The sequence below is a fragment of the Lagenorhynchus albirostris genome, chromosome 19 (genome assembly GCF_949774975.1).
Source record: "Lagenorhynchus albirostris chromosome 19, mLagAlb1.1, whole genome shotgun sequence".
NCBI lineage: Eukaryota > Metazoa > Chordata > Mammalia > Artiodactyla > Delphinidae > Lagenorhynchus > Lagenorhynchus albirostris.
The window spans coordinates 23,631,971-23,704,059 of NC_083113.1; positions in this window are offsets into that span (position 1 = coordinate 23,631,971).

Genomic DNA, 72,089 nt, shown 5'->3' on the forward strand with positions numbered 1-72,089 from the left:
GCTTCTCCTGGATTAATGAAGGGCTCATACCCCACATTGGGCACCCCAACTTTTAAGACTGGCACCTGAGAGACAAGCCCCCCCAACACCTGGCTTTGAAGACAAACACAGCTCATGCCCACAGGACCACGGGGCCATGGTGCTCTCATGAACAACTCTTAAAAGGCCCCTGCATATACCCAGGGAATAGCACAGAAGCAGCCCTTTGAAAAACTCCCAGACTTTATGTGAAATAAACTCATTTCCTAATTTTAAAACATTGGTCTGAGGGACTGGGATGCTCCTGGAGGTGGAGGCTAGTGGGTGTCACTTCCCTGCTCTTCCTAAGCCTTGCCAAAGCTGAGAGCCCCATATTTTCTTTTCTTCCATTTTCTTTTTATTCTTGTTTGTTTTATATTTCCCTTTTGCCTTTCTTTTTTCATTTCTTTTTCTTCTTTTCTTCCTCTTTCTTCAGCAGGTGTCATCTTTGCTCTCTCCCTCTGCCTCCCTTGAGCCAGTGGTCTCTATCTTCCCACCGCTCTCTGCCATGCTCTAGCGCTCCAGTATCTCCAAGAGGGGAGCTCCTACACACATCTGGAGCCTCGGTTTTTATGTCTGATGATCTGGTTTTTGTGGCTGCCACCCAGGGGGATGACCTTGATCACCTGGCTCTGGAGGCTGTGGCCCTTGTATTCCCAGTTCCCATGGGGCTGTAATAATCAGAGATTCAGTTCTTGGCAGACTGCCACCCAGGACACTGCACAGACAGAGACTGAAACATACCCCCTTTTTCTGAGAAAGAGGCCTATTTTTTTTGTCTAGGAGCTTTGGCCTAAGAAGCAGACTTCTGGTTTAGCACATACATATGGGCCTACAAAGCTGCTTTCAGGGAACAGGGGCTGATGGATGTAATCTTTGTACTCTCCCTCTGCCTCATTCCAGCTCACCACTATTCTCCAAAAAGGAGCTTATAGCCTTCTCTGGTGCCCTGATCTTGGCAGCTGCTGCCGGGGACACCTCTATATCACCTGGTTCTGGTGGCCAGTGGGGTTTACACTCACAGGTCCCATAGGTCTGGAACAAATGGAGAAAGTGTTCTTAAACAGCTATCACCCCCAAAGCATAGCAAGAAACAACAGACCCAGGAGCTCAGTCTTTCTGTGAAAGAGACATATAGTTTACGTCACAGCTGCAGCCTCAGGGGTTGACTTCAAACTAAACACACATCTAAGGGCTCTCCCTTTCCTGAGACCTCAGAGGTTGGGCATGACCTTCCCGCTCTCCCTCTGCTGCACCCCAGAGCACTAACATCTCTTGCAGGGGAGCTCTTTTACATGTCTGGTGCCCTGGTTTTTATATCTGGTGCCCTGGATTTTATGGTTGCCATCCAGGGGATACCCCTTGGGTGCCCATCTCTGGTGGACAGGGGGATTTGCATTCCTGAATCCCACAGCACTGTAACAATCAGAGAGACAATTCTTTTCAGGCTATCACCTCCCGGGCACTGCACAGACTGCAGATTGGAACACACCACCAACCTTTCTCTGAAAGAGGCCTACTTGCTGATCCTGGAGCTCGGGCCCTAGGGGCAGGCTTCAGGTTTGCACACATCTGGAGGCTACAGAGGTGCCGTCAGGGAACATAGTCCAGGGATGCCATCTTTGCACTTTTCCTCTGGCTTGCTAGAGCTCACTAGTATCTCCCAGAAGGGAGCTTATACACTTGTCTTGAGCCCAATTTTTGTGACTGCTGTCCAGGGTACACCTCAGGATTGCCTGGCTCTGGTGGCCATCAGGGCTTATGGTTGTGATCCCACAAGACTGTATATATTTGTATTCTTTAAGCACTGCTGACTGAGGCTTTGGCTTCCAATAAGGCTGAATCTAGGTGCTAATCCCTTTGGAATACTGACTGGCGCTGGCACACACTCAACTGCTGGGAGCTATTAAAAATAAAATAGTCTCCTTGGATAGTCACAAAGGCTTGAGAGACAACCAAGAACTAGGGCAGGGTTGAATGATAAGCCTAATCTCCTACACAGGCCAACCCTTCAAGACTGGGAGAGGTGGCTGTTTCATCTAATGCATAAAACCAACACACAGAGTCAAGAAAATGGAAAAACAAAGGAATATATTCCAAATGAAAGAATAAGATAAAACTTCAGAAAAAAAAAGCTTCATGAAATGCAGTAAGTAATTTACTCTTTAGTAGAGTTTAAAGTAACTGTCATAAAGATGCTAACTGAACTCAGGAGAAGAATGGATGAACATAATGAGAACTTTAGTAAAGAGATAGAAAATATAAGAAAGTTCCAAACAGAAGTTACAGAGCTGAAGAATACAATAACTGAACTGAAAAATACACTAGAGGGGGTCAAGAGCAGGCTAGGTAAAACAGAAGAAAAAGGATCAGTGAACTCAAAGACAGAGTAGAGGAATTCACTCAATCAGAGCAGAAAAAAAAATGAAACAGCTTAAGGGACTAAGAGAACACAACCAGTAGACTAACATTTGCATCATAGAAGAGAGAAAGAAAGGGGCAGAAAACTTATTTGAAGAGACAATAGCTGAAAACTTTCCTAATCTAGTGAAAGAAACAGACATTCAGATCCAGAAAGCACAGAGAGTTCCAAAAAAAAAGATGAACCCAAAGATATTCGCACCAACACACTTTATAATTAAAATGTCAAAAGTTAAAGACAAAGAGAAAATCTTAAAAACAGCAAGAGAAAAACAACTTGTTATGTGCAAGTGAACCCCCATAAGACGATCAGCAGATTTTTCAGCAGACACTTTGAAGGCCAGAAGAGGGTGGGACAATATATTCAAAGTGTTGAAAGAAAAAAATTTCCAACAAGAATATTTTATTCAGGGGCTTCCCTGGTGGCACAGTGGTTGAGAGTCTGCCTGCTGATGCAGGGGATGTGGGTTCGTGTCCCGGTCCAGGAAGATCCCACATGCCATGGAGCGGCTAGACCCGTGAGCCATGGCCGCTGAGCCTGCATGTCTGGAGCCTGTGCTCCACAACAGGAGAGGCCACAAGAGTGAGAGGCCCACGTACCACAGAAAAAAAAAAAAAGAATATTTTATCCAGCAAAGTTATCATTCAGAATTGAAGGAGAGATAAAGAGTTTTCCAAACAAGCAAAAGCTAAAGGAGTTCATCACCACTAACTGGCCTCACAAGAAAGGTTAAAGGGACTTGTTTAAACTGAAAAGAAAGAGCAAAGAAATATATAAAAACATAAATCTCACTAGTAAATGTAAATATATAGTAAAGGTAATGGATTAATCACTCATAAAGCTAGTATGATAGTTAAAAGACAAAAATAGTAAAAATAACTGTAACTAGTTAGTTAAGATATGCACAAGATAAAAAGATAAAAGATGTAAAATGTGACATTGAACACATAAAGTGTGGTGGGAGGAATTCAATGTACAGTACTAGAATGCATTCAGACTTGTTATTATCAACATAAAATAGACTATTATGACTATAAGTAAGTTGTTATATGTAATCCTTATAGTAACCACAAAGCAAAAACCTATAGTAGATACTCAAAAGACAATAAGAAAGGAATCTATACATACCAATAAAGAAAGTCATTAAAACACAAAGGAAGGGAGCAAGAAAAGAAGAAAGGAACAGAGAAGAACTACAAAACGGCCAGAAAACAATGAACAAAATGGCAATAAGTATATACCTATCAATAATTACTTTAAATGAAAATGGACTAAATTTTCCAGTCAAAAGACATAGAGTAACTGAGTGGATGAAAAACAAGACCCAACTATATGCTGCCTCGAAGAGACTCACTTCAGACATAAGGACACACATAGACTATAAGCGAGGGGATGGAAAAAGATACTACATGGTATCTACTGAGGTAGCTACACTTATATCAGACAAAATACACTTTAAAACAAAGACTGTAATCAGGGACAAAGAAGGGTATTACATAATGATAAAGGGATTGATCCAAAAAGAGGATATAACATTTTTAAATACTTATGCACTCAATATAGGAACACCAAAATATATAAAGCAAATATTAACAGAACCAAAGGGAGAAACAGACAGCAATACAACAATAGTAGGGGACTTTAGTACCCCATTTACATCAATAGATAGATCATCCAGACAGAAAATCAATAAGAAAACTCCAGCCTCAGATGCCATGTTAGAAGAGATGGACCTAACTGACATATACATAACATTCCATCCAAAAGTAACAATACACATTCTTCTCAAGTACACATGGAACATTCTCCAGGATGGATCATATGTTAGGTCACAAAATATTAAGTCTCATCAAATTTAAGAAGACTGAAATCATATCAAGCATCTTTTCTAACAACTATAGTATGAAACCAGACATCAATTGCAAAAAGAAAACTGGAGGGCTTCCCTGGTGGCGCAGTGGTTGAGAGTCTGCCTGCCAATGCAGGGGACACGGGTTCATGCCCTGGTCTGGGAAGATCCCACATGCCACGGAGCGGCTAGGCCCATGAGCCATGGCTGCTGAGCCTGCGCGTCCAGAGCCTGTGCTCTGCAACAGGAGAAGCCACAACAGTGAGAGGCCCATGTACCGCAAAAAAAAAAAAAAGAAAAGAAAACTGGAAAATTCACAAATATGTGGAGATTAAACAACAAGCTAATGAACAACCAATGGGTCAAAAGTGAAATCAAAACTACCTTGAGACAAATGAAGATAGAAATACAACATGCCAAAACTTGTGGGAGGCAGCTAAAGCAGTTCTAAGAGGGAAGTTCATAGTGACAAATGCCCACCTCGAAAAACAAGAAAAGTCTCAAATAAACAATCTAATTTTACATGTTAAGGAACCATAAAAGAAAGAAATGAAGCTCAAAGTTAGTAGAAGAAAAATTAATAAATGAAACAGAGATTAAAAAGACAATAGAAAAGATCAATGAAACCAAGGGCTAGACCTTTGAAAAGATTTTTTAATGGCTAGATTCACACACAAAAAAGGGAGGACTCAAATAAATGAAATCAGAAATGAAAGAGGAGACATTACAACTGACACCACAGAAATACGAAGGATCATAAGAGACTACTATATACAGACAACAACAAATTGAGCAACCTAGAAGAAATTAATAAATTCCTAGAAACATACAACCTTCCAAGACTGAATCATGAAGAAATAGAAAATCTGAACAGACTGATTACTAGTAAGGAGATTAAAACTGTAATTAAAACCTCTACAGTCCAGGACCAGACAGCTTCACTGGTGAATTGTAACAAACATTCAAAAAAGATTTAACACCAATCCTTCTCAAACTCTTCCAAAAAAGTAAAAGAGAATAGAACACTTCCTAACTCATTTCATGAGGCCAACATTACTCAGATAACAAAAGCAGACAAGGACACCACAAGGTAAACAATTTACAGGCCAATGTAACTAAGAAACATAGATGCAAAAATCCTCAACAAAATATTAGCAAACCAAATTCAGGAATACATTAAAAGGATCATACTCCATGATCAAGTGGGATTTATTCCAGGGTGCAAGAACGATTCAACATCCACAAATCAATCAGTGTGATACACCACATTAACAAAATGAAGGATAAAAATAATATCATGTCAATTGATTCAGAAAAAGCATTTGACAAAATTCAACAACAATTTATGATAAAAACCCTCAACAAACTAGGTATAGAGGGAACATACCTCAACATAACAAAGGTCATATATGACAAATCCGCAGCTAACATCATACTCAATGGTGAAAAGCTGAAAGCTGAACAAGATGAGGATGCCCTCTCTCACCATTTTTATTCAACACAGTATTGTAAGTCCTAACCGAGCATTTAGGCAAGAAAAGAAATAAAAGTCATCCAAATTGGAAAGGAAGAAGTAAAAGGGTCACTAGTTTCAGGTGACATGATAATTTATATATACAAAATCCTAAAGACTTCCCCCCAAAAAACTGTTAGAACTAACAAATGAATTTATTAAAGTTGCAAGATACAAATCAATATACAAAAACCTGCTGCGTTTCTATGCACTAACAAACTATCAGAAAGAGGAATATTTTTAATAATCCATTTATAATTGCATCAAAAAGAATAAAATACCTAGGAATAAATGTAACCAAGGAGGTGAAAGACCTATACTCTGAAAATGGTAAAACGCTGATGAAAGAAACTAAAGAAGCCACAAATAAATTGAAGGATATTCCATGCACATGGATTGGAAAAATTAATATTGTTAAAATTTCTAGGGACTTCCCTGGTGGTGCAGTGGTTAAGAATCCACTTGCCAATGCAGGGGACATGGGTTCGAGTCCTGCTTTGGGAAGTTCCCACATGCTGCAGAGCAACTAAGCCCATGTGCCACAACTACTGAGCCTGCACTCTAGAGCCCATGAGCCACAACTACTGAGCCCATGCCACAACTACTGAAACCCATGAGCCTAGAGCCTGTGTTCTGTAACAAAGAGAAGCCAATGCAATGAGAAACCTGTGCACTGCAACAAAAGAGTAGCCCCCACTCGCCACAACTAGAGAAAGCCCGCATGCCGCAATGAAGCCCCAATGTGGCCAAAAATAATAAATAAATAAATTTATTTAAAAAATATTTCTATACTACCCAAAGCAATCTACAGATTCAGTGCAATCCCTGTCAAAACTCTAAAGGCATTTGCCACAGAAATATAACAAACAGTCTAAAATGTGTATAAAACTATAAAAGATCTCAAATAGTCAAAACAGTCTTGAGAAAGAAGGACAAAGCTAAAGACATCACCTCCCCGATTTCAAACTATACTACAGAACTTTAGAAATCAAACGAATATGATACTGGCATCAGCATTAGTGAGGATTTTTTTGATTTCATACCAAAAGCAAAAACAACAAAAGCAAAAATTCAAGTGGGACGATATTACACTAAAATGCTTCTACACAGCAAAGGAAACCATTAATAAAACAACAAAGATGGGAGCAGTAATCAGAGAAGGGTAAAGGCAAAACCTCAGGGCAGAGGTGTTCAAAGCAAAGGAGTAGGAGGAGAACAAAAGGAGAGTAGATATTTTACAGCCGCCATTTTGAAATTTACCTGCTTCTGATTCAGTGCTGCTTTGCTACTGTGTTGGTCCAGTGGAAATCCTCAAAGCAGGAGCAGCCATATTTTAAAATAATAAGGGGGAGATCGGGGAAGGTGGTGGAAGAGTAAAACGCGGAGATAACCTTCCTCCCCACAGATACACCAGAAATACATCTACACGTGGAACAACTCCTACAGAACACCTACTGAACGCTGGCAGAAGACCTCAGACCTCCCAAAAGGCAAGAAACTCCCCACGTACCTGGGTAGGGCAAAAGAAAACAGAATAAACAGAGACAAAAGGATAGGGACGGGACCTGAACCAGTGGGAGGGAGCTGTAAGGAGGAAAGGTTTCCACACACTAGGAAGCCCCTTCGCGGGCGGAGACTGCGGGTGGCAGAGGGGGAAGCTTCGGAGCTGCGGAGGAGAGTGCAGCCACAGGGGTGTGGAGGGCAAAGTGGAGAGATTCCCGCACAGAGGAATGGTGCCACACGGTACTCACCAGGCCGAGAGTCTTGTCTGCTCACCCACCGGGGTGGGCGGGGCTGGCAGCTGAGGCTAGGGCTTCGGTCAGAGAGCAGAGAGAAGACTGGGGTTGGCGGCTTGAACACAGCCTGCAGGGGTTTAGTGCACCACGGTTAGCCGGGAGGGAGACCGGGGAAAAGTCTGGACCTGCCAAAGAGGCAAGAGACTTTTTCTTCCCTCTTTGTTTCCTGGTGCGCGAGGAGAGGGGATTAATAGTGCTGCTTAAAGGAGCTCCAGAGACGGGCGCGAGCTGCGGCTAAAAGCGCGGACCTCAGAGACGGGCATGAGGCGCTAAGGCTGCTGCTGCCACCACCAAGAAGCCTGTGTGCGAGCACAGGTCACTCTCCACACCTCCCTTCTGGGGAGACTGTGCAGCCCACCACTGCCAGGCTCCCGGGATCCAGGGACAGCTTCCCCGGGAGAACGCACGGCACACCTCAGGCTAGTGCAACATCACGCTGGCCTCTGCCGCCGCAGGCTCGCCCCGCACTTCATACCCCTCACTCACCCCCGCCTGAGTGACCCAGAGTGCCCGAATCAGCAGCTCCTTTAACCCCATCCTGTCTGAGTGAAAAAGAGACGCCCTCCAGCAACCTACACGCACAGGTGGGGCCAAATCCAAAGCTGAGCCCCGGGAGCTGTGCGAACAAGGAAGAGAAAGGGAAATCTCGCCCAGCAGCCTCAGAAGCAGCAAATTAAAAATCCACAATCAACTTGATGTACCCTGCATTTGTGGAATACAGGAATAGAAAATGAATCATCCCATATTGAGGAGGTGGACTTTGAGAGCAACATTTATTATTTTTTCCCCTTTTACTCTTTTTGTGCTTGTGTATGTGTATGCTTCTGTGTGAGATTTTGTCTGTATAGCTTTGCTTTCACCATTTGTTCTAGGGTTCTATCCATCCTTTTTTTTTCCTTTAAAAATATTTTTTTCTTAATAATAATTTTTTATTTTAATAACTTTACTTTATCTTTATTTTATTTTATCCTCTTTCTTACTTTTCTTCCTTCCTTCCTTCCTTCCTTCCTTTCTCTTCCTCCTTTCTTTCATTCATTCATTCTTTCTTTCTCTCTTTCTTCATATTTTTCCTCCCTTTTATTCTGAGTCATGTGGATGAAAGGCTCTTGGTGCTGCAGCCAGGAGTCAGTGCTGTGCCTCTGAGGTGGGAAAGCCAACTTCAGGACACTGGTCCCCAAGAGATCTCCCAGCTCCACATAATATCAAACGGCAAAAATCTCCCAGAGATCTCCATCTCAAAACCAGCACCCATCTTCACCCAACGACCAGCAAGATACAGTGCTGGACACCCTATGCCAAACAACTAGCAAGACAGGAATACAATGCCACCCATTAGCAGAGAGGCTGCCTAAAATCATAATAAGTTCACAGACACCCCAAAAAACACTACCAGACGTGGACCTGCCCACAAGAAAGACAAGATCTAGCCACATTCACCAGAACACAGGCACTAGTCCCCTCCACCAGGAAGCCTACACAACTCACTGAACCAACTTTAGCCACTGGGTACAGACACCAAAAACAACGGGAACTACGAACCTGCAGCCTGCAAAAAGGAGACCCCAAACACAGTAAGATAAGCAAAATGAGAAGACAGAAAAACACAGAGCAGATGAAGGAGCAAGATAAACACCCACCAGACCTAACAAATGAAGAGGAAATAGGCAGTCTACCTGAAAAAGAATTCAGAATAATGATAGTAAAGATGATCCAAAATCTTGGAAATAGAATTGACAAAATGCAAGAAACACTTAACAAGGACTTGGAAGAACTAAAGATGAAACAAGCAATGATGAAAAACACAATAAATGAAATTAAAAATACTCTACATGGGATCAATAGCAGAATAACTGAGGCAGAAGAATGGATAAGTGACCTGGAAGATAAAATAGTGAAAATAACTACTACAGAGCAGAATAAAGGAAAAAGAATGAAAAGAATTGAGGACAGTCTCAGAGACCTCTGGGACAACATTAAATGCACCAACATTCGAAGTATAGGGATTCCAGAAGAAGAAGAGAAAAAGAAAGGGACTGAGAAAATATTTGAAGAGATTATAGTTGAAAACTTCCCTAATATGGGAAAGGAAAGAGTTAATCAAGTCCAGGAAGCACACAGAGTCCCATACAGGATAAATCCAAGGAGAAACACACCAAGACACATATTAATCAAACCGTCAAAACTTAAATACAAAGAACCCATATTAAAAGCAGCAAGGGAAAAACAACAAATAACACACAAGGGAATCCACATAAGGTTAACAGCTGATCTTCCAGCAGAAACTCTGCAAGCCAGAAGGGAAAGGCATGACATATTTAAAGTGATGAAGAGGAAAAACTACAGCCAAGATTACTCTACCCAGTAAGGATCTCATTCAGATTTGATAGAGAAATTAAAATCTTTACAGAGAAGCAAAAGCTGAGAGAGTTCAGCACCACCAAACCAGCTTTACAACAAATGCTAAAGGATCTTCTCTAGGCAAGAAACACAAGAGAAGGAAAAGACCTACAATAACAAACCCAAAACAATTAAGAAACTGGGAATAGGAACATACATATCGATAATTACCTTAAATGTAAATGGATTAAATGCTCCCACCAAAAGACACAGATTGGCTGAATGGATACAAAAACAAGATCCATATATATGCTGTCTACAAGAGACCCACTTCAGACCTAGAGACACATACAGACGGAAAGCAAGGGGATGGAAAAAGGTATTCCATGCAAATGGAAACCAAAAGAAAGCTGGAGTAGCAATTCTCATATCAGACAAAATAGACTTTAAAATAAAGACAATTAGAAGAGACAAAGAAGGACACTACATAATGATCAAGGGATCAATCCAAGAAGAAGATATAACAACTGTAAATATTTATGCATCCAACATAGGAGCACCTCAATACATAAGGCAAATACTAACAGCCATAAAAGGGGAAATTGACAGTAACACATTCATAGTAGCGGACTTTTGCACCCCACTTTCACCAATGGACAGATCATCCAATATGAAAATAAATAAGGAAACACAAGCTTTAAATGATACATTAAACAAGATGGACTTATTGATATTTATAGGACATTCCAGCCAAAAACAACAGAATACACATTTCTCTCAAGTGCTCATGGAACAATGTCAAGATTAGATCATAACTTGGGTCACAAATCAAGCCTTGGTAAATTTAAGAAAATTGAAATTGTATCAAGTATCTTTTCTGACCACAATGCTATGAGACTAGATATCAATTACAGAAATAGATCTGTAAAAAATACAGACACATGGAGGCTAAACAATACACTACTTAATAACGAAGTGATCACTGAAGAAATCAAAGAGGAAATCAAAAAATACATAGAAACAAATGACAATGGAGACACGACGACCCAAAACCTATGGTGCAGCAAAAGCAGTTCTAAGAGGGAAGTTTATAGCAATACAGTCCTACCTTAAGAAACAGGAAACATCTCGAATAAACAACCTAACCTTGCACCTAAAGCAATTAGAGAAAGAAGAACAGAAAAAACCCAAAGTTAGCAGAAGGAAAGAAATCATAAAGATCAGATCAGAAATAAATGAAAAAGAAATGAAGGAAACAATAGCAAAGATCAATAAAACTAAAAGCTGGTTCTTTGAGAAGATAAACAAAATTGATAAACCATTAGCCAGACTCAACAAGAAAGAAAGGGAGAAGACTCAAATCAATAGAATTAGAAATGAAAAAGGAGAAGTAACAACTGACTCTGCAGTAGTACAAAAGATCATGACAGATTACTACAAGCAACTCTATGCCAATGAAATGGACAACCTGGAAGAAATGGACAAATTCTTACAAATGCACAACCTGCCAAGACTGAATCAGGAAGAAATAGAAAATATGAACAGACCAATTACAAGCACTGAAATTGAAACTGTGATTAAAAATCTTCCAACAAACAAAAGCCTAGGACCAGATGGATTTACAGGCGAATTCTATCAAACATTTAGAGAAGAGATAACACCTATCCTTCTCAAACTCTTCCAAAATATAGCAGAGGGAGGAACACTCCCAGACTCATTTGACAAGGCCACCACACCCTGATACCAAAACCGACAAAGATGTCACAAAGAAAATAAACTACAGGCCAATATCACTGATGAACATAGATGCAAAAATCCTCAACAAAATACTAGAAAACAGAATCCAACAGCATATTAAAAGGATCATACACTATGATCAAGTGGGGTTTATTCCAGGAATGCAAGGATTCTTCAATATATGCAAATAAATCAACATGATAGACCATATTAAAAAATTGAAGGAGAAATACTATATGGTCATCTCAATAGATGCAGAGAAAGCTTTCAACAAAATTCAACACCCATTTATGATAACAACCCTGCAGAACGTAGGCATAGAGGGAACTTTCCTCAACATAATAAAGGCCATAGATGACAAACCCACAGCAAACATTGTCCTCAATGGTGAAAAACTGAAAGCATTTCCACTAAGATCAGGAACAAGACAAGGTTGCCCACTCTTTCCACTCTTATTCAACATAGTTTTGGAAGTTTTAGCCACAGTGATCAGAGAAGAAAAGGAAATAAAAGGAATCCATATCAGAAAAGAAGAAGTAAAGCTGTCACTGTTTGCAGATGACATGGTACTATACATAGAGAATCCTAAAGATGCTACCAGAAAACTACTAGAGCTAATCAATGAATTTGGTAAAGTAGCAGGATACAAAATTAATGCACAGAAATCTCTGGCATTCCTATATACTAGTGATGAAAAATCTGAAAGTGAAATCAAGAAAACACTCCCATTTACCATTGCAACATAAAGAATAAAATATCTAGGAATAAACCTACCTAAGGAGACAAAAGACCTGTATGCAGAAAATTATAAGACACTGATGAAAGAAATTAAAGATGATACAAATAGATGGACAGATATACCATGTTCTGGGATTGGAAGAATCAACATTGTGAAAATGACTCTACTACCCAAAGCAATCTATAGATTCAATGCAATCCCTATCAAACTATCACTGGCATTTTTCACAGAACTAGAATTAAAAATTTCACAATTTGTATGGAAACACAAAAGACCCCGAATAGCCAAAGCAATCTTGAGAACGAAAAACAGAGCTGGAGGAATCAGGCTCCCTGACTTCAGACTATTCTACAAAGCTACAGTAATCAAGACAGTATGGTACTGGCACAAAAACAGAAAGATAGATCAATGGAACAGGATAGGAAGCCCAGAGATAAACCCACGCACATATGGTCACCTTATCTTTAATAAAGGTGGTAGGAATATACAGTGGAGAAAGGACAGCCTCTTCAATAAATGGTGCTGGGAAAACTGGACAGGTACATGAAAAAGTATGAGATTAGATCACTCCCTAACACCATAAACAAATATAAGCTCAAGATGGATTAAAGACCTAAATGTAAGGCCAGAAACTATCAAACTCTTAGAGGAAAACATAGGCAGAACACTCTATGACATAAATCACATCAAGACTCTTTTTGACCCACCTCCTAGAGAAATGGAAATAAAAACTAAAATAAACAAATGGGACCTAATGAAACTTCAAAGCTTTTGCACAGCAAAGGAAACCATAAACAAGACCAAAAGACAGCACTCAGAATGGGAGAAAATATTTGCAAATGAATCAACTGACAAAGGATTAATCTCCAAAATTTACAAGCAGCTCATTCAGCTCAATAATAAAAAAAAACCAACCCAATCCAAAAATGGGCAGAAGAACTAAATAGACATTTCTCCAAAGAAGATATACAGACTGCCAACAAACACATGAAAGAATGCTCAACATCATTAATCATTAGAGAAATGCAAATCAAAACTACAATGAGATACCATCTCACACCAGTCAGAATGGCCATCATCAAAAATCTAGAAAAAATAAATGCTGGAGAGGGTGTGGAGAAAAGGGAACACTCCTGCACTGCTGGTGGGAATGTGAATTGGTTCAGCCAATATGGAGAACAGTATGAAGGTTCCTTAAAAAACTACAAATAGAACTACCATATGACCCAGCAATCCCACTACTGGGCATATACCCTGAGAAAACCAAAATTCAAAACGAGTCATGTACCAAAATGTTCATTGCAGCTCTATTTACAATAGCCCAGAGATGGAAACAACCTAAGTGCCCATTGTCAGATGAATGGATAAGAAGTTGTGGCACATGTATACAATGGAATATTACTCAGCCATAAAAAGAAACGAAATTGAGCTATTTGTAATGAGGTGGATAGACCTAGAGTCTGTCATACAGAGTGAAGTAAGTCAGAAAGAGAAAGACAAATACCGTATGCTAACACATATATATGGAATTAAAGGGGAAAAATGGTCATGAAGAACCTAGGGGTAAGACAGGAATAAAGACACAGACCTCCTAGAGAATGGACTTGAGGATATGGGGAGGGGGAAGGGTGAGCTGTGACAGGGCGAGAGAGGCATGGACATATATACACTAACAAACGTAAGGTAGATAGCTAGTGGGAAGCAGCCACATGGCACAGGGATATCGTCTCGGTGCTTTGTGACTGCCTGGAGGGGTGGGATAGGGAGGGTGGGAGGGAGGGAGACGCAAGAGGGAAGAGATATGGGAACATATGTATATGTATAACTGATTCACTTTGTTATAAAGCAGAAACTAACACACCATTTTAAAGAAATTAGACCCCAATAAAGATGTTTTAAAAAAAAAAAAGAAAACACTCTCATTTACCACTGCAACAAAAAGAATAAAATATCTAGGAATAAACCTACCTAAGGAGACAAAAGACCTGTATGCAGAAAATTAGAAGACACTGATGAAGGAAATTAGAGATGATACAAATAGATGGAGAGATATACCATGTTCTGGGATTGGAAGAATCAATATTGTGAAAATGACTCTACTACCCAAAGCAATCTACAGATTCAATGCAATCCCTATCAAACTACCACTGGCATTTTTCACAGAACAAGAACAAAAATTTCACAGTTTGTATGGAAACACAAAAGACCCCGAATAGCCAAAGCAATCTTGAGAACAAAAAACAGAGCTGGAGGAATCAGGCTCCCTGACTTCAAACTATACTACAAAGCTACAGTAGTCAAGACAGTATGGTACTGGCACAAAAACAGAAAGATAGATCAATGGAACAGGATAGAAAGCCCAGAGATAAACCCACGCACATATGGACACCTTATCTTTGATAAAGGAGGCAGGAATGTACAATGGAGAAAGGACAGCCTTTTCAATAAGTGGTGCTAGGACAACTGGACATGTACATGTAAAAGTATGAGATTAGATCACTCCCTAACACTATACACAAAAATAAGCTCAAAATGGATTAAAGACCTTAATGTAAGGCCAGAAACTATCAAACTCTTAGAGGAAAACATAGGCAGAACACTCTCGGACCTAAATCACAGCAAGATTCTTTTTGACACACCTCCTAGAGAAATGGAAATAACAACAAAAATAAACAAATGGGACCTAATGAAACTTCAAAGCTTTTGCACAGCAAAGGAAACCATAAACAAGACCAAAATACAACCATCAGAATGGGAGAAAATATTTTCAAATGAAACAACTGACAAAGGATTAATCTCCAAAATTTACAAGCAGCTCATGCAGCTCAATGACAAAAAAAACCAACAACCCAATCCAAAAATGGGCAGAAGACCTAAATAGACATTTCTCCAAAGAAGATATACAGACTGCCAACAAACACATGAAAGAATGCTCAACATCATTAATCATTAGAGAAATGCAAATCAAAACTACAATGAGATATCATCTCACACCAGTCAGAATGGCCATCATCAAAAAATCTAGAAACAATAAATGCTGGAGAGAGTGTGGAGAAAAGGGAACACTCTTGCACTGCTGGTGGGAATGTGAATTGGTACAGCCACTATGGAGAACACTACGGAGGTTCCTTAAAAACTACAAATACAACTACCATATGACCCAGCAATCCCACTACGGGGCATATACCCTGAGAAAACTATAATTCAAAACGAGTCATGTACCAAAATGTTCTTGGCAGCTCTATTTACAATAGCCAGAACATGGAAAGAACTTAAGTGTCCATCATCGGATGAATGGGTAAAGAAGTTGTGGCACATATAAACAATGGAATAGTACTCAGCCATAAAAAGAAACGAAATTGAGCTATTTGTAATGAGGTGAATGGACCTCGAGTCTGTCATACAGAGTGAAGTAAGTCAGAAAGAGAAAGAAACATACCATATGCTAACACATATATATGGAAGTTAAGAAAAAAGAATGTCATGAAGAAGCTAGGGATAAGACAGGAATAAAGACACAGACCTACTAGAGAATGGACTTGAGGATATGGGGAAGGAGAAGGATAAGCTGTGACAAAGTGAGAGAGTGGCATGGACAGATATACACTACCAAACGTAAAATAGATAGCTAGTGGGAGGCAGCGGCATAGCACAGGGAGATCAGCTCAGTGCTTTGTGACCACCTAGAGGGGTGGGATAGGGAGGATGGGAGTGAGGGAGATGCAAGAGGGAAGAGATATGGGAACATATGTATATGTATAACTGATTCACTTTGTTATAAAGCAGAAACTAACACACCATTGTAAAGCAATTATACTCCAATAAAGACGTAAAAAAAAAATAGATGTAAAAAAGACAACCAAATGAATGGAAGAAAATATATACAAATCATATATCTGGTATGTTAATATACAAAATACATAAAGAACTCACACAACTCAAAAGCAAACAAAAAAATGATTAAAACATGGGCAGGGAATAGACATTTTCTAATACATACAGAGGACCAAAATACTCAGCATCACTAATCATCATGGAAATGCAAATCAAAACCTCACAATTTAGAATGACTATTATCATAAAGACAAAAATAACAAGTATTGGTGAGGATGTAGAGAAATGGGAAACTTTGTGCACTGTTGGTGGGAATGTGAATTGATGCAGTCAGTATGGAAAGAAGTATGACATTTCCTCAAAAATATAAAATAGAACTACCATATGATTCAGAAATTCCATTTCTGTGTACAGTATTTATCTGAAGAAAATGACAACATTAACTCAAAGAGATATATGCACTCCCATTTTCACTGCAGCACTATTTACAACAGCCAAGATTTGGAAAAAAACTAAGTGTTCACTGATGGATGAATGAATAAAGAAAATGTCACATACACACACACACACACACACACACACACACACACACACACACAATGCAATATTACTCAGCCATAAAAAGAAATGAAATTGAGTTATTTGTAGTGAGATGGATGGACGTAGAGACTGTTTGTGTCATCTTTGATTTCTTTCATCAGCATCTTATAGTTTCTGAAGTACAGATCTTTTGCCTCCTTAGGTAGGTTTATACCCAGGTACTTTATTCTTTTTGATGTTATGGTAAAAGAGATTGTTTCCTTAATTTCTCTGTCTGATTTTTCATTGTTTGTGTATAGAAATGCAACAGATCCAAAAATATGAACAGATTAATCACAAGTACTGAAATTGAAACTGTGATTTTAAAATTCCCAACAAACAAAAGTCCAGGACAAGATGGCATCACAGGTGAATTCTATCAAACATTTAGAGAAGAGTTAACACATATGCAAGGATTTTTCAATACCCAGAAATCAATCAGTGTGATATATCATACTAAAAAACTGAAGAATAAAACCATGTGACCATCTAGCAGAAAAAGATTTTGACAAAATTCAACACCCAGTTATGATAAAAACTCCAGAAAGCGGGCAAAGAGGGAACATACCTCAACATAATAAAGGCCATATATGACAAACCCACAGCTAACGTCATTCTCAATGGTGAAAAGCTGAAAGCATTTCCTCTAAGATCAGGAACAAGACAAGGATGTCCACTCCCACCACTTTTATTCAACATAGTTTGGGAAGTCCTAGCTATGGCAATTGGAGAAGAAAAAGAAATAAAAGGAATCCAAATTGGAAAAGAAGAAATAAAACAGTTACTCTTTTCAGATGACATGATATTATATATAGAAAATCCTAAAGATGCTAACAGAAAACTACTAGAGCTCAACAATGAATTCAGTAAAGTTGCAGGATACAAAATTAATTCCCAGAAATCTGTTGCATTTCTATACACTAGTCTGTCTTGATATAATTGTAATCACAATACATATGACATTGTGATTTCCTCATTTGGCCATGTTGTTATATCATCCACCACCAAAAAACTAAGAAAAGGCAAAGTATGTAACTCGTCATTTCTCCTCTTTAACATCCTATGCTCAACTTTTCTCCATAGGCAAACAGAGAGTAAAATGGCCTTGGAGTTGATGTCATATAAGATGAAGATATGAAGGAAGGCCTGGGTGACCCACCAAACATCTAATGCTATCTAATAAAACATTCTGAAATTACAGAAATGTTCTATGTCTGTAATGATCAATGTGGTAGCCATTAGCCATGTTGGCTCTAACACTTGAAATGTGGCTAAGGCAAAAGGGGAAATGAACTTTTAATTTTATTTACTTTTAATTAATTTAAATTTAAATAACTACACATGGCTAAGTGGCTACTGTATTGTACAGCACAGAAATGCTTAGGCTGAGCAGAGAGCTGGCTGGATTTCAGTAATAAATCCTAACATGGACAGGTTCCCATTCAGCCAAGGCCCTTGAGGCCCAGGATTCATTCCTAACCAATCATACTGGTCCTTTGTCAATTTTTTGGATGCCCAGAATTTATTCTCCTTCCCCACAGCATCCCAATTTCCTTTGGTGAACTACTCCTTCGAACTACTCCTGTCTCTATGAGGCAGTAAACCCAGGATCTTGTCTCCCACTAGAGAGAGTAAAAGGGCACACCTAGGGAATGGGCATGTGGTCTAATCCCACCTAATCAGATGGTTCCTCCTAGGACTTGGAATGTTTAAAATCCAGAATAATGTAGGTTGTCCATTGCAGTGGCAGCAGCTCATCAGATGTTGCTGGCCACATGGCAAGGACCATGATTTCCACCTCTTGGACATTTCAAACACCCCCAGTCCTACTCATTACCAAACCTGGTTCTTCAACCCCCATCATACTTCCCATAAATTCCTTTTTGCATAAATTAGTCAGACACTGTTGTTTGCAAAGCAGGAGTCCTACCAGGTCATAAAGACAACCTAGCAGTGGGTCTGAGAGTCTTCCCTGTGTATCCTGAACCCAGGATGTGTTCCAACTACTCCCTCATTTCCATTCTTCCCTTGGTATTGTCCATTCACCCAGAAAATAATATCACGGCTATTTATCTTTGCAGCCTGAGTATATCAAAGGCAAACAGTGCCACAGAATTTGCTCCATTTCTGTGAAGCAGGGCTGTCAACTTCTAAACTTAGCATGCCTAATGTCTGTCTAGGGGCCTGCGGTTCATGGATGAATGTCTTGATACAGAACCACAAAGAAACCCACCTTGACCTCCAAAAGCTTCTCATCTGGACCCCACCCCCAGAACTGGCCCATAAACCTCTTATCTAAGTAAAGAAACTCTATATTGGGGGCTGGGGTGTTTTTATGTACACTCAAACGCTGAAAGAATCAGCCAGGACCAAACTTCTAGCCTCAGAGCATCCCTTCAAAGACTTGAGTGATAACAGAGGCAGAGCATTCCCACTGCTCCACTTAATTCATTTCATTTGTGTGACATACGCAGCAATGCGACCAGCTTTGCTTTTGATATTCTGACACTTTGAAAACAAGTGCTGATTACCAACAGTGCAACCATGAAATGGCACTATGGGGAACACTTTTTAACATATTTACCTAATTAGCCCATTATAAAGTGTAATGTAACTTCTTGCCTTATCCTGTCATTAGTTTTATGAGAATCTTTAAGAAATGACAGAGTCAGAAGGGAAAAGGAAGAGGCATATCGTGCCCAACTCCATATGCTTCCCAAATAGCCCACAGCGTCCTTGAATTTAACAAGGTGCATGAGAGGTGTCCCAGAGCTCAGCACAAGGGCTTGGCTGCTTTAACAGAACTGTGGGGAGAGGCTCCCCAAGCAATTTACATGCTCACAAAGATGATGTATAAACTCTAATCACTGCATATTCCCTTCCAAAATAGCTTTGGAGAAATAAACACTGATGTAACAGTAGGGAAAATTACGTTTCAATCTCAGATGTGTGTTTGAATAGCAAAATGACCCACTTCACTTAACCATATAACCACTTGAGCTTCAGATGAAGCTTCAGTTGTACAATGGGAATAACAGCACTCATCAAGTCTACTCATGGGCCTACAGCATCCTGACAAGTCCATGAGATAATGGATGTTAAAGTGTTTATTATAGTCATCACTAATATGTATTGAGTGTTTACTACATGCAAGACATGCTGGGGATGATTTCTCAATTGCATAATTAAAATGATCAAAACCTTCCATTCATTCTGTTTCAAATTTTAGAGACAACTTCCTAATCTTCAGAGAGGTCTTCCCTGATTCTCCCAAAATGGACATCTGCTACTTTCTCATAACATCTGTTCTTTCTCTTCCCAGCCCTTAAAACACAAAAAGTCATAACTTTTTAAAAAATTTTGACTTGTTTAATTCCTGTCTCCCCCATAAGACTATAAATCCCTTGAAGGCAGAGATCATGCCTGTTTTGCTTACCCAAGTCCTTAACATAAAGACTGCCACATAAATAGTACTCAGTAAATAATGGAATGCCAACTGCCTGTCTTTTGGGTGAGACTACTTTCAGGGGGCCCGTCCCACAGCAGATGGACCATCTATGTTTCAGAAGAGAACTGCAAAGCTGGAGAATGCCTAAACTACTGCCTTTCATTCCAGATGACAGAGCCATGAAAAGAATTCACTCGATTAACTGAAGACTACACTAGTGGGAGAATAAAATTCTTGCTTTTGGATTATGTTAATTACTACTAACACATCTCATTATTATATATCACAATATATAATGTCAGTCACCCTAGAATTAACATGAGGTATGGACAGCCTAGGATTGTCCTTTCTTCATTCACTCCACATAGATTAATCGGGTTCCTAGTATGTGGCAGGCACTGTGTTGGTCCTTGAATAATATTTATAGGAAGAATGACTAAAACTTATTCTTAGAGTTTTGGACAATAATCAGAGCACCAACATTACATATCTCATACAATTCACTCCCCACCCCATTCTCACTTTCATGTACCTGAGATGAGACGTAATAAGTTTAACATCATTCTGCAGCAGGCTTACAGCCAAGACGAAGGAAAGTCTGCTCTGGCACAGGAGCTAGCAGGCTTGGGTTTGGTCCTGCCCCCAACACCGGCTCTCTGAGCGAGTTACCTGCTCAAGTCAGTTCTCCTCTCTTGGCCTCAAATTCCTCAGCCAACAATGTAGAACTGGGACTAGATTTCTCTAAGGCTTTTCCAGCTTTAGCATCTATAGCCCTCCTTCTGTCCCCTACACTCAGCATTGCCAGTTTTCTTCAAGGCACCGGCCATACAGGAAAGCCTGATTTCCCAGTCAAGATGAGGTACAGCATCAGCACCCCCCACCAGGCTGTTAACAACTGGTTACCCAAGGGGAGAAGGATGATTAGTATAATAATTATTATTATAATAGAAAGATAAAAGATTTTGCCAAGCTGAAAAATTCACATGGTATAATGTTAAATAAGAGTATAGAATATAAAATTATATCAATTCCATTACTACAAAACAGTAAAAATTATGAATAGGTGTATCAGCAAGGTGCGCCATAGTTAAAAGCAGTCAGGCTGATTTAAACAGAAAAACAATTTAATAAGAATATTGGGAAATTTACAGAAATGCTTGGGGGTTTGGAGAACTAAAACTGGAGGCAGCCTAAATGCTGCCCAAATCACACCACAGCATGGCTCTCCCTGCCCACTGACTCTGACTCCAGACACTGGACATCGTCACCATCACTGCTGCTATCACTGCCCCTGAGAACCCATCTTGCTAAAACTGCCAAAGCTGCCACAGAGAGGCTGCCCCCAGATCCACCTGGTGTGTGGGTGGGAGCATCTGACCAACAGAGCCCAAGACCCCCGGCTGTGCCCCTTCTGTAAGGCAGAAGCTGGTGTGTTCAGTTTCCACAGTGGCGTGCAGGCCCTGTTTCATAAGGTGGAGGGAGCCCAGACAGTAGGAGGGAGCTCCGATGGCAGATGAGAATAACCAGTATGAACTGCACAGACATATGGAGAAGGACTAGTGGGCACGGGCTCAAATGGCTGCTTTCCTTGATTAGTTGATGGAAGTAGGGGGAAATTTTGTTTTATATTCCTGTTGTCATTTTAATATTGTTTTTGCAAAACCACTTTAAAATGGCTTTGAATTAGAGAAAAATTCAGAAGAAAATAACTAAAAAAATGAACTATGCCCCTGAAGCTCAGCGCCTGGCCCATGGTGGGTGCCCTCAGAAATGCAGGCTGATTGTCTAGTGCAGGCATCATACTCAGAGGGCCAGAGAAGCTCAGAAACTTCGCCTGTTCAAAATCTTGTTAGAGCCTGGTAACAGAGTTGTGGAAACTGCAACAGAGAGTCAGAAAGGACAGGGGAGTGGGAAAACATGGCAAATACTCGTTCCCATGGTCTCAAATACCAGAAAGCTCACTGAAATGGGTCACTTTCTCTATCTCATCATGAAAGCAGTAGCAAACTAGCCTGAGAGGTATGTGGCAGCTCTCTCTGCATGTTCTGAGTGGCCTCTCCTAGAGTGGGCAGCCATCTCCTGGAACACAGACACCAGCTCCATTGCGCTGGGCCAGCATTCTTGGGACTCAGGGCATAAACTCCATTAACTCTCTCTCCCGGCTTCGCATTGCCAGAGTTTCTGGTCAACCTCGCTTGAGTCCCAGCAAGCTAATGATGATTTTACCTTTGGAGTGGCCTCCAAAGACAGCATTGTTACTTCTCCCCATTTAGAACTGGTCATTAAAATCATTTGAAAAAGTGCTGTGTTAAGCATGCACATGGTGGGAAAACCTGAGACTTACCCCTAAATTCAGCTAGAATATATATTTGAGGAAATGTTTATTCTTTGAAACATAGGATTAATATGAGCATCTACCCTGTGTCAGGCACTTTTATAGACATGTAAGAGTCAGCTGTGATCAAGACACACAAGAAACTCCAGGAGGGAGTGGCTTTGTCTAACTGACTCTGAGATCAATGCAGAGACGATGCCAACAGGCAGAGCTGAAGAAGTAAGCGGAGGTGGGCACTTTTACCCACCCTTTCCCTTGCCAGCAGCATAGAAAGGAGAGGCTGGGTAGAATTGTGAGGACAGGATGAATTTGCCTCAGGTCCCCTGGCCACCTGAGCTGCTTTTCTAAAGAAACTGAGGGCTCTTTCTGTATTCGAGGCCACTATACCCTCCTATCCCTGTTCTACTGCAACCGGTATCAGCCCAGACTAGGGCAGCACACAGATTCCAGAGAAATAGCTGCCAAAAGTCCCCCACTCAGTTTTGGAGAACAGCTCAGAAGAGCACAGGTGATATTCCACAGGGCCTTGCGGGCTTCCAGGCCAGTCATCCATCTCCCTACCACCTCCAGGGACCTCCAGGGCTGAATAAAACCCATGTTTCATTAACATAAAGATTATTCATAGCTCCCTAATACATTCTATAAGCCAGGAGAGACTCAGACTAAAGCACAGAAAATGTGAGGACAGAGCCTACAGCTCAGCTGGCCAGTCTTGAGTAAGCAGCCCATGTGGGGAGGGATTGAAGGCTCCTGGTGCCAGCCAAGGTTTCACCACTCTTAACCAGGACTACTGAAATTCTACTGTTGCATTTCCTTTGTGTCTGATGTCCTAAGCCTTCCCTACTGAGCTACAGTATCACTGGAGGGGCTGCAACACAGAAACATTGTGAGTATAACCTTACAGCCTGTAGATAAGGGAAGACGATGGGCTTGGAAGCCTGAGATCGGGGTTCCATTCCTGATGCTCTCACCAGCTAACTCTGTGGCCTGGCCCTCTTTGGACCTTCATTTCCTCATCTATAAATGAAGGAAGGGGTCACTGTAATGGGCTGAAAAATTAAAAACCTTCAGGGCCAAGCAAGTGATGTAAATGGCAAAGCCGACCTTTGAAGCTGGCTAAATAGAGAGTGCGACCCCACCTAAAGGCACCTGAATTCTGCTTTCAGTTTGTACAGGCAAATAAAATGCTTCCATGGCTGACATTCAGCTGGTGCCCACCAGTTCATAACCCCTGGACTAGAAATTTTCCACTTGTAACAATGCTTTTGATGGGAACCTTCCTCAAAACCCAGTACTTTCTACACTGATTTGATCTTGGCTGCCATAGACAGGGGTCTCCCACCACATTACAGAGAGCCCCACATGGGAGGAGGGGGCATTTACATGGCCCCTAAGTGTCCTAGAGTTTATGAAACCTGGCTTTTAGGCAACTAAACTCTAAACAAGTCCCAAGATTGCCAAAGCAATGTTCCCATCTTATATCACTCAAAGAGAAGCTGGGGTCCCAGTCAGGGAACTCAAAGAAGGAGCTTGGGGCAAAGAGTAAGAATGAACATAATGGGGATGCATCCCCTCCTCTCCAAGCGCTTATTCTGAAAGGCCTCTCCCCTCAGTAATACTAGAAAATGTCTTAGGTCGAATTATGACTCCAGTTCCTCCAGCCATGAGTTTATTCTAAGATCAGCCTGACCCTTTTTTTTTTTTCCGGTACACGGGCCTCTCACTGTTGTGGCCTCTCCCATTGAGGAGCACAGGCTCCGGACGTGCAGGCTCAGCGGGCATGGCTCACGGGCCCAGCCACTCTGCAGCATGTGGGATCCTCCTGGACTGGGGCACGAACCCATGTTCCCTGCATCGGAAGGTGGACTCTCAACCACTGCGCCACCAGGGAAACCCGAGCCTGACCCTTTTCATAAGTTCTTCTGTCACCAGAATAAAAGACTCTGTGTTTGGTCTGGGGCAGACTACCTAGGCAGAAGGACTGAGAAAGACTTAAGAGCTCTCCACTCACCTTGTGGGGGCTCCTGCAGAGACAGGAATGGTGAGCAACTCTCTCCTCCCAACCTCCCACTGTGGATTACTAAGTGGAATCACCCCTGGTTATCAGGAAGGTCTGGTGAAACATAGGTGTGCACTCACCTGCATGCACACACACGCATGCACACCCGCAAACACACAGACACAGGCACAACCAAGGAGAAAGATAAGAGGCAGGGAATTTTCTGGTCACCCCATGGGTTAGCAGGAGACACTCTGAAACAGGAAAGGAGGAGCTGTGTCCTGTAATACAGTAAGAAAGGAGAAAGGTGCTGGGTCTCCTAAAAGAAAGACATCGTGTTGCGAGAGCTACAGAGGGGGAATTAAAGTATCCTTCTAGGAGTGTAGGAGACTGAGACCTCACAAGTGTATCACAAAAGACCTGAGAACTTTTCAGGGCTTTGGCCTGAGTTTGCTGGACACGCTGGTCCAGTCTCCGGCCTCTCCCTTCTTAAGTCTCACTGAGCGAGGAATGGAAGCCTGCTAATAGGATCCCTTCACCTATTTCCCTTGTTCCTGTGCTCTCAGGCCAGGGGTGATCAGCACCTCTGGGGCCAGCCCCACAGGTACATCCAACCTGTGACTTAACACCCAGGCAGGTCTGCAGCTTTCCATGTAGACAATGTCACCTCCTCTCCACTCAAAACACAGGGCACCAGGTTGCTAAGCTGGAGGTGCAGGGTGGGGAGCGCACATGCTTGGTCCAAGTGAGCTCAGTCTCTCAGCAACTGCATCAGAGCATAGAGGAACTCCACCATTTCCCCAGGGCACATTTGATGATTTTTCACCACCCAGCATGCATTTGTCTTTCTTCCTGGAGGAATAAATTTCCTAGGACCGGCTGTCTCTCCATCACACTCCACTCATGCAATCCAGAAGGGCTCCACCCCAAGCTCTAACGAGGCACCTGGCCATCTGCATGCTGCATCCTGCACAGCTCGAGGGCCTGGCTCAGGGAGAAGAGTGTGAGTGGACACCATCAGGGAATGTCGGGAATGTTGCGGTAGCAATCGGGGTGAGAGACGTTCTTCCTTTTCTCTTCTGGGGCTCAGAGAAAAATGGCAGTACTGAGGCTAGAACCTATGGCTTCTGGCCACCAGGAATCTGTCCACCTCATCCTGGAAACCAGGAGTATGCCTGGAATCCCAGAACCAGACATCCAGGAGACAAAGACCAAGCCTTGGGAAGCCCAGGTTCTAGAGTGACTTTGGTAACTTATCTCTCAGCTTTCAGATCCGAGAGGAGACTGAGAATGCTGAGAGTAATACTCATTCACACCACACACACACACACACACACACACATGCACACGCACACACACACACACCACACATATACACACACGCATATACACACACATATGTACACACACATACATCACACGTATATACATACACACAGGTACAAGAACACATACACACACATATATATGTATACACGTACACACACATACAAATACCCCTACCATGGCTCCAATACTGGGAAACTGAAATTTCATAGTTTATTTACAAATATAAGCTTCCTCAAAAAAAAGAAAGGAAGAAACACAAATACTTTATCGGTAAGAATTTAAAGTAGCACATTGCGGCTTCTAGCATCAGAAGCAGGAACAATTAATCTGGTGGGGAGAGACAGGAAATTAATCTGGTGCGGAGAGACAGGAAATGCAATGTAAAAGAACAGATTAATAGCACCTTTAAAAATTAGACACTTCACTTCCTGGAAGGAAAAAGGACATTTGAAATCTGACCTCATCCTGGCGTAAAGGGGCAGGAAAGCATTTTTGTCTCAAGTGACCTTAGTTGCTGTGGTGATTGTTGTCCCCCTCACCACCACTACGATCGGCTCTCATGGTGCTTCTTGGCGACACAGATCACCAGGGTAGGTGTGGAGTGCTGTCATTAGTATACACAATCTCAGTCCTCTGCTGTTCCATAACACCTCATTTTCTATCATGTGGAGAGATAGCGAAGCTGGGGTTGTGTTGCTGGTTCCTGTGATAATAAATATATTGGAGAGAAAGGAGAACTGGGGGAGGGGCCAATCAGGGCTCCACTGCTCTGAAATGTGTTTGTAGATTTATCTGAAAGCCTGGGTTCTGGAAGAATAGTGAGATGATTAGTGTCATGGCTTGAATTTGATCCCCTCAAAAAGGTATGTTGAAATCTCAAATCTCAATACCTCAGAACATGATCTCATGTGGAAATAAGGGCATTGCAGATACAATTAGCGAAGGTGAGGTCATACTGGAATAGGGTGGACCCCCAGTCCAATATGATTGGTGTCCTTACAAGAAGATGGCCATGTGAAAGCACAGACACAGGGAGAACGCCAGGTGAGGATGAAGGCAGAGATCAGAGCTATGCAGCTGTGAACCAAGGAACACCAGTGATGCCAGTAAACCTCCAGAAGCTAGGAAGAGGCCATGAAGGATTCTCCTACAGATCTCAAAGGGAGAACGGCCCTGCTAACACCTCGATTTTGTACTAATAGCCTTCAGATAGTGAGACAATACATTTCTGAAGTTTGAAGCCATTCAGTCTGTGGTACATTGTTATGAAGCCTTTTGTAAAAAAGGCTATCTTTTCACCTCTGACAAACTCCTCAATCCACCACCCAGGCCCTACCTCCATACTCACACCCTGCCCATGATGGCACAGAATGGCCACATGGACATGAGTAATGGTGCAAGTGAGTGAGATAAGCTCAAGCTGACCCTCCTGCCTCTCAGAGGTGGTCTCCCAGGAAGACACTGTGGTGAGCCTGACAAGGGCCCCACCTCCAGTCCAGCTGGGTGGTCTCCGCAGCGGGGTGGGGTGGGGCAGGCTCTAAATCACTCAAAGCTGCTATAGCCAGTGAGCTCTGAAAGGCTGGCAGAGCCTACAGGGAACAGGAACTGGAGGGCTGCATATGGCTTTGAGCCAGAATTGGACACCCCAGTGCTTCACCATGTGCCCAACTTGCAAATGAAGAGATCAAGGATACCACCTAATCACCAGAAGGATTGGGGGTCCTGGGGCAGCAAAGCCCCAGCAGGAGATTCCCACAATGGTTGTGAGGGGAAGACTGGACCAGAGGCTCTAGGGGCTCATCCTTCTCTAAGACTCCCCAGTTCTCCTGCCAAGTGACAGCATTCTGTGCCTTAAAGTTCCTACAAAAGCACAGAAATACTGGTATCTTCTGAGGTGAAGGCAATTTTAAGTCACATCTTCAAACCCCTGGGAGATCAGAATTCAATTCCATGTTGTTTATCAATCTATCACCTGTTATCATTGTCTGTCCCACAGTCTGGGCTGCTCCAAGAGGTAACCTGGCAGTAGGAGCCTTGATTCCAGCACTGCTTTATACACTCACACTCAGAGAACAAACACAAATCCCAATACTCATGCTCTCTACCATATGTGGACACTTGTCCACATACTCACACCTAGACACAAACAACACCACAAACAGTCATACACAGGCTGACACACTCTTCAACATGCAGAGCCACATACCTTCACACAGACACACACACAGGCACAACCACACACGCCTGGCACAAAGGGAACACATACTCACCCAGAGACATGAACACATGCACATCTACGGCTCTGCTCTCCAAGACACAGAGATAGACGCTCTGTCTCTCTCTCAAACACACACACACACACACACACACACACACACACACACACACACACACACTTACTCAGTAAATCTTTACAACAGAGCTGGGACCTTTTCTCATTCAAGATTCTCAGCCTCCAAACAAAACCAATTAATACCACTTAATAAATAGTTACAAATAAATCTTAGTGTAGACTTTTACTTGGTGTTGATTTTTTGAGAGAAGGAAAAATAGAATTCATTCTCCTCTGCCACGCCATCCTCCCCAGGGCCAGGCAGGAGCCTTCCCGTCCTCTGAATCCTGTGGCACTTAATGCGGAGCTTACAAACTGGAAGCAGAAATCCAGGCCTGATCACAACAAATACCAAAGACAGAGATGGAGAGGGAAGCTGAAAGGTAAAGAGGAGAGGGGAGTGAGACCAAGACAGAGAATAAATGCGGATAAGAAAGCAGAGGAAGGGCGGGAGAGGGTAGGTCAAGGCACCCAAGAAATGGCAGGAAGACTGGGAGGCAGGGACAGGAAGCCTGGGAGAGTCCCAAAACACTGTCACCCACAGGGGGAAACTGGCCCATGTGCACACACTCACAGGCCACACATCAAGTCCAAAATGCAGAGAAAGAGAGACCTAGAGAGGCTGCCACAACAGCAGGTGGAGAGAAAGGAAAAGACAAATAACTTCCCTCCCAGACCCCAGATTGTTTTCCTGTGGTCATATTGCTCCCTTGTGGACTTTTCTGATAAAGTCATAAAGCCAGTTGCCTTTTCACTGCCAGAGGCATTAGTGCAAAAATTTACCCTGTGATACACGTGAAAATCACCAATAACTTTTTTATTTAGTAAAAGCATGTTTAAAGGAATTAAAACAGGTTAAAGTTTCAAAACATGGATGGTATAATGAGGTGAGGAATATTGGGATGGACCACTGGTAGAATCAATATCTTATTTTTGGGGGGAGAAGTGGAAAGAGAACATAAAGCAAATACTCCACAAAAGACTCAGAATTGCCAAAGCAATCCTGAGGAAGAAGAATAAAGCTGGAGGCACAACCCTCCCAGACTTCAGAGTATACAGCAAAGCTACAGTAATCAAAACAGTGTGGTCCTGGTACAAAAGCAGACATACAGATCAAGGAACAGAATAGAGAGCCCAGAAATAAACCCACCCACCCAGGTCAATTAATCTTCAACCAAGGGGGCAAGAATACAGTGGAGAACAGTCTCTTTAGCAAGTTGTGTTGGGAAAGCTGGACAACCGTATGTAAATCAATGAAGTTAGAACACTCCCTCACCCCATGCACAAAAATAAATTCAAAATGTCTTAAAGACTTAAATATAAGACAAGACACCATAAAACTCCTAGGAGAGAACATAGGTGAAAGATTCTTTGACATAAATTATAGCAATATTTTCTCATATCAGTCTCCCAAGGCAAAAGATATAAAAGCAAAAATAAACAAATGGGACTTAACCAAACTTTCAAGCTTTTGCACATCAAGGGAACTCATAAACAAAATAAAAAGACAACCTACAGAATGGGAGAAATAATTTGCAAATGATGAGACTGACAAGGGCTTAATTTCTAAAATACACAAACAGCTCATATAACTCAATATTAAAAAAACAAACAACTCAATCAAAAAATGGGCAGAAGACCTAAATAGACATTTCTCCAAAGAAGACATACAGATGGCCAAGAGGCACGTGAAAGGATGCTCTACATTGCTACTTATTAGAGAAATGCAAATTAAAACTACAATGAGGTATCCCCTCACACTGGTTAAAATGGCCATCATTAAAAAGTAGTAAGTGCCAGAGTGTGGAGAAAAGGGAACCCTCCTACACTGATGGTGGGAATGTAAATTGCTGCAGCCACTATGGAGAACAGTATGGAGGTTCCTTTAAAAACTAAAGATAGAGTTACCATATGATCCAGCAATCCCACTCCTGGGGATATATACAGAAAAAATAAAAGCTCTAATTCTAAAATATGTTCCTTAAGATGTTATGGAAAAACCCAAATAAATTTTGGTCAACCCAATACACAAATCCCAATGTTCAGAGCAGCACTTTTTTTTTTCTTTTTTCATGCTTTTTTTTAAACTTTTTATTTTATATTGAAGTAGAGTTGATTAACGATGTTGTGTTAGTTTCAGGTGTACAACAAAGTGATTCAGTTATACATTTACATGTATCTATTCTTTTTCAAATTCGTTTCCCAATTAGGTTATTACAGAATATTGAGTAGAGTTCCCTGTGCTATACAGCAGGTCCTTGTTGGTTATCCATTTTAAATATAGCAGTGTGTACATGTCAATCCCAAACTCCTAACTATCCCTCCCTCCCACCCTTCCCCCTGGTAACCATAAGTTCATTCTCTAAGTCTGTGAGTCTGATTCTTTTTTGTAAAAAAGCTCATTTGTATCATTTTTTTAGATTCTGCATATAAGCGATATCATATGATATTTGTCTTCCTCTGTCTGATTTACTTCACCCAGTAACAATTTCTAGGTCCATCCTTGTTGCTGAAAATGGCATTATTTCATTCTCTTTATTGGCTGAGCAATATTCCATTGTATATATGTACCACATCTTCTTTATCCATTCTTCTGTTGATGGACATTTAGGTTGATTCCATATACTGACTACTGTAAACAGTGCTGCAATGAACACTGGGGTGCATGTATCCTTTGGAACCATGTTTTTCTCCAGGTATATGCCCAGGAGTGAGATTGCAGGATCATATGGTAGCTCTATTTTTAGTTTCATAAGGAACCTCCATATTGTTCTCCATAGTGGCTGCACCAATTTACATTCCCACAAACAGTTTAGGAGGGTTCCCTTCTCTATACCCTCTCCCGAATTTATTGTTTGTGGATTTTTTGATGATAGCCATTCTGACTGTGTGAGGTGATATTTCATTGTAGTTTTGATTTGCATTTCTCTAATAATTAGTGATGTTGAGCATCTTTTCAGGTGCCTCTTGGCCATCTGTATGTCTTCTTCAGAGAAATGTCTATTTAGGTCTTCTGCCAATTTTTTGATTGGGTTGTTTGTTTTGATGATGTTAAGCTTCATGAGCTGTTTGGACACTAATCCCTTGTCGGTCACATCATTTGCAAATATTTTCTCCCATTCTGAGGGTTGTCTTTCCATTTCTTTATGTGTTCCTTCGCTGTGCAAAAGCTTTTGAGTTTAATTAGGTCCCGTTTATTTTTGTTTTTATTTCCATTACTCTAGGAGATGGATCAAAAAAGATATTACTGCGATTTATGTCAGAGAGGTTTCTGCCTGTGTTTTCCTCTAAGATGTTTATAGTGTCACTTCTCACATTTAGGTCTTTAATCCATTTTGAGTTTATTTTTGTGTATGGTGTTAAAGAATGTTCCGATTTCATTTTTTATATGTGGCTGTCCAGTTTTCCCAGCACCACTTATTTAAGAAACTGTCTTTTCACCAATGTATAGTCTTGCCTCCTTTGTTGTAGATTAATTGACCATAGGTGCGTGGGTTTATTTCTGGGCTTTCTGTCCTGCCCACTGATCTATATTTCTATTTTTGTGCCAGCACCATACTCTTTTGATGACTATAGCTTTGTATTATAGTCTGAAGTCAAGGAGCCTGATTCCTCCAGCCCCATTCTTCTTTCTCAAGATTACCTTGGCTAATTGGGGGTCTTTTGTGTCTCCATACAAATTTTAAGACTTTTTGTTTTAGTTCTGTGAAAAATGCCATTGGTAATTTGATAGGTATTGCATTGACTCAAGATTGCCTTGACTAGTATAGTCATTTTGACAATATTGATTCTTCCAATCCAAGAACATGGTGTATCTTTCCATCTGTTTGTGTCACCTTTGATTTCTTTCATCAACATCTTAGAGTTTTCAGAGTACAGGTCTTTCGTCTTCTTAGGTAGGTTTATTCCCAGGTATTGTGTTCTTTATGATGCAGTGGTAAATGGGATTGTTTCCTTCATTTCTCTTTCTGACCTTTCATTTTTAGTGTATAGAAATGCAACAGATTTCTGTGCTTTAATTTTGTAACCTGCAACTTTACCACACTCATTGGTGAGCTCTAGTAGTTTTCTGATAGCATCTTTAGGATTTTCTTTGCATAGTATCATGTCATCTGCAAGAAGTGACAGTTTAACTTCTCTTCCCATTTGGATTCCTTTTATTTATTTTTCTTCTCTGATTGCTGTAACTAGGACTTCCAAAACTATGTTGAATAAAAGTGGCAAGAGTGGACATCCTTGTCTTGTCCCTGATCTTAGAGGAAATGCTTTTAGCTTCTCACCATTGAGTATACTGTTAGCTGTAGGTTTGTCGTATATGACCTTTATTATGTTGAAGTATGTTCCCTCTATGGCCACTTTCTGGAGAGTTTTTATCATAAATCGGTATTGAATTTTGTGAAAAGCTTTTTCTGCATGTATTGAGATGATCGGGTAATTTTTATTCTTCAGTTTGTTAATGTAGTGTATCACACTGATTGATTTGCAGATATTGAAAAATCCTTGTATCCCTGGGATTAATCTTACTTGCTTATGGTGTATGATCCTTTTAATATATTGTTGGATTCAGATTGCTAGTATTTTGTTGAAGGTTTTTGCATCTATGTTCAACAGTGATACTGGCCTGTAAATTTCTTTGTTTTGTGGTGGTGTCTTTGTCTGGTTTTTGTATCAGGGTGATGGTGGCCTCATAGAATGAGTTTGGGAGTGTTCCTTCCTCTGCAATTTTTTGGAACAGTTTCAGAAGAATAGGTGTTAGCTCTTCTCTAAATATTTGATAGAATTCACCTGTGAAGCTATCTGGTCCTGGACTTTTGTTTGTCGGGAGTTTTTAAATTACAGGTTCAATTTCAGTACTTGTGATTGGTCTGTTCATATTTTCTATTTCTTCTTGGTTCTGTCTCAGAAGATTATACCTTTCTAAGAATTTGTCCATTTCTTCCAGGTAGTCCGTTTTATTGGCATACGGTTGCTTGTAGTAATCTCTTATGTTCCTTTGTATTTCTGTGGTGTCCATTGTAACTTCTCCTTTTTCATTTCTAATTTTATTGATTTAAGTCCTCTCCCTTTTTTTTCTTGATGAGTCTGGCTAAAGGTTTATCAGTTTTGTTTATCTTCTCAAAGAACCAGCTTTTAATTTCATTGATCTTTGCTATTGTTTTCTTTGTCTCTGTTTCATTTATTTCTGCCCTGATCTTCATGATCTCTTTCCTTCTACTAACTTTAGGTTTTGTTTGTTCTTCTTTCTCTAGTTACTTTAGGTGTAAGGTTAGGATTTTTATTTGAGATTTTTCTTGTTTCCTGAGGTAAAATTGTATTGCTATAAACTTCCCACTTAGAACTGCTTTTGCTGTGTCTCATAGGTTTTGAGTTGTCATGTTTTTGTTGTCATTTTTCTCCAGGTATTTTTTTATTTCCTCTTTGATTTCTTCAATGATCCACTGGTTGCTTAATAGCATATTGTTTAGACTCCACGTGTTTGTGTTTTTTACAGTTTTTTTCTTGTAGTTGATTTCTAATCTCATGGTGTTGTGGTTGGAAAAAATGCTTGATATGCTTGATATAGTTTAATTAAAAACTGGAATTATATCAAGCATGTGGTCAGTCTTGGAGAATGTCCTATGTGCACATAAGAAGAATGTGTATTCTGCTGCTTTTTGATGGAATGCTCTATAAATATGAATTAAGTCCATTTGGTCTAACGTGTCATTGATGGCCTGTGTTTCCTTATTGATTTTCTGTCTGAATGATCTGTTCCTTGATGAAAGTGGGTGTTAAAGTCCCCTACTATTAGTGTGTTACTGTCAGTTTCTCCCTTTATGGCTGCCAGTATTTGCCTTATATATTGAGGTGCTCTTATGTTGGGTACATATATATTTACAATTTTTATATCTTCTTGGATTAATCCCTTGATCATTACGTACTGTCCTTCTTTGCCTCTTGTCACAGTCTTTATTTTAAAGTCTATGTTATCTGATGTGAGTATTGCTACTCCAGGTTTCTACTGATCTCCATTTGCATAGAATAACTTCTTCCATCCCCTCACTTTCAGTCTGTATGTGTCCTTAGGTATGAATTGGTCCTCTTGTAGCATATATATTGGTCTTGCTTTTGTATCCATTCAGCCAGTCTATGTCTTTTTGTTGGAGCATTTAATCCATTTACATTTAAGGTAATTATCAACATGTAAGTTCTTGCTGCCATTTTCTTAATTGTTTTGGGTTTGTTTTTGTAGGTCTTTTTTCTTCCCTTCCTCACTTGTTCTCTTCTCCTGTGGTTTGATGACCATCTTTAGTTTTGTGTTTGGTTTATTTTTTCTTTTCTTCTTCTTCTTCTTCTTCTTCTGTGTGTGTGTGTGTGTGTGTGTGTGTGTGTGTGTGTGTGTGTGTATCTATTGTAGTTTTGGGGGTTGCTGCTCCTATGAGGTTTTGATAGAGCAGTCTATATATATACAAGGCTGTTTTAAGTTGCTGGTCTCTTTCCTACCTAGAGAAGTTCCTTCAGCATTTGTTGCAAAGCTGGTCTGGTGGTGCTGAACTCTCTTAGCTTTTGCTTGTCTGTGAAGCTTTTGATTTCTCCATCAAATCTGAATGAGAGAGACTTCCCTGGTGGTCCAGTGGTTAAGACTTTGCCTTCTAGTGCAGGAGGTGTGGGTGTGATCCCTGGTCATGGAGCTAAGATCCCACATGCCTTGCAGCCAAAAAACCAAAACATAAAAACAGGAGCAATACTGTGACAAATTCAATAAAAACTTTAAAAATGGTCCTCAACCAAAAAAAATCTACAATCTGAATGAGAGCCTTCCTGGTAGAGTATTCTTGGCTGTAGGTTCTTCCCTTTCATAACTGGAAATATAGCATGTCACTCTCTTCTGGCCTGCAGAGTTTCTGCTGAAAAATCAGCTGATAACCTTATGGGACTTCCCTTGTATGTTATTTGTCATTTTTCCCTTGCTGCTTTTAATATTCTTTGTCTTTAATTTTTGTCAGTTTGATTATTATGTGTCTCAGCATGTTCCTCCTTGGGTTTATCCTGCCTGGGGCTCTCTGTGCTTCCTGGAATTGGATGACTGTTTCTTTTCCCATGCTAGTGAAGTTTTCAGCAATTATCTCTTCAAATATTTTCTCAGGTCCTTTCTCTCTCTCTTCTCCTTCTGGGACCCCTATAATGCAAATGTTGGTGCTTTAATGTTGTACCAGAGGTCTCTTAGACTGTCTTCATTTCTTTTCATTCTTTTTTCTGTATTCTGTTCCATGGGAGTGACTTTCACCATTCTGTCTTCCAGGTCACTTATCCATTCTTCTGCCTCAGTTACTCTGCTACTGATTCCTTCTAGTGTATTTTTCATTTCAGTTATTGTATTGTTCATCTCTGTTTGTTTGTTCTTTAGTTCTTCTAGGTCTTTGTTAAACATTTCTAGTATCTTCTCAATCCTTGTCTCTATTCTTTTTACAAGATCTTGGATCATTTTCGCTACCATTATTCTGAATTCTTTTTCCAGAAGCTTGCCTATCTCCACCTTACTAAGTTGTTTTTCTGGGGTTTTAACTTGTTCCTTCTTCTGGGACATGTATCTTTGCTATTTCATTTTGTCTAATTTTCTGTGATTGTGTGTTCTATTCCACAGGCTGCAGGACTGTAGTTCTTGCTTCTGCTGTCTGCCATCTGGTGGATGAGGCTATCTAAGAGGCTTATGCAAACTTCCTAATGGGAAAGACTGGTGGTAGGTGGAGGTGGGTCTTGTCCCTCTGGTGGGCAGGGCCACACTCAGTAAAACTTTAATCCATTTGTCTGTTGATGGTTGGTTTTTTGGCCTGAGGTGACCCAGCGCTGGAGCCTACAGGCAGTTTGGGGGGGCTAATGGTGGCCTCCAGGAGGGCTCACTCCAATGGGTACTTCCCAGAACTGCTGTTGTCAGTGTCCTTGTCACTGCAGTGAGCCCCAGCTGCCCCCCACCTCCATAGGAGACTCTTCAATACTAGCAGGTAGATCTGGCCCAGTCTCTTATGGGGTCACTTCTTTATTCCTCTGGGTCCTGGTGCACACAAGACTTTGTGTGCGGCCTCCAAGAGTAGAGTCTCTGTTTCCCCCAGGCCTGTGGAAGTCCTGCAATCAAGCTCCACTAGCCTTCAAAGCTAGATTCTCTGGGAACTCCTCCTCCCATTGCTGGACCACCAGGTTGGGAAGCCTGACATGGGGCTCAGAACTTTCACTTCTATGGGATAACTTCTGTGGTATAATTGTTTTCCAGTTTGTGGGTCGCCCACCCAGCAGGTATGGGATTTGAGTTCATTATGACTGAGCCCCTCCTACCATCTCACTGGGGCCTCCTCTTTGTCTTTGGATGTAGGGTATCCTTTTTTGGTAGTTTCCAGCATTTTTTTGTCGATGGTTGTTCAGCAGTTAGTTGTGATTTTCATGATTTTGTAAGAAGGGTGTGAGCTCACATCCTTCTTCTCCACCATCTTGAGCTAATCTAGACCATAGCAGCACTCTTTATAATAGCCAAGACACAGAAACAACCTAAATGTCCATCGACAGATTAATGGATAAAGAAGATGCGATATATACATATATATATATATATATATATACACATACACACACACACAATGGAATATTACTCAGCCACAAAAAAGAATGAAATATTGACATTTGCAGCAATATGGATGTACCTAGAGATTATCATATTAAGTAAGTCAGAGAAAGACAAATATATGATATTACTTATATGTGGAATCTAAAAAATAATGCAAATGAACTTATTTACAAAACAGAAACAGACTCATGGGCATAGAAAACTTATGGTTACCAAAGGGGAAAGCAGGGGGAGGGATAAATTAGGAGTATGGGATTAACAGATACACACTATTATATATAAAATAGATAAACAACAAGGGCCTACTGTATAGCACAGGGAACTATATTCAATATCTTGTAATAACCTATAATGGAAAAGAATCTGGAAAAGAATATACATACATACACATATAGATATATATATAACTGGATCACTTTGCTGTACACCTGAAACTAACCCAATATTGTAAATCATCTATACTTCAATTAAAAAAAAAGAAAGAAAAAAAATTTTAAAGAAATAAATCTAAACTTGGTAGGTAATCAAACATTTTTTTAAATAAACAAAAATAAAATAAAGCAAAATCTAACATCTGTAAAATCGGAATGTTTGGTACACAGTGATCTGCTATATTTAGAGTATATCATATCATACTGTATTATATTATGTATATTTCTTATAATATTTTGTAATTAAAAATAAAATTAAAGATAAAATTACAATGTTAAAAGGAAAGAAGAACTCTGATTAATCCCACTAAAGAGAAAAAAATTTTGAAAAATAAATAGCCCATAATTTTTCACCCCTTTAGTGACAGACTATATTGTTCCCAATTCTTTATCTTTCCCTGTATTCAAGGAATATGGTGACTTTTCAGTTCTTCCCACTAGAAGCAGAGTGCCCTTTTTTTCCCCTTGACTTTGGGCTTGGCCATTGACTTGCCAATGGGACATTAGCAGATGTGACACAAGCAAGGGCTTGTGACTTGAAACATGTTGCATGGTTGGGCTCTTATGTTTCTGATATCACCATGAGAACATTCCGCAGCTAGCCTGCTGGTTCAAGAAAGATGAGAACAAGGAACAGGCCTGGACCTAACCTGGCCCCAACTTGATTGGCCAATTCTCAGCCAACCTGCAGATAAGCGAGAATAAATGGTTGCTATTTTAAGTCACTGAGGGTTGGGGTGGTTGTCACACAGCATTACTGTGACAATCGATGTTACTTCTTCCTTTCTTTCTTCCCTATTATCCCCACCTGTTCCACCCCTAGTCTAGAAAGCAGAGCCAAGATGGGAAAAGGCAGATTCTTGATGAGATTTTGGAGCCGCCGTGTCTTCCCTGCCTGAAGCAAACTCTCTCTCTAGACTTTCTAGTTTATGAAACAATGACCTGCCTTTTACCCCTGGATCTCTGTCCCATTCAGCCAGCACAGGCTTGTCCCACATACCCCGGCAGCCCTGCACATAGGCAACTCTCCTCTCTTGGAACTCTCAGCCTTGAGCACCTCTGGATCAAAATTATCATGAGTCTGAACAGCCTCGAGAGGAAAACTGCTTCAGAGAGGACTGTTAACCATCTCCCAGAGATTGTATATGTCGTCACCCTAGCCAGGGAGCTGCAGGGAGTTTGTCTCTTCCTTTATCTCTTTCTACCATCCGTGCCTCACCAGTGCCTCGTAGAGAGTCTCACACATGACATATAATCAAAAAACAATTTGCTGATTGGCTGGGTTTCCTAGGCCTTTTGTTTTGTTTTGTTTTGTTTTTGTAAATGAGGCAGACTCATGCTTGGAGGTGACCCATGATACCATAAAAATCCACTAGCTGATATGCACTGCTAGTTAAGTCTCCTTTGCTGCCCCAGACCATGCCCCCTATACACACACACACACACACACACACACACACAGAGACTGGCCTTTTTCTGAGGATCTTCTTTTCCTCTGTGTCAACAGTAACTGAGAGGTAGTACAGGAATTGCCACCCAAGAAGAATGAAGCAAACCAGCTAGCTCATAATTATAATTCTCCCTGTCCCTTTCCAAGACATTACTTAAATGTTTTAGTTGTTTTCTTCCAATACAGTTATTGTTGTTGTCGTCACCACAGTTCCACTTTGGAGTAGAGAATTATTTCAGGTGTAGCTCTCTTTAACTGCATCCCAGCAGGGACTACCTCATTGCCCCTTCCCCTGACATGATGGGACAGAGCAGGCCTGCCTTTGCTGGGCTGATGACTAAAATTTGGGCTTGTCTTTGGCCCCTGCGAGATGAATAAGAACCAGACACCTCTGCACCAGTCCTTCCTGTCCACTGCCCCTGACCCCAGGTGGCTCAGGTACTACACCCAGTCTGTCTTCCTCCAGCCCAAGGACCCTGAGAAACTAATGCCCCGGCATGCCTTCCTTCCAGGAACAGTGAAGGAACCCAAAGCTCACTGCCCCTAGGACTACTGGTTCTGCTTTTGAATTGAGCAAGATGCAAATGACTGGTTCTTCTTCCACAATGTCAGGATGTCATGAGCACCTCATCCTTCACTGACTTCTGTTCCAAGGGCTGCAGCAGTTCTGCCCAAGCTCTTCAGCCCAGTGACTGTGCGTTAAAACTGAGCCATGTGAGGACCAGTCCAGGGCTGGCTCTGAGGCAGGGACTGTGCCCTGAACGCCCCCAAGCTACATGGCAGGCCAAGCTCAGGGAAGAATCCTCCCAGGGGAAGCCGTGTGGCCATGGTGACCTGCAAGAATGTTCTTAAAAATAAGAAGGAGGGAGAAAAACAAAAGGGGGAAGGGAAATGCAGAGAAAAAACAGGGGAAAAAGAGAAACTTGAAATGCCAGTAAATAGTCCTTGAATAATTCAAGTTTCCAAACAAGTCATATATTCTTGACACGGTCTCTGAAAAACACTTTTTACATAAAGAGTAAAGGGCCCTTGAGCACCTATTTCAACCATAGGTTTCAGCCACAGTGCAAGATCTATTTAAGAGATAGGCAGCCATGGGAAGAATTTGAGTGCTCTCAATTTTGCAACAGGAATGATGAATGGAATCGGAAGTCATCTATCTAGCTTCTCCTTATTTACAACCCATGTATTCAACCCAAAGGAACAAAAAACAATTTACTTTACAAATCATTTAACTATCTTTAAGCAAAGAGGAGACTTTTCCTGCCCAAATCCTCTGGGCCTCCCTGATGAGAAGTTTGAGTCCCAGAGTTTCCTGCTCCCAAGGTCTCTACTAAACTCAAGCATCAAACATTTACAGGACTGAGAACGAGGGCAAGTGAGTCATTTGACAGAGAACAAAAACCCACAGAGTTCTGAATGGAAATAAACAACACACCCATGGGACTATCAATGGAGGAGGAAGTGGTTTGGGTAAGAGGTGCTGTGGACAAGGGCTTGGCCATCGGGATTGCCTGGCTACATGATCCCTCAGAGCTTCAGCTTCCACACAAAATGAGGGAAATGGGCTGTATTGCCAAGGACCACTATCATTTAAAACTTCATAATTTATAAGGGAAACAACCTACATAGCCAATGACAGAAAAATGGTTAACTAAACACAGACGCTTAGACTCAAAGGTACAGTGGATAGCAACTTAAGTGCAGCCACTGTGGAAAACAGTATGGAGGTTTCTCAAAAACTAAAAACAAAACCATATGGCCCAGCAATTCCACTCCTGGGTATTTATCTGAAGAAAATGAAAACACTAATTCAAAAAGATACATAAACCCCAATGTTCATAGCAGCTCTATTTATAAGATATGGAAGCAACCTAAGGGTCTATCAACAGATGAATGGATAAAGAAGATATGGTATATATACACAATGGAATAGTACTCAGCCATATAAAAGAATGACGTTTTGCCATTTGCAACAACATGGATGGATTTGGAGGGTATTATGCTTAGTGAAATAAGTCAGACAGAGATAGACAAATACCATATGATATCACTTATATGTGGAATCTAAAAAATAAAACTAATGAATATAACAAAAAAGAAGCAGACTCACAGATATAGAGAACAAACTAGTGGTTACCAGTGGGGAGAGAAAAGGGGAGAGGGGCAAGACTGGGGTAGGGGATTAAGAGGTACAAACTACCATGTATAAAATAAGCTACAAGGATATATTGGGCAACACAGGGAACATAGCAATATTTTATAATAACCATAAGTGGATTATAACGTTTAAAAATTGTGAATCACTATGTTGTACACCTGAAACATATAATACTGTACATCAACTATACCTCAATTTTATAAAAAAGAACAGAAAAGGTGCGATGAAATTATGCTGTGATAAAAATAAAATCCAATGCTCCTGACTCCTCGTCCAGTGTTCTATGTGGATTTCTGCCTTAACAGAAACTGTAGGTCACTGGTTGACCTAGTGGGCAGATGTCCTTGGTATCACAGTCTCCTACAGTTGGGTCCCTTCCACCTGCCCTTTGGTCATCATTATAGAACCCATAAGGTTTCCAGGCATCCTGTCTATACAGGACATGTTCCATATCTAATGATTTTCGTCCTGCATACTGTATTGACTTTGTCAAGATGCCCTGAATGTCTGCATTCAGCTTTATTATTTCAACAAATTACAAAAATTCATCAGAGAGAGCAATTTTTCAAATTTAACTGGGCATCCTATATTTTTATTTGCTACATCTGGCAGTTATTGCATTCTAAGCACTCTGTTCATCTCCACAACAGGCCTGCAAGAGACTTGCAACTATTCTCATTTACCAGTGAAAAACCTGGGGATAGACAGAGTGAAGAACTTGCCCAAGACTGTGCAACAGAGAGTCCTGAAGTCAGCTTCAGAGCCATACAGCCGAGGGGTGGAGCCCTAACCAGGAGGCCACACTGACTCCTACATGGTGGTACTTAATCCAGGGGCAATGAATAAATGAGTGGAAATTTTGATACTGGAGAAAAAGGAAGAACCACTTCTCTTAGCTTTGACTTAGTGCCTGCAGGGCCTTGCAGGGCCCTGCAGGCCCTGGAGCACGCAGAGCAGTTCCTAGTGCTGGAAGAGCTGAGCTGGCTGAGGGAAGTGATGGGAATGGGGCCAGGTGTGAAGCCCACTGGAGATAGGGGCAGATGCAAGAAAACAGGTAAGAAGAAGTAAACCCACAAGTCTCTGAGCCATAGGTGGACACTGGGGGTGGGAGGAAAAGAGAAACCTTAGACTGCAGGGCTGGAAGGGACGATGGTGGTAGAAGCCCTCCCGGGCAGGGCCTACCTCTCCACAGCACGCACAGGGCCTAAGGCCAGTGGACTTTTTTGCGCTTATAAGAATATTTTAATTTTCTTTTAAAATCAGAGGGGAAAAGTGAATGCAATAATAATAAATATATAATAATGACCCAGCCTAGATTATATTCATCTTTATCTGAATTCAGTCATAAAGTATAATTTGGAATATTTTTTATGGAGAAAGGGACCCATGAAGGCCAAGTGTCTCAGCCCACAAAAATCATTATGTGGCTCTGCCCCAGGGTGGGGAGCATGTACACTCTCTCACACACAGCTGGTGCCTGGGGGAGACCTCCTCACCTGGCATCTGGAGGGTGGGGTAATCACTGTTCTTCTGCCTGTAGTAAGGAGCACTCTGTGCTCATTTGTGCTTCCCCAGGGCTCCCCAGTTCGGCATCCAGTTCCCCTCCAAGCAGGAAGCAGCTTGCTCACCCTCCTTGGTGTGGTGCTGCCTTGGGAAGTAGCCAAAGGGTCAGGGGTAGGGGGAGAAAGAGGAGCAGAAGGAGGAGGGAAGACAGTGCATAGGCTGGCAGAGGGGCACAGGTCATGCTGGGGTGCAGGAATGTCGCAGGTTGGATGTGTCATCCCAGTCGGCAGGGACCAGCTGAGGGGAGCAACCTACCCCCTGCCATGGCCCCCACCCCTTCCCCAGCTGCCTGGGGTGACTGATGGGCTGGAATGAAAGGAAAGTCAGCTCAGGAAGAATAAACACACAGTCACATACACACACACACACACACACACCACGCATACATATGGACTCACACAAACAACATACACATGCATGCATAGACACATGTACACAAAGGCACACATTTACATATACTACACATACACACAGACTGACATATATGCACACGCACACATATAAGTACACGCAGGGGAAAGGATTGAAAACAATTATACATAGAAGTAGGTGAAAACTTGAACTGTCCTCCTTAGGGAGTGGCAATTTTTATAGGATTCTTTAGACTAAAAGTCAAAGAAATTAATACTGAAATATCAGAGTACAAAAACATCAAAGAGCTCATCTGGTCTGGCTTCATCATTTTACAGCAAGTAAATGACACTGGGAAACGAAAAGGCCTTAGTCCAAGGTCTCCCACTGTTAGCTGAAGGTACAATTTTTAATGGTGAAACTGCTGGCACTGATAATCAGGTAAGAGGAGTTTTTTCAAAGACAATGAACACAGTATATATATATATACCTCACTCAAAGCATGTGAGGGTCCCTTCCCTGCCCCTCACAGACCCCAGTTCACTGTTACTTATAAAGTATACACCCAAACTACAAGGACGGAATCTTCCCAAGAATGCAAGGGAACATCAAAAAGGAGGCAAGTAGCTTTCCCCCAAGGCTCTGAATAAAAGATAACAATTCTATTTCAAATTCATAGACTCCTAGAGGGGAGGCAATTGCAGCATTCAGACAAGACATACAACATGTCTGTGATCTCTCAACCTGCTTACGTGTGGGTGGACAGGATGCCCCCTTCCTGATATAATTTGAGGGACACCAAGAGTATCCCCATGTTCCCAAGGGTGCCTGAGCTCCCACCATCAGAGTTATTTATTTGGATTACTTTTCCTTCCTGGCAACTACCCTTTGCAGAGATCTTCCTTTCAAATGTAAAAATTTCTAAGGACAACCCCCTGCAGTGCTGGGCAACCCCTTTCAGAGGGAGTACAAATACATGCTGCGGACCAGGATGGGGAAAGGGCCAAACCCCTAACCCTGCAACCTAGGAATGACTGAAGAAGTTCAGCAGGTTTACCCTGTAGAAGACAAGCCTCAGAGTAGAAGAGAATCTAAGGCAGCATTTCTTAAACAAAAATATGCCCCACCACCACCACCCAGGCAAGGAGGGGTCATGTACCCAGAGAAGAGGTCCAGGTCTAGAAGAACAGCCTGTGATAAATGGATCAGATTTCTGACTGTTACAAGAGGCAGATTTCAGGTCAGAGTAAGAACTTAACAGCTGATGGGTAGAACTGGCCAGAAAAGAAGCACTGTATTGGAGAAGGCCAAAGGAATTTGCCTACATGCTGGAATTAGAATAAAAAATATTCATTACAGGATCGGTCAAGATTTCATAAGGTGGTGATATGGGCTTGGGAATGGTCCCTATGTAGATACTAGAAATGGAGTCTTCCAAGTTTCCAAGAATGTTTGGGAGTCCATTCAAGGTGAATGTACTCGATTAAGGTGAGGTGTGAGAGAGGTGGAGGCAGGAAGTCTACATTCTTTACACCTCAAGAACACAGCTGAAGTTCAACCCAGGGGAGCAAAGGATCAATAACCAAGTATAACTGGCCTCTCCCATGGCAGCCCCGTGCTAAGCTAATGACATGGTAGTGAAGAATGCCAGACACAGATGAAGTCAGCAGTAATTAGGGTAATACAGTCCTGAGAGCCCCATCTGTTAGCAGGGTTTAGGGTGGGGTCTGGGAGATCAGAAAGAACAAAGATCACCTGGGAAGGGTTTGGGAGTGAGTGAGAGGGATACAGGAGTCCCTTTGTCAAGTGCAAGTGTTCGTGAATCCACATTTCCTCATCTGTCAATGAAACCTGGAATCAGGATAGGGGAATTGACAACATCAAGTTCTGTGCAGAGTAGATTGTCATAGAAAGTTAAGCCAGATCATCATTTGATGAACTTACTGACCAGAGAATACAACCATCATAACTAACAATTACTGAGCACTTATTTTGTGGCAAGCATTATTCTAAAGACTTTTCATCAACCCTATAATGTTGAAACTTTCATGATCTCCATCCTAGACATGAGGTTGTCCTAGGGCTCCCAGTTAGTAAGTGTGGAGTCAGGATGCAAACCCAGAGTGTCTGACCCAGAGCCCAAACCAGAGAGGTCTACCACTTACCAGAGCATCTGTGGGGCCTGCATGGTGCTCAACATTTCACAAGGCTAAGCATTTTGGGGGGAGCTGTGTTGGGTCTTTGTTGCTTTGTGCGGGCTTTCTCTAGTTGCGGCGAGTGGGGGCTACTTTTGTTGGGGCTACTCTTTGTTGCAGTGTGTGGGCTTCTCTTGTTGTGGAGCACAGGCTCTAGGCACACAGGCTTTAGTAGTTGTGGCTCGCGGGCCCTAGAGCACAGCTCAGTAGTTGTGGTGCATGGGCTTAGTTGCTCTGCGGCATGTGGGATCTTCCCAGGCCAGAGATCGAACCCGTGCTCCCTGCATTGGCAGGTGGATTCTTAACCACTGCGCCACCAGGGAAGTCCCAAGGCTAAGCATTTTGACAGTGTTTGTCTGAGCCAGAGCTGAGATTCTGACAAGCCAGGAAGAATAGACAGGCCCTGTGAAGGCCTGCTATGAACTCTGGGCTAAACAACTGGCCACCTTCCCAGGATGCTCCCAGGCACGTTTTCTGATACACTAGGAACCAGGAGGCCTGTGGGAGTGACCTGAACCAAGTCATCACTGGAGTTCATAAACATGTAGACATAACAGAGAGACCAGGGCTCCCTAAATAGGTTGGCTCAATTGTAGACAGTGGAGCCCTTCAGGGAAGAAGGCAGCTATTCCCAAGGCTTGACAGAGCAGTGGGGCTGGTAATGATAAAGGCTATGCCTGGCCACTCTCTAACTCCATCCTCATTGCCTGCCTCAGATGCTTTGGGATAAAGAGGGCTGTCATACAAAGATCTGTCAATCACTGTCCACTGCAGAATTAAGAGGACCATCTCCCCAAAAGGCAGACATGAGAATCAAGATGGCTGGAGGAGGCCATCAGAGGAGCAGGCAGTAGCCCATAGGTATGGGTCAGGGTGCTTTGGGAGTAGGTTGGCAGTTGCAGACAGCCACTTACCCTGGGCAGCAGAGTCATGGGGACGAGGGTGAGGCTGTGAGAGGGGAATTTCACGACAGCCATGATTAGATGTGTGGACACTGCCCCCTCCCAGGATTCCTGTTGTGTATCCTGTTGGGCTGCCAGCTGGTGAAGAAATGGGTGGTGGAGAGAGTCAGGCTCTTGTAGTATATTGTTTACATTTGCATTCATCATCAGTGAGGCCTGAGACCACCAGTTCCACTCTCCTTGTCTACTTTAATCTTCCCAAACTCTATGAGCAGGTAGAATTTATAGTTTCAAGTTATAAATGAGGAAACTGAGGCACAAAATGGTAGGTTATGTCTCAAGATCACACAGCCACTAAATGGCAGGACCAGAAATCAAACTCAGGCTGGTTTCACTCTAAACACCATGTTCTTCCTGACAAATTGAGCTAGATGACCACTTAGGAAACTACTGCCTGGAGTGTATACATCCTAGAAAGTCATTAAGACCATAGTATAATGGTAACAAGAACAATAATAGAAAATACATACGTTTCACAAGTACATGAAGTACATATATATATTCCTGTTATACAGATGAAAATGAGTACAGTAAACATTATTAATATTCGCTAATATCTGATTCTCCTCTACTTCCTAGTCCCTGAAGAATTGCAATCCCCAACTCCTTGAATTTAGGCACTGCCACATGGCTGGTTGTGATGAGTGAAAGAAGAGCAGAAGTGATTTATGTCACAACCAGATCAAAGCATTTAACTACACGTGCTTGGCTTGCCAACCCCCCTCTTTCCCTACTACACTGTGGTAAATCCTGGAGCTTTGTGCTGAGATGGCAGTAGTTTCGGTCCCTGGGTCCCTGTTTGACAGCTTTATGGAACATTACCACATCCCCACCCCAGACCTACACTGGACTTACCCACACTTGAAAAATAAACCTATGTCATTTTAAATGGAGATTGGGGCATTATTTATTATCTAGTCTATCCCCAACTGATACACTGAGACCCAGAAGGTTAAGTAACTTGCTGAAACACACCCACCTATTAAGAAGTTGGAATTGGAACTCTCAGAATAAACAGTCTCATCAGGTCTTGCCTCCTGACCCAGCAGTATGAGTTTGATAGGGGCAGCAGATGTGAAAGTAAAGGGAAAGACTTCCCAAGGGAGAGGATCAGGTGAGTACACCAACTCCAGACCAGCTGGGGACAAAGAGTGACACTGAGAAATGAAGCAGTGTGGGCTGTGCACCAGGAGAAAGGGTTGATGCAGTGGCAATGTCCCTACCCAAGCTAGTTCAGTGGGAGAGTGACGCAAACCCCGGCTCACCTAGACCATGAGTTAGGTAATCAGAGGTAGGGAGGCAAACTTTAGCAATGCAGTGGGAACCACTTGCCAAAGCTGGAGCACTGACTCCCAGACATCTTTGTGGCAGCATGGCCCAACAATGAGCCTGGGACACAGTATCCTCCCAAGACAGGGCACACAGGGCTGCTTCTAAAGATAACACATCACATGGTTTGCTTGGAGGGTGGGGCAGAGACTGGAGACAAAGGAAAAGCAGCTTTTCCCAGGAGACTAGGATGGCACATGCCTTGCTTCTTGTTGCCCCTTGTCCCATTAGCCACGTGCTTTCTAAAGGTCCTTGCTCTCAGGCCACACTGTGGGCTAGAGCCAGGCTTCTGGGCAGAGGGAGGCTTTGGGAGGACACGAGGGAGAATGGCAAGGCAGACATTGGAAGGAGAAGAGTCCCACACTGGGTTCCTCATTTTCATAGGAAGCCATTTCTGATGCACCCTTCTAGTGGGAGAACATAAATCCTGACATCACTGTTCCTGTACTCATCATAACCATCTCATGTCTATAAGTCCTTTGCCATTTACGAAGCTGTCTGAAGATTCTGTTGTTGACATGTCCAATAACTCAGTGATATCAGCCAGCTGGACAATGGCAGGGCTCCACTTTATAGATGAGGAAACAAATTCAGATGCAGGGCTGGTCCACAGCTGGTTAATAACAGTCACATCCGCACCCTGTGTTTGGGTCCTGCCCCTGCCCTTCAGCCCAGCAGTCAGTATTTTCTTGATCCTCAGAGCTGCTGGGCAGGGGGGGACATGCAAGGAAAATTTCAGGCTGCGCCTAGGCCTGTAACAACTGCTGCTGGCTCCCATCAGTCAACCCTTTCTTTCCTGAGTCAGACGTGAGGCTTAGAGTGCAAGTCCCATGCGCAAGTGGGCAGGAGCACTTCCAGGTCACTCCGTGGAGGAGGCCACCCAGTCACTCAGCAGAGACAGGGAAGGCAGCCCCACAGTGCCGTCCCCACGAGCCTCAGGGGTCATAAGTCCACGTGATGGAGGGGGTCAAAAAATACAATGGAGAATTGGCAGGAAGCTTCTGCAAGCACACAACTGGCTAGGCCGGGGGCCTCCGTAAACAAAGCCTGAGACAGGAAACAATCCCGTCCTACGATCCTTTATGAGGCACAGCCAAGGTCTGCAGAGTGCCCTGTGGAAGCAGGAAGGTGGCAGTGTCTGAGCTCCTCACACCCACCTACTGCCCATCACACCACCTTGTGAGTTTCCTGTCATACTCTCCACAGCCAGCAAGATCCCAATGCCCAGGGCTTTTAAAAGGTACCTCTGGGACACTGGAATGAGCAGCTCATTTGTAAACATGGGAGCAGTTGGCCCAGAGGTAACACCCACCATCCAGATACACAAACTGAGGCAAAGGGCCCTTCAGAGCAGGAAAGACAGCTTCTCATCCTGTCACCTCCAAATAGCCTTCTTGGATTTTCCAGGCAAAGGGAGACCCTCTTGAGCTTTCCCCCAGAAACACTTATTTTCTGGCCCAGACATTTGTCATGCTGGATGCCCCTTACCTCCCTGCTTGGCTTTATAAAGTAATGGCTGTTTCCAGTTTTACATAGTGGGTGGGGTCGGGAACTATGGCCTGCTCACCTACAGACACAAAATAAATACCCAATAAACAAATAAACAGACAACCATTGACAGGAAGACACTGGAACTCACCAAAAAAGATACCCCACATCCAAAGACAAAGGAGAAGCCACAATGAGACAGTAGGAGGGGTGCAATCACAATAAAATCAAATCCCATAACTACTGGCTGGGTGACTCACAAACTGGAGAACACTTATACCACAGAAGTCCACCCACTGGAGTGAAGGTTCTGAGTCCCACATCAGGCTTCCCACACTTGGGGTCCAGCAACGGGAGGAGGAATTCCTACAGAATCAGACTTTGAAGGCTAGCAGGATTTGATTGCAGGATGTCGACAGGACTCGGGGAAACATAGACTCCACTCTTGGAGGGCACACACAAAGTAGTGTGCGCATCAGGACCCAGGGGAAGGAGCAGTGACCCAGTAGGAGACTGAATCAGACCTACCTGCTAGTGTTGGAGGATCTCCTGCAGAGATAGGGAGTGGCTGTGTCTCACCATGAGGACGAGGAGACTGGCAGTGGAAGTTCTGGGAAGTACTCCTTGCGTGTGCCCTCCCAGAGTCCACCATTAGCCCCACCAAACAGCCTTGTAAGCTCCAGTGTTGGGTTGCCTCAGGCCAAACAAACAACAGGGAGGGAACCCAGCACCCATCAGCAGACAAGCAGATTAAAGTTTTACTGAGCTCTGCCCACCAGAGCAACAGACACCTCTACCCACCACCAGTGCCTCCCATCAGGAAACTTGCACAAGCCTCTTACATAGCCTCATCCACCAGAGGGCAGACAGCAGAAGCAAGAAGAACTACAATCCTGCAGCCTGTGGAAAAAAAACACATTCCCAGAAAGATAGACAAGACGAAAAGGCAGAGGAATACGTACCAGATAAAGGAAGAAGATGAAAACCCAGAAAAACAACTAAATGAAGTAAAGGTAGGCAATATTCCAGAAAAAGAATTCAGAATAATGATAGTGAAGATGATCCAGGACCTCAGAAAAAGAATGGAGGCAAAGATTGAGAAGATGCAAGAAATGTTTAACAAAGACCTAGAAGAATCAAAGAACAAACAGAGTTGAACAATACAATAACTGAAATGAAAAATACACTAGAAGGAACAAATAACAGAATAACTGAGGCAGAAGAATGGGTAAGTGACCTGGAAGACAGAATGGTGGAATTCACTGCTGTGAAACAGAATAAAGAAAAAAGAATGAAAAGAAATGAAGACAGCATAAGAGACCTCTGGGACAACAATAAATGCAACAACATTTGCATTATAGGGGTCCCAGAAGGAGAAGAGACAGAGAAAGGATCCAAGAAAATATTTGAAGAGATTATAGTTGAAAACTTCCCTAACATGGGAAAGGAAATAACAACCCAAGTCCAGGAAGCTCAGAGAGTCCCATACAGGATAAACCCAAGGAGAAACACACCGAGACACATAGCAATCAAATTGGCAAAAATTAAAAACAAAGAAAAATTATTGAAAGCAGCAAGGGAAAAAGGACAAATAACATACAAGGGAACTCCCATAAGGTTAACAGCTGATTTCTCAGCAGAAACTCTACAAGCCAGTAGAGAGTGGCATGATATACTTAAAGTGATGAAAGGGAAGAACCTGCAACCAAGATTACTCTACCCGGCAAGGATTTCATTCAGATTCGATGGAGAACTCAAAAGCTTTACAGATAAGGAAAAGCTAAGAGAATTCAGCACCATCGAACCAGCTCTACAACAACTGCTAAAGGAACTTATCTAAGTGGGAAACATAAGAGAAGAAAAGGACCTACAAAAACAAACCCAAAACAATTAAGAAAATGGTAATAGGAACATACATATCGATAATTACCTTAAACGTGAATGGATTAAATGCTCCAACCAAAAGACACAGGCTTGCTGAATGGATACAAAAACAAGACCCATATATATGCTGTCTACAAGAGACCCACTTCAGACCTAGGGACACATACAGACTGAAAGTAAGGGGATGGAATAAGATATTCCATGCAAATGGAAATCAAAAGAAAGCTGGAGTAGCAATACTCATATCAGATAAAATAGACTTTAAAATAAAGAATGTTACAAGACACAAGGAAGGACACTATGTAATGATCAAGGGATCAATCCAAGAAGAAGATATAACAAATATAAATATATATGCACCCAACATAGGAGCACCTCAATACATAAGGCAACTGCTAACAGCTATAAAAGAGGAAATCAACAGTAACACAATGATAGTGGGGGACTTTAACTCCTCACTTACACCAATGGACAGATCATCCCAACAGAAAATTAATAAGGAAACACAAGCTTTAAATGACACAATAGACCAGATAAATTTAATTGATATTTATAGGACATTCCATCCAAAATCAGCAGATTACACTTTCTTCTCAAGTGTGCACGGAATATTCTCCAGGATAGTTCAAATCTTGGGTCACAAATCAAGCCTCAGGAAATTTAAGAAAATTGAAATTATATCAAGCATCTTTTCTGACCACAACGCTATGAGTTTAGAAATCAATTACAGGGAAAAAAACGTAAAAACACGAACACATGCAGGCTAAACAATATGTTACTAAATAACCAAGAGATCACTGAAGAAATCAAAGAGGAAATTAAAAAATACCTAGAGACAAATGACAATAAAAACATGAGGATCCAAAACCTATGGGATGCAGCAAAAGCAGTTCTCAGAGGGTAGTATATAGCAATACAATCCTAACTCAAGAAGCAACAAACATCTCAAATAAACAACCTAACTTTACACCTAAAGGAACTAGAGAAAGAAGAACAAACAAAACCCAAAGTTAGTAGAAGAAAAGAAATCATAAAGATCAGAGCAGAAATAAATGAAATAGAAACAAAAGAAGACAATAGCAAAAATCAATAAAACTAAAAGCTGATTCTTTGAGAAGATAAACAAAATTGATAAACCATTAGCCAGACTCATCAAGAAAAAGAGGGAGAGGACTCAAATCAGTAAAATTAGAAATGAAAAAGGAGAAGTTACAACAGATACCACAGAAATACAGAGCATCCTAAGAGACTACTACAAATAACTCTATGCCAATAAAATGGACAACCTGGAAGAAATGGAAAAATTCTTAGAAAGGTATAACATTCCAAGACTGAACCAGGAAGAAACAGAAAATATGAATAGAGCAATCACAAGTAATGAAATTGAAACTGTGATAAAAAAATCTTCCAACAGATCAGCTAGGTGGTTTGTGACCACCTAGAGGGGTGGGATAGGGAGTGTGGGAGGGAGGGAGACGCAAGAGGAAAGACATATGGGAACATATTTATATGTATAACTGATTCACTTTGTTATAAAGCAGAAACTAACACACCATTGTAAAGCAATTGTAAAGCAATTATACTCCAATAAAGATGTTAAAAAAAAAATCTTCCAACAAACAAAAGTCCAGGACCAGATGGCTTCACAGGTGAATTCTATCAAACATTTAGAGAAGAGCTAACACCCATCCTTCTCAAACTCTTCCAAAAAATTTCAGAGGAAGGAACACTCCCAAACTCATTCTATGAGGCCACCATCACCCTGATACCAAAACCAGACAAAGACACTGCAAAAAAAGAAAATTACAGACCAATATTACTGATGAATATAGATGCAAAAATCCTCAACAAAATACTAGCAAACAGAATCCAACAACACATTAAAAGGATCTTATACCATGATCAAGTGGGATTTTTCCCAGGGATGCAAGGATTCTTCAATACACGCAAATCAATCAATGTGATACACCATATTAACAAATTGAAGGAGAAAAACCATATGATCACCTCAATAGACACAGAAAAGGCTTTCTACAGAATTCCACACTCATTTATGATAAAAACTCTCCAGAAAGTGGGTATAGAGGGAACCTACCTCAACATAATAAAGGCCATATATGACAAACCCACAGCAAACATCATTCTCAAGGGTGAAAAACTGAAAGCATTTCCTCTAAAATCAGGAACAAGATAAGGATGTCCTCTCTCACCACTATTATTCAACATAGTTTTGGAAGTCCTAGCCATGGCAATCAGAGAAGAAAAAGAAATAAAAGGAATACAAATTGGAAAAGAAGAAGTAAAACTGTCACTGTTTGCAGATGACATGATACTATATATAGAGAATCCTAAAGATGCCACCAGAAAACTACTAGAGCGAAACAATGAATTTGGTAAAGTTGCAGGATACAAAATTAATGCACAGAAATCTCTTGCATTCATATACACTAATGATGAAAAATCTGAAAGAGAAATTAAGGAAACACCCCCATTTACCATTGCAACATAAAGAATAAAATACCTAGGAATAAACCTACCTAGGGAGACAGAAGACCTGCATGCAGAAAACTATAAGACACTGATGAAAGAAATTAAAGATGATACCAACAGATGGAGAGATATACCATGTTCTTGGATTGGAAGAATCAATATTGTGAAAATGACTATTCTACCCAAAGCAATCTACAGATTCAGTGCAATCTCTATCTAATTACCAATGGCACTTTTTGCAGAACTAGAACAAAAAAATCTTAAAATCTGTATGGAGACACAAAAGACCCCGAATAGCCAAAGCAGTCTTGAGGGAAAAAAACGGATCTGGAGGAATCAGATTCTGTGACTTCAGACTATACTACAAAACAACAGTAATCAAGACAATATGGTACTGGCACAAAAACAGAAATATAGATCAATGGAACAGGACAGAAAGCCCAGAGATAAACCCATGAACCTATGGTCAAATAATCTGTGACAAAGGAGGCAAGGATATACAATCCAGAAAAGACAGTCTCTTCAATAAGTGGTGCTGGGAAAACTGGACAGCTATATTTAAAAGAATGAAATTAGAACACTCCCTAATACCATACACAAAAATAAACTCAAAATGGATTAGAGACCTAAATGTAAGTCCGGACACTATAAAACTCTTACAGGAAAACATAGGAAGAACACTCTTTGACATAAATCACAGCAAGATCTTTTTTGATCCACCTCCTACAGTAATGGAAATAAAAACAAAAATAAACAAATGGGACCTAATGAAACTTAAAATCTTTTGCAAAGCAAAGGAAACTACAAACAAGACGAAAAGACAACCCTCAGAATGGGAGAAAATATTTGCAAACAAATCAACAAACAAAGGATTAATCTCCAAAATATATAAACAGCTCATGCAGCTCAATATTAAAAAAACAAACAACGCAATCCAAAAATGGGCAGAAGACCTAATAGACATTTCTCCAAAGAAGACATACAGATGGCCAAGAAGCACATGAAAAGCTGCACAACATCACTAATTATTAGAGAAAAGCAAATCAAAACTGCAAAGAGGTATCACCTCACACCAGTTAGAATGGGCATCATCAGAAAATCTACAAAGTACAAATGCTGGAGAGGGTGTGGAGAAAAGGGAACCCTCTTATACTGTTGGTAAGAATGTAAATTGATACAGCCATTACGGAGAGCAGTATGGAGGTTCCTTAAAAAAGTAAAAATAGAACTACCATATGACCCAGCAATCCCACTACTGGGCATATACCCAGAGAAAACCATAATTCAAAAAGACACATGTACCCCAATGTTCATTGCATCTCTATTTACAATAGCCAGGACATGGAAGCAACCTAAATGCCTATCAACAGATGAATGGATAAAGATGATGTGGTACATATATACAATGGACTATTACTCAGCCATAAAAAGGAACGAAATTGAGTCGTATGTAGAGACGTGGATGGATCTAGAGACTGTCATACAGAGTGAAGTAAGTCAGAAAGAGAAAAACAAATATCGTATATTAATGGATATATGTGGAACCTAGAAAAAATGGTACAGATGAACCAGTTTGCAGGGCAGAAATTGAGACACAGATGTACAGAACCGATGTATGGACACCAAGGTGGGAAAGCAGCAGGGGTGGTGGTGGTGTGATGAATTGTGAGATTGGGATTGACGTGTATACACTAATATGTATAAAATGGATAACTAATAAGAACCTGCTGTTTAAAAAGATAAAATAAAATTCAAAAACAAAACAAATAAACAGCCTTTGATAAATTGACCCAGTGTATTATGTACCATTCCAACCTGTTTTCTGGAATTCTCTTCCTACATTTCCAGACTCCTTTAGGCATAGCCACATGTGACGAGAAAGTAAAGATTCCCTCTAACAGGGGTCATCTGTGACTGCTCTTAGCTTTGTACAAACAGCAGACCAGCTTCAGCCTTCAGTTCCTTACAGATACATGCTCTCTCTCAATTCTCTTGAAAAACCCTGATGCAGCATGACCTACATTTCGTTCTTCTGCTTTGTATAGAGATAGACACCAGAAAGCTTTTCATTTGTTCCCTAATACAACCATAAAAACACACAGTATAATGACAAATAGCAATTGATACTCAGTTTCTGTGAGCAAGGGGCAAAAGGGAGTGGTGAGGAGTGTGGTAAACCACTGAGCACATGGCCCTTTAAAGTGGCAGCCCCTCCATGGCCCACACTGCCACCCAGGAATACAGGCCCAAGGATGTCAGACCTTCAGACTTCTTTCAAAAACTAGAAATCCAGATTTTCATGTTATATTTCTCTATCTTTAAATGTTAGCCCATAATTATTTTATTTAAAAAACTAGTGTGGGAGCTGTGTGCCTTCAAACAAAATCCCATCTGAACACCACATCTGGTCTCCTATACATGCCAGTGTGTAGCTGCTTCAACAGAATAGTAGGTCCACCATGCCTTCCATTAGCCTCTGCGATGTGGACTATTAGTACAAGAAATCCTAGCTTGGCCCCTTAGTGCCAGCTGTGAAATTAAAGGGTGAAGGATTGTATCCAACACGCACTGCGTTAACAGCTGCAAACACCAACACTTTGTCAAAAATCCGTTTGATATTTCTCCATCCCTCCATCAGTCTCCCTAATGACAAAAGTAATTAACACATTTATATAAAAGCATGGAACAAAAGACAGCTTTAATTTATCCATCTATTTCAGGATCATCCTTGTTATCAATATATGACAAGTTAATGGGCCTTAATTAAAAAAGCAGCAGTAAAGCAATTTAGGAAACTAAGGGATTATTATCAGTCCTAGCTGTGACAGAATGTTTTGTGCACCATGGAAGATAACAAATTTGCTTTCCATGGTATCTCAGATCCAACATCCTAAAACTTCCTGCTCTTTGTGGTAGAGGGATATGTTACTATCTTTGCAAAAAGTGCTTGGGTTTGGTGGCTGCTCCCAGAATGGCAGCAACAATGAATTAAGGGAACTAGGCCAGGGTATGAGAACTAGGCAGCATAAAAGGGTGTTAGCAGGACTGATTGTGGACCAAGGGTCAAGGCACTGAAAACATTCATAAGTCAAAGGTCAAGACAGAACTGTACATCAGGGCCAATCTCAACCTATCCCTCTTTGCCCTTCCCCAAACCCAATAATTTTCTGATCAGTGTGGATTCTATTTCAGAACTATTTCTCAAGTCCAGGTCCTCTTTGTCATTACTTTCTAGAATGGTTAGAGACCATTTCATAACCAGTCGCCCCCTCTTCATCTCATCCATGGCCATTTGGATTATGTCCCTCCTCCCTCAAACACCCTCCAATTGTTCCAATTTCCAGAGTAGAAATTAAAAACTCACCATCTGACAAACGTGCTTACTTTGGTTCATTGAGTGTTTATCACATTGTTGAATTCATTTTATATGTAATTAGGAGGTTTTGCATAAAAATATGGACTCCTTGCAAGACCAGGCCCATTATTCTCAGGTGGCAACAATGAGATGGAGTTATCCCATTTAGTCAGCACGTGGTGGCCACAGTCCCCACCACTCCCTATTACCACTTACAGCTACCGTACTCATTGATGTTACCTGCCTGGGCCTATTGGCATTGGAGTTTGCAAACCATGGCAAGTAGGAAGGCTGAGGTTGGAAAAAAAAAAAGCAAATAGGAACCCAGAACACAGAAAGGTTCTAACAAAATATTCATATGTTTCTTGCTACGGAGGAAAATAATCTCAGGACATAAGTAGTTCAGCGCTTACAGGTGAGTGGTGAATCTAGAGGGAAGGGCACAAAAGGTCATGGGAAAAGGATGCAGGTTCATGGACCTCAACATTTTGCGTTTTGTCACCAGATAAGAAATCCAGCCTTCCTACAAAAGAAAGAAGCACAGCAAGTCCCTCAGAACTAGGGACTTGACTTAAATGGCATCAGCTCAGGGGGGCCCCTTGGAAATCCATGAAAGCCAGATAAGAGGGACAAGGAGGAAGACAGCATCTTTAGCTTTCCCTGCTGTGCTTTGAGTTTTGAAATGTGCAAGCATGAAGCCCTTTGAAATGTCTGAAGCAGAGAGTGAATTCACAGACCAAGTTTCTTCCTTGTTCTTAAGTACTTTCAGCCCAACTCTTATTTTGAGATTCAGGGGCACGTGTAACTTAAATTCTGGGCCCAGAAGCCATTTGTTCTCTGGCCAAAGGGAAACCACGGTGGTGGCCCCCAGTCCTGACCCTAACTACTCCACCACTCAGCAGAGCTGCTTCCAAAACACATGTATTTAATCTCCCAGCCAGGAGCCTCTGGACTGCTACCCTCCCCTCCCCTCCACTCTCCCCTGCCTTGCCTAGCCCTGAGCTGTCTACGTAGGTGCCCGTGGCCCATCTGGCCTTCTGTATAGCTCTTTTTGGCTCCACGTAAAACAGAAAGAGTGTAAACTTAGGCCAAATAACACGAAGCTATGCAGGGCGGCAGCCAAGTGCCCTGAGCTCCTTGACATGTTTCTTACCTTCATTTTCTTTCAGGACTCAGGATTGCCAAGGCTCAGAAGCAAAAGCCCAGTCGTTATTACACAGAACAGCTGTGAACCTGGCCTGCCCCCAGGTGAGAAAAAGCCCTTTACACATGATTTCCTGAGGTCAGCCCAGCTCCCAGGTTCCCCCACCATCCCAGAATCCCTCAGCTCTCTGGCAAAGCATTAGAGCAAGTGGAAGTAGAGATTTGCCCAGAATCAAAAATCATTTTGCACAATAGCAGACCCATCATGGGTGGAAATCACTGCTACAGAAACTGTGTCCTTTCTCCAGCCTCAGTCTTAGCACATTCATGGCCAAATATTGTCTGTCTAAATTCAGATTCTGTTCACTTTTAGATAGATAGTTTTCTCTACTCAAATACTTTCCAGTTATGAGCCATGGTTGGTGGAAGTGGTTTAAACTTTTCCTTTAATGTCAACAATAACCATCTTCTACATTTTCCATTCCAGTCACTAATTTGATATCTTCACTAAAAGAAATGCCAATAATTTGAAGGTTTTCAGAGGAAAGTGCCATGAGTTCTTTCAGATAGCGAGGAAGCAAGGTGTCACTGCTATCATTCTGAGCTGATAGGAAACACACTCAAGTCCGGGAGGCCTGGAATCAGTCACTGGCTGCCCAGAGCACAGATAGAGCAGGTGTCGGTTATAATTGCTTCTAGACTTCCTGCCATGGTCAGTTGAATGTCAAACCCGTAAATGCTGCCTGACTACAATAAAATTGGAGTACACAGATATTTTTCCATCACTGCCTGGTGAAAATATACTGAGTAGGGTGGGATGAGATGGATGGGAATGCATAAGGAGGGGATGCCGCCAGAATAGCAACGAACAAACTGTCAGTCTTCACTGCTGTTTCTTATCTTCCTTTTTCCTTCCAGGACCAGAAGAGATGACAGCTTTGTAAGGAAATGGATTTGTTCATTTCCAGAAGCAGTATTTTATTTGATCCTTCTGAGAGCAAGTCAGTAGAAACTTTCTTTTTAACCTGATTCTTCACTATGGTTATTTCCTGAGCTTCTACATGTCAGTCCCATGCTTTCAAGTCCCCTTTGGCATCCAGACACAAATCCATATTATGCCATTACACCTCAGTTCCCCAAAAGGGATTTAAACTCAGAGAGGTTCTCTTTTTTCCCTAGGGGCTCAGGATGTAGCTCAAACAAGCTCAGTCATTACTTCCAGATCCTACAAAAGTCCCAAGGAGACCACGATAGAGTGGTTTCCTGTAGCAGCCACAGTCTTCAGATGGGTAGAGAACTGATAAGGGGGAGAGGTAGTATTACTGAGTATGGACAGTGTGCCAGGATCAGTTCTAAGCTGTTTGTAAATAATAACTCATGTATTACCTCAACAACCTATGGTGGGCTCTACTCTTAGCCTCATTTTTCACATAAGAAACCTACAGCACAGAAAGATAAAGTAACTAGCCCAAGGCCACATGGCAGGGACGTGGAAAGGCAGGGTCTTGAATAGGCAACCTGGCTACCAAGCCCATGCTCTTGGTCCTGATGCTGTACTGCCCACAATCTCCAGACTGGACAGAAAGGGTGACAAAGGTCAGGTGTAAGGTCACAGGGAGTGGTGGGGACTGGAGTAAACTGGCATGGGTGTGCTCTGACTTAGAGGAAGCAACTTCTACTCAGACCCAGAGTGGAGTACAGGCCTAGTATTACCAACTTTTTTTCCAAGACACACTGGGAACCTGGATGCAATGTGAAACCCCCAAATTATAAAAGTTGGCAGCTAATTCAAAATGTTCCAAACAATGTGTGACCCAAACCAAGCCAAGCTCAAGTGGGGTTGCTCCATAAGCCACTATTGTATCACCATCACCACTGGTTGAAAGCCTGGCTCCACAGCATTTTCCAGAGGCCGCCTATGACTCCCACCTCCCTGTGTATCCACGACCACATTCACAGGGAAGTCCTGAGCACTTATGTAGCCCCTAGGGGTGTTGCCCTTATGCAACTCTTGTAAGCTTACACATCCATGTAACCCAGGACCTGGCACAGAGTAGATATTTGAAGAGGGAAAGAAAAGAGAAAAATGAGCTTAGCATCCTTGGTGCCATAGCTTAAGGAAGTCTAACGTTAGGAATTTAAGCAAATAAATAAATATAGCTGTAATGATAACAGCCGTGGTTTGAGAGTCAGGAGACCTGGTCTCTCAGTCCCAGCGTGAACTCTGGGGCAGCCTCCACACACCCTCAAGATGCTCCCCCAGCCCAGCTGTGGGTTTGAGTCTAACACAGAGCAGATGCCCTGGGGGTAACTGTCAACGTGAGGAAAGGATTTTTATATTTCCAAAGGACACACCACAGCAAATAGCAAGCTTGCACGGAACTGAAGCCCCAAATCTCCACAGCCTCGCCACATTACTCACTCCCACTCCTCAGGAGGCACCATGGCAGAAAGGGCTGTGCTGAGGGCGGAGGATGGTACCAGGGTCCCGAGTGGAACCCGAGGGCCCGGCCCCCATGGGCACTCCTTTCTGAGAGAGCACTGTGAGGTGTTACTTCAGGCTCAATTTGTTTTAAGCAAACGCCAAGAGAGGACTAAAATCAGGTGCACACATTTCGGATTTCTACATCACCAGATCACACATCCCCAGAGGCTCCTTAGCTCAACAGGAAGGAGATCATTTCAGTGGCTTCCACCTGGTGCCACCCTCCCCGCCAGCCCCAGCCCCTCTGATCTCCTGTTCTTCTTCCCCGACCAACCAGGTCCAGAATGGCCTCCCTCTAGACGTCCATGCACTCAGGATCCACACTCCACAGTTCGAACTCTCTTGTCTTCAGGTTGGAGCCTGTTTATCAAACATTTGCCTAGAGGGCAGCCATAACAAATAAATGATGTGTGTGAACCAAAGAGAGTTGAGAAGTAGTCCCTCTGCTCATGGGCCACCCTAACCCTGGGGCCTGTCTAAGGGTGGACTCCCCTAAAGCAAGACATCTGTGCCATGAATTTGTGGGAAATGCTCCCAGGAGAACCAGGAAGAGAGTGGGGGAAGAAGGACAGAGATCAGGGAGAAACCAAGAAAGAGCATGATTTCAGGACAAGACCCACTCAGCCTGATCCTGTGGTCTGATTCTGGAGTATGACTTACATCTTAGCGTTTATCCTGACTTGCATGAAAGCATCTGAACTTTCATATCCCAAGGTAAGTGGCATTGCTCTAGGCCTGGGTGAGGGGATGTGAACTCCCAGCAATGTCACTCCCAGCACTCTGTACCTGTGAGCAAAGCCCAAAAGTGGGTCACTGCAGAAAGGCATGGGTGTGGCCATTAGAAGTAGAAGAAATCAGATGCTAAAGAGTGGTCAAATGCACAAGGCGGGATCTGGCGGGAGCACCCATCTTCTGCAGGACCATGTTCACAGGGCCTCCTGCCAGCCACTCTACACGCTCCAAGTAGCCAGAAACCAGGCCTTTTATTTTCTCTGTGACTCTACCAGAGTTCTACTAACAGAACCAGGCATAGAGAGATTCTTCGTTGTATTTTTTTTTTAATTTGTGCAGTTTATTTTTTTCAACCAATATTGTGTTTTTGTTTTTGTTTTACATCTCTATTGGAGTATAAATGCTTTACAGTGTTGTGTTAGTTTCTGCTGTACAACAAAGTGAATCAGCTATATGTATACATATATCCCCATATCCCCTCCCTCTTGCATCTCCCTCTCACCCTCCCTATCCCACCCCTCTAGGTGGTCACAAAGCACCGAGCTGATCTCTCTGTGCGATGCGGCTGCTTCTCACCAGCTATCTATTTTACATTTGGTAGTGTATGTATGTCCATGCCACTCTCTCACTTCATCCCAGCTTACCCTTCCCCCTTTCCGTGTCCTCAAGTCCATTCTCTACGTCTGCGTCTTTACTCCTGTCCTGCCCCTAGGTTCTTCAGAATCTTTTTTTTTTTTAGATTCCATGTACATGTGTTAGCACACAGTGTTTGCTTTTCTCCTTCTGACTTACTTCACTCTGTATGACAGACTCTAGGTCCATCCACCTCTTTGTTTTATTTTTGTTTTATTTTTTTTAACATCTTTATTGGAGTATAATTGCTTTACAATGGTGTATTAGTTTCTGCTTTATAACAAAGTGAATCAGTTATACATATACATATGTTCCCATATCTCTTCCCTCTTGCGTCTCCCTCCCTCCCACCCTCCCATTCCCACCCCTCTAGGTGGAAGCGGCTGCATAGCACAGGGAGATCAGCTCAGTGGTTTGTTTTATTTTTTAATAGACACTTATATAGCACTCAGTCACTATAGCACTCACTCTAAGCACTTTACAAACATTAAGTCACTTAATCTCTTGATGCCTCAATTTCCTCATAAGTAAAATCAAGCTAATAGTAATAGTGACTTCACAGGCTTGGCCAGAAACTAAATAGCCCACCTAAGGTTACAGAGCTCATCTGCCAGGATTTGAACCCAGGCAGTTTGGCTCCTACCCCACCCTTAACCACGCCAAAATTAAAGAGTGAGGGTTTATAGAATCAGAAATCCATATTCAAATCCCAGTTTACATCAATAAAACTGCATATCATCTCTGAGCCTCTGCTTCCCTATCTTTAAAATGAAGATTAAGAAAGAAAAAAAAACCTAATACCCACATCCATATAAGACATGCCCAGCAGGTGCCAAGGACATGATAGGTACTCAACAAATGTCAGCTATCATTATAAAAATGCTCAGTAAAATTGACTGCTTGGTAATCTTTGACAGAGCAAATTGTCTGTCCCCTGTAACTCCCAGTGGCAGATATGCAGAAAAATTAAAATCCAGATCAGCTAGTGAATTAGTATGGTATTATCTAGACCAGAGGTTACTCCCCAGGGGGCAGCCTGGCAATGCCTGGAGACATTTTTGGTTGTCACTACTGGGGAAGGGGTTGCTACTAAGCATCTAGTGGGTAGAGGCCAGAGATGCTGCTAAACATCTTACAGTGCACAGGACGGTACCTCAACAAAGAATTATCCTGCCCGTTACAGACATGGAAACCGAGGCACATAGCAATAAGTGACTCACAGTGGTTGCACAGTTTAATCCAGTACTCCACACAAATCTCTTCACATCCACAGAATTGGGCAGTAATACCTGCTTGGAGGCCTCATAAGTTTGTGTGAGAATCATGTAAGACACTAAAAGTCCTTTCAAAAATGTAGCATCCTTCACAAATGTGAGAGTTTATTGTCTAGGCTCTTTTAAAATAGATAAATAGATCTTGTATTGGGTCAGTAGTTTTCTAACAGCTACATCTGAAGCTTCTGGCAGCAGCACCTCTGCACAACTGAAAAAGTTCTCCCCCACTGTCTGAGCAGCACTGGAAAATGCCATGCCTGGTTTATCCCTCCATTCAGCTAATCCCCATGTGATTAATAATGTGCCTGACAGTGTTTCCCTCCCAGATGACAGATGCTAGGCTGAAGATCCGTCCACACCACACCATTTATGCCTGTGGAGTAACAAAGTTTAGCACACAAGAAAAGGCATACCTGTCCTGCTCCCGCCGCAATACAGCAAGCAAGATTCCCCAAGCTGATTTTCACCATTTCCTGCCGCTCCAAGTGTACCCGAGGTTACACTGGACTTTGCCTCCAAGCTCTGCAAATTGCATTCCAACACTGCAATACAGGGTGAGGTTGCCGGCTCTGGAGAAACACCCCTGCCTTGCCATGCTCCCAGAGCAGGTCCAGGCAGAGCCCCCAACCCTGACAATGAACACACGATCCTTACAGCCCAAAAGGACTAGAAATAAGATTTGAGAAGCTTCTTTACAAGTGTAGATCTCAGCTTACCTGCCTCCCCAGAGTGACAAGGCTCACGCAGCTGACAAAGAAGGATCCCCATTCTTGTTCCCCGATCCCCACACTTTCTGACACTAGCAGGAGGCCTTTCCCCCTGTTACAGTTACTGACGTGCCTACTGTTCCACCATCTACCCCAACCACCTTGTCTAAATACGGGGGAGATAACCATATCTTATTTGCCGTCCCCGCTTCAGCCCAGGGGCTACTGAGCAGACAGTCGATCACTGCTCTTTACACCCGCAGCAGCCTTCAGACTTACTGAAGATACGCGCACCTCCCCTGCCGCTGCCAGGCTCTGCAGAGCACCCATTTGTGTGTGTGTGCATTCACACATGGGCACACACATACACAACACAGACACCCACAGAGCAGGGGAACTTCTGCATGTTTTTGCCTTTAATATTGCAATTAGAGTGTGAAGTAGTAATGAAAGTTGAATGGGGGTGGGGACATTCTAACTTCCTCATTTCTCCCATAACAACCAACCATAAACCATTCTATACTTTTTTTTTCTATATTTCCAACATAATAATAACGATAAAAGCAGCTGCCGATGCTTCCATGTTCAAGGCACAGTTCTGAGAACATTAATAAAGATGAAGTCTACACGACATCTCTCTGAGGAAGACTGTCTTATTAGTACCCTTTTACAGTTTGAGAGTGGAGATGCAGAGAGGTTAAGTAATGTGGCCAAGATCACACAGTAAATGGAGGAGACTCGATTTGAACCCAGGTCATTCAGACTCAGGGTTCATATGCTTCACCATCATACTTTGTTTACTGAATGGCTATAACTTTGGGTATTAATAACAAGGAAGAAAAAATTTAAACAAATGTAACTTGCAGTTTTAGCTCCAGTTTACTTCCAAAGGGAATCATTGGGTTCTAGAAAGCTCTATATCTATATTAATAATAGCAGTATATTAAATTATGAGCTAAGTCTGGTATAAAATTTTTAAATAACTTATGAAATCTAAACTTTAATTTTTCTCATAGTTACTAATGGCTGAAGTCAGACTCCCTTAGAAGCCTCTCAATTACAAAGAAGGCTGACAAGGACATATATTCACATAGGACTTGGGTCAAATCTATTTAAATTCAAAGAGAAGGCAGATATATTATCTTCTGCTCTGTGGGAGTGAAATCAACCAGCTTCTCTGTTCCTCACTGGTGAGTGTATTAAACAAAATTGTTTAGACATGGAAAAAAAAGGTTGATTCTGGGGATGAATGTGGTAGAAAAGGCCTTTGGTAAGAACATGTGCACAAGTGGCCTCTCCAAGGTGGGCAGTCATCCCAGTGCCCTGGAGTCTCATCATGGTTCTCTAGCCTCTGAAACTGTGATAGTCTTGCAGGCAGTTGGTGGGGGTGAGCGTGGGGGGGGGCAGGAGGGCAGTGACCAAGAGACCAGGGCCTCTTGCTTCAAATCCTAAAAGGTGGTCTCCAGTGCCAAAAGTGATCCTCACCACAGGGCTGCAGAGGAACCCTCAGCAAAAAGAATAGGCTACACGGGCTTCCCTGGTGGCGCAGTGGTTGAGAGTCTGCCTGCCGATGCAGGGGACACGGGTTCGTGCCCCGGTCTGGGAAGATCCTACATGCCACGGAGCGGCTGGGCCGGGGGCCATGGCCGCTGAGCCTGCGCATCCAGAGCCTGTGCTCCACAATGGGAGAGGCCAGGACAGTGAGAGGCCCGTGTACTGCAAAAAAAAAAAAAAAGAATAGGCTACCTACTTGAGGCAGGTGGCAGCATGAAACTCTGACACTAAAAGAAACACAGGATGGGCTTCTTCTCCTTGAATTAGCCATCTGGACTCTCCACAGGGGTCATTTAGTGGATATTTTGCCTGACAGTGCAGGTTTGGCAATCCTTCAGTGAGAGCAATTCTTTCTTTATGGTAGAAAACTACAAAGCACTGTGCAAAGAAGACTTTGGGCTCCATCAGCTCCTCTCAACAACCCTGTGATGACATTATCAGTCAGAGTATTCCACAGTAACAAATTAACCCTGAAATTTCAGTGGCCTAAAAATCCAAAAGTTGATTTCTGACTAATGTTCATTAAGATACTCATCAGACCTGCAGCATAGCTGCCCTACATGTGTTACAGAACCAAACTTGGGTCCATTTGCCCACATGCAATAAAGCCAATCTATTGACACTGGGTTCTGGTGAAGGAAAGTACAGCCTTTATTGCAGGACACCAAGCAAGGAGAATGGGCAGCTCACGCTCAAAAGACCAGAACTCCCTGATGAATTTCAGGGAGGGGGTTTTAAAGGCAGTGTGAGGGAGGGGGATGCAGGGTGAATGATCAGCTTGTGAAAAATTCTTGGATTGGTTGACATCAAGGTGAAATTTCAAGCATCATCAGCCTTCTGGTTTCAACCAATCTAGGGTCTGTGTTCTTGCTGTCAGCAGTTTTCATCTGGTGGGGGTTTGCTTCCTATAAAAACAACTTAGGAATGTATGTCAGGCCTTTATCTGTATCTTTCAGAGAGCTGGGAGTATGTGGTGGATTTATAGTCTAAACTGTTACCAGTTTCCTGGCTCAACAGCTATTCTTTGTTTCTACATCTTCACATTCCTAATTGTTAAGTCTTGGGTCAGCCTTTTGAGATTCAAGGGAAGCCTGGGAGACTAAAGCAAAAGCCTTTATTTCAAAGGACAGGATCACAGGGGTCTGAATAAGGTTTCATGTGCAGTGACTCAGTGAGCCAGCACCTTCACACCTGTGACACCACCATTTCAAAAGTTGGCTTCCAGGTCACCTCTCAGGGAAGTAGAGAACTGGGGGCTGTGGATCAGTTCTTAAATACTTTGGTATTTCTGCTTATAGCCCATTGGTCAGAACTAATCATACCGTGGGACCCCCAAATGCAATGAATCTGGGAAATATACAGAGCACATAGGAAATACCTCCACCTTGTGTGGCCTACTCCAAATATCCCTTCCCACTGTCCAACACTTAAATTCAAAAACTAGCACTGGTTTTTTTTTATTTGTTTGTTTTGTTTTGTTTTTTAACATCTTTATTGGGGTATAATTGCTTTACAATGGTGTGTTAGTTTCTGCTTTATAACAAAGTGAATCAGTCATACATAAACATATGTTCCCATATGTCTTCCCTCTTGCGTCTCCCTCCCTCCCACCCTCCCTATCCCACCCCTCCAGGCTGTCACAAAGCACCGAGCCAATATCCCTGTGCCATGCGGCTGCTTCCCACTAGCTATCTACCTTACTACGTTTGTTAGTCTGTATATGTCCATGACTCTCTCTCGCCCTGTCACAGCTCACCCTTCCCCCTCCCCATAACCTCAAGTCCGTTCTCTAGGAGGTCTGCATCTTTATTCCTGCCTTATCCCTATGTTCTTCATGACATTTTTTTTTCTTAAATTCCATATATATGTGTTAGCATACGGTATTTGTCTTTTTCTTTCTGACTTACTTCACTCTGTATGACAGACTCTAGGTCTATCCACCTCATTACAAATAGCTCAATTTCGTTTCTTTTTATGGCTGAGTAATATTCCATTGTATATATGTGCTACATCTTCTTTATCCATTCATCCGATGATGGGCACTTAGGTTATTTCCATCTCCAGGCTATTGTAAATAGAGCTGCAATGAACATTTTGGTACATGACTTTTTTTGAATTTTGGTTTTCTCAGGGTATATGCCCAGTAGTGGGATTGCTGGGTCATATGGTAGTTCTATTTGTAGTTTTTTTTTTTGTTTTTTTTTTTTTTCTCCAGCAAAGATGGGTTTATTTTGTATCAGCCGAGAATTGCATTTTGGGGTTTGCAACCTCGGTGAGCCACGTGCAGGTCCCCAGGCAAGGGACGAATACTTACTGAAGGAAGAGGAGGTTGGGAAGGCTACAGTAAACAGAGAGTCCATGGCTTTTCATTGACTGAGTCCTTGACAGGAAAGAAAGGAGTTTTTCCTCTTCCCTTTGGGCGTGGCTGTCATCCGGGGCATGAGAGCTCCCCCTTCTGGATTCTATTTAATTGAGGTTTCTGTTTATTAATTTTTTTTTCATATGGTAGTTCTAATTTTAATTTTTTTTTAACATCTTTATTGGGGTATAATTACTTTACAATGGTGTGTTAGTTTCTGCTTTATAACAAAGTGAATCAGTTATACATATACATATGTTCCCTTATCTCTTCCCTCTTGCGTCTCCCTCCCTCCCACCCTCCCTATCCCACCCCTCCAGGCTGTCACAAAGCACCGAGCCAATATCCCTGTGCCATGCGGCTGCTTCCCACTAGCTATCTACCTTACTACATTTGGTGGTGTGTATATGTCCATGACTCTCTCTTGCCCCGTCACAGCTCACCCTTCCCCCTCCCCATAACCTCAAGTCCGTTCTCTAGGAGGTCTGCGTCTTTATTCCTGCCTTACCCCTAGGTTCTTCATGACATTTTTTTTCTTAAATTCCATATATATGTGTTAGCATACTGTATTTGTCTTTTTCTTTCTGACTTACTTCACTGTGTATGACAGACTCTAGGTCTATCCACCTCATTACAAATAGCTCAATTTCATTTCTTTTTATGGCTGAGTAATATTCCATTGTATATATGTGCCACATCTTCTTTATCCATTCATCCGATGATGGGCACTTAGGTTGTTTCCATCTCCGGGCTATTGTAAATAGAGCTGCGATGAACATTTTGGTACATGACTCTTTTTGAATTTCGGTTTTCTCAGGGTATATGCCCAGTAGTGGGATTGCTGGGTCATATGGTAGTTCTATTTGTAGTTTTTTAAGGAACCTCCATACTGTTCTCCATATTGGCTGAACCAATTCACATTCCCACCAGCAGTGCAAGAGTGTTCCCTTTTCTCCACACCCTCTCCAGCATTTATTGTTTCTAGACTTTTTGATGATGGACATTCTGACTGGTGTGAGATGATATCTCATTGTAGTTTTGATTTGCATTTCTCTAATGATTAATGATGTTGAGCATTCTTTCATGTGTTTGTTGGCAGTCTGTATATCTTCTTTGGAGAAATGTCTATTTAGGTCTTCTGCCCATTTTTGGATTGGGTTGTTTGCTTTTTTGTTATTGAGCTACATGAGCTGCTTGTAAATTTTGGAGATTAATCCTTTGTCGGTTGCTTCATTTGCAAATATTTTCTCCCATTCTGAGGACTGTCTTTTGGTCTTGTTTATGGTTTCCTTTGCTGTGCAAAAGCTTTGAAGTTTCATTAGGTCTCATTTGTTTATTTTTGTTTTTATTTCCATTACTCTAAGAGGTGGGTCAGAAAGGATCTTGCTGTGATTTATGTCATAGAGTGTTCTGCCTATGTTTTCCTCTAAGAGTTTGATAGTTTCTGGCCTTACATTTAGGTCTTTAATCCATCTTGAGCTTATTTTTGTGTATGGTGTTAGGGAGTGATCTAATCTCATACTTTTACATGTACCTGTCCAGTTTTCCCAGCACCACTTATTGAAGAGGCTGTCCTTTCTCCACTGTACATTCCTGCCACCTTTATCAAAGATAAGGTGTCCATATGTGCGTGGGTTTATCTCTGGGCTTTCTATCCTGTTTCATTGATCTATCTTTCTGTTTCTGTGCCAGTACCATACCCTCTTGATAACTGTAGCTTTGTAGTATAGTCTGAAGTCAGGGAGCCTGATTCCTCCAGTCTGTTTTTTGTTCTCAAGATTGCTTTGGCTATTCGGGGTCTTTTGTGTTTCCATACAAATTGCAAAATTTTTTGTTCTAGTTCTGTGAAAAATGCCAGTGGTAGTTTGATAGGGATTGCATTGAATCTATAGATTGCTTTGGGTAGTAGAGTCATTTTCACAATGTTGATTCTTCCAATCCAAGAACATGGTATATCTCTCCATCTATTTGTATCATCCTTAATTTCTTTCATCAGTGTCTTATAATTTTCTGCATACAGATCTTTTGTCTCCTTAGGTAGGTTTATTCCTAGATATTTTATTCTTTTTGTTGCAATGGTAAATGGGAGTGTTTTCTTGATTTCACTTTCAGATTTTTCATCATTAGTATATAGGAATGCCAGAGATTTCTGTGCATTAATTTTGTATCCTGCTACTTTACCAAATTCATTGATTAGCTCTAGCAGTTTTCTGGTAGCATCTTTAGGATTCTCTATGTATAGCATCATGTCATCTGCAAACAGTGACAGCTTTACTTCTTCTTTTCTGATTTGGATTCCTTTTATTCCCTTTTCTTCTCTGATTGCTGTGGCTAAAACTTCCAAAACTATGTTGAATAAGAGTGGTGAGAGTGGGCAACCTTGTCTTGTTCCTGATCTTAGTGGAAATGCTTTCAGTTTTTCACCATTGAGGATGATGTTTGCTGTGGGCTTGTCATATATGGCCTTTATTATGTTGAGGAAAGTTCCCTCTCTGCCTACTTTCTGTAGGGTTTTTATCATAAATGGGTGTTGAATTTTGTCAAAAGCTTTCTCTGCATCTATTGAGATGATCATATGGTTTTTCTCCTTCAATTTGTTAATATGGTTTGTCACATTGATAGATTTGCATGTATTCAAGAATCCTTGCATTCCTGGAATAAACCCCACTTGATCATGGTGTGTGATCCTTTTAATGTGCTGTTGGATTCTGTTTGCTAGTATTTTGTTGAGGATTTTTGCATCTATGTTCATCAGTGATATTGGCCTGTAGTTTTCTTTCTTTGTGACATCCTTGTCTGGTTTTGGTATCAAGGTGATGGTGGCCTCGTAGAAGGAGTTTGGGAGTGTTCCTCTCTCTGCTATATTTTGGAAGAGTTTGAGAAGGATGGGTGTTAGCTCTTCTCTAAATGTTTGATAGAATTCGCCTGTGAAGCCATCGGGTCCTGGGCTTTTGTTTGTTGGAAGATTTTTAATCACAGTTTCAATTTCAGTGCTTGTGATTGGTCTGTTCATATTTTCTAGTTCTTCCTGATTCAGTCTTGGCACGTTGTGCATTTCTAAGAATTTGTCCATTTCTTCCAGATTGTCCATTTTATTGGCATAGAGTTGCTTGTTGTAATCTCTCACGATCTCTTTTATTTCTGCAGTGTCAGTTGTTACTCTCCTTTTTCATTTCTAATTCTATTGATTTGAGTCTTCTCCGTTTTTTTCTTGATGAGTCTGGCTAGTGGTTTATCTATTTTGTTTATCTTCTCAAAGAACCAGCTTTTAGTTTTATTGATCTTTGCTATTGTTTCCTTCATTTCTTTTTCATTTATTTCTGATCTGATTTTTATGATTTCTTTCCTTCTGCTAGCTTTGGGGTTTTTTTGTTCTTCTTTCTCTAATTACTTGAGGTGCAAGGGTAGGTTGTTTATTCGAGATGTTTCCTGCTTCTTAAGGTGGGCTTGTATTGCCATAAACTTCCCCCTTAGAACTGCTTTTGCTGCATCCCATAGGTTTTGGGTCGTTGTGTCTCCATTGTCATTGTTTCTATGTATTTTTTGATTTCCTCTTTGATTTCTTCAGTGATCACTTCGTTATTAAGTAGTGTATTGTTTAGCCTCCATGTGTTTGTATTTTTTACAGATCTTTTCCTGTAATTGATATCTAGTCTCATGGTGTTGTGGTCAGAAAAGATACTTGATACAATTTCAATTTTCTTAAATTTACCAAGGCTTGATTTGTGACCCAAGATATGATCTATCCTGGAGAATGTTCCATGAGCACTTGAGAAAAATGTGTATTCTGTTGTTTTTGGATGGAGTGTCCTATAAATATCAATTAAGTCCATCTTGTTTAATGTATCATTTAAAGCTTGTGTTTCCTTATTTATTTTCATTTTGGATGATCTGTCCATGGGTGAAAGTGGGGTGTTTAGGTCCCCTACTATGAATGTGTTACTGTCGATTTCCCCTTTTATGGCTGTTAGTATTTGCCTTATGTATTGAGGTGCTCCTATGTTGGGTGCATAAATATTTACAATTGTTATATCTTCTTCTTGGATCGATCCCTTGATCATTATGTAGTGTCCTTCTTTGTCTCTTTTAATAGTCCTTATTTTAAAGTCTATTTTGTCTGATATGAGAATTGCTACTCCAGCTTTATTTTGGTTTCCATTTGCATGGAATATCTTTTTCCATCCCCTCACTTTCAGTCTGTATGTGTCTCTAGGTCTGAAGTGGGTCTCTTGTAGACAGCATATATAAGGGTCTTGTTTTTGTATCCATTCAGCTAATCTGTGTCTTTTGGTGGGAGCATTTAGTCCATTTACATTTAAGGTAATTATTGATATGTATGTTCCTATTCCCATTTTCTTAATTGTTTTGGGTTCGTTATTATAGGTCTTTTCCTTCTCTTGTGTTTCTTGCCTAGAGAAGATCCTTTAGCATTTGTTGTAAAGCTGGTTTGGTGGTGCTGAACTCTCTCAGCTTTTGCTTGTCTGTAAAGGTTTTAATTTCTCCATCAAATCTGAATGAGATCCTTGCTGGGTAGAGTAGTCTTGGCTGCAGGTTTTTCTCCTTCATCACTTTCAGTATGTCCTGCCACTCCCTTCTGGCTTGTAGGGTTTCTGCTGAGAGATCAACTGTTAACCTTATGGGGATTCCCTTGTGTGTTATTTGTTGTTTTTCCCTTGCTGC